The sequence below is a fragment of the Fundulus heteroclitus genome, chromosome 5, assembly GCF_011125445.2.
Source record: "Fundulus heteroclitus isolate FHET01 chromosome 5, MU-UCD_Fhet_4.1, whole genome shotgun sequence".
NCBI lineage: Eukaryota > Metazoa > Chordata > Actinopteri > Cyprinodontiformes > Fundulidae > Fundulus > Fundulus heteroclitus.
Window position 1 is genome coordinate 21,381,680 of NC_046365.1, and position 71,159 is coordinate 21,452,838.

At 37.7% G+C, this 71,159-nt stretch overlaps 1 protein-coding gene across 2 annotated transcripts; it reads right to left on the minus strand.

Annotated features, from left to right (window-relative positions):
* Positions 1-14,104: 14,104 nt before the first annotated feature.
* On the minus strand, positions 14,105-60,443 carry LOC105931448 (neuronal acetylcholine receptor subunit alpha-7). 2 transcript variants are annotated; one of them, XM_036137178.1, is made up of 10 exons: positions 59,959-60,443; positions 50,203-50,342; positions 45,207-45,251; positions 38,068-38,177; positions 26,295-26,374; positions 24,315-24,482; positions 19,984-20,178; positions 19,419-19,505; positions 17,968-18,077; positions 14,105-15,889 (listed from the first exon to the last, which is right to left on the minus strand). In XM_036137178.1, the coding sequence occupies exons 1-10, from the start codon at positions 60,026-60,028 to the stop codon at positions 15,281-15,283; spliced, it is 1,614 nt and encodes a 537-aa protein (XP_035993071.1). In that variant the 5' UTR covers positions 60,029-60,443; the 3' UTR covers positions 14,105-15,280. The 2 variants fall into 2 exon arrangements, with proteins under 2 accessions (XP_035993071.1, XP_035993072.1); XM_036137179.1 differs by lacking the exon at positions 59,959-60,443 and having other exon boundaries at positions 24,315-24,426; positions 50,203-50,312.
* Positions 60,444-71,159: the final 10,716 nt, after the last annotated feature.

Genomic DNA, 71,159 nt, shown 5'->3' on the forward strand with positions numbered 1-71,159 from the left:
CCATCTAGAATGATACTTCAGTGTACTGTAAAATAAACCCTCACAAACATAATAAAGCTATACAATTTAAAGGTGTGATTATGGTAACAAGGAAAAGTGGAATGAAAGCTTAAATATGGAAAACAACAAATCCCACATCCAGAGAAAAGGATGTTAAAGTTGTTGCTTTGATCTAGCTGGAAATATATCACCATTTTGTCTAATAAATGTTTCTGTATGTGGGTCAAAAAACTAACATGAAGCATGACTGTCATGTTTAGTTATTGAACCCGAACACAACCACAACAGAGTTAAGTTTTAACAGTTTATTGAAATTTGTGGATAGTGGAGGAAGGAACCAAGAGTCTGTACTGAGCTGAAGCAGTAGGAGGATGGCAGGAACTGGCAAGCAGGTTGGAACCAGAGCACGGAGGCAGCAGAACCAGAAGCACAGCAGAATGGAGACTTGGACCCAGGCTTGACCAGCAGCACGACAGAAAGGAGACTTGGAACCAGGCTACAGCAGGATGGCGGAGAATGGAGGAACTTCAGACTGGAGAAGACTGAATGAGGTGAGCAGCAGAAACAAAGGTAAACAGGAAAACAGAACGAACCGAAGAGGAATGACAGACTGCAGTGAGCTTAAGTAGTGAGGCTGACAGGTGTGCTGAATGCTGGCTGATTAGTAGCTGACAGGTGTGGATGATTACTGAACTGGAGACTGGAGCTGTATGGAAGGTGGAAAGTGTCTAGATGCAGCAGACAGGCTGAATCATGACAATGACTTTCAGATCTTGCTGATGGCCTAAATTTCATCACACTGTGACCACAAATCAGTGGCTTTAAAGTGTTTCATCTCTTTCAAAACACAATCTTTCCAACTTGTTTGCGAGTAGGAAACTGAAATGTGTGTTTGTTTTTCATTTGAGAATGCATTTCTTTTAGCACCATGTTTGCTATTTGTTTAAACTTTTACTTGCTTTTCAAAAACATAAAAAAAGCTAATACGAGAGGATGTATTTCTATGGGCTAAAAACCATTGATATGTTTCTTTAACTGGCTGTGTAAGTTGCAGTTAATAGCCCTGAAGCAGAGCATACTTGTAAACAGCATGTTTATACCTGCCAGTCACTAGGACAATGTCAGCAAGCAGATGGATAATCTGTTACTTTTGATAATGAACTGCGTACTGCCAGTTGCATCACAGCTGAGCTTCTACCCAATATTGACCAGCACCAGTACTAATCAGAATCAGTGCAAGGACTCCCCTTAAACAAAAGGAATTCACACTGGGGAGTTTCCCTCAGCTGTTGCCAGTAGGTGGGGATAAAGTTAGAGTTTAGGAGATCCACTATAAATGTTGCATTTAATTAAATTTCTCATGCATAATTGCATTTGGCAACACACATTGTCACTCCATAGGATGAAAGACCTTTTAAAATAAGGGGAGTAGACCTATATGTGTCATTAAAAAAGTGTTTTTTTTTTTTTTTTAGAAATGTAATTCAAAAAAAGCAAAAACATATACGAAGTAGATTCATTACATAAAGCATGACATATTTAAAGTTTTTTGCTTATGTTAATTTCTGATGTTTATGACTTTAAGCTAATTAAAATTTTCCATTTACCGCTACATTACATTGTAGTAGTAAAAATAAATATTTTTATGATACATAAATGTTGCCTGCTGAAATGTAGGCCCATGTGCTGAATGGAATATACACCTAAGAATTGGTCGGGACTGGTCTTGCATAAATATCTGCACCAATGCGGCATGGGACAGAGGTGGTCAGTCTGTGGCTCTACTGGGGTTTTCAGGAAGCCCAGGTTGCTTCAACAGCAGCCTTCAACTCATCTGCATTGCTGGTTCCAGTGTCCATTGTCCTCTTGACAAAACTCCTTAGACACTGTGGGGTTTAAGTCATGTGGATTTGCTGACCAAGTAAGCACACTGATGCCATGGTAATACAAACAGGTATTGGTACTTCTGCAAATGTGGAAAGGTGTCAAGTCCTACAGAAACATTAAAGCACTTTCTGCTTAAAGCATCATAACAGAAGGCATGGAAGCTCTAACATTTCACGGTAGGCAGCTGTGCTGACTTTGGACTTGATTTTAAAAAGTGATTCAACACCAGAAATAATAAATCTCCCCAAATCCTCATTTAATATGAAAAGCTTACACTGGACCTCCATGATTTAGGATTTTTTGCTCCTCCAGACTTCAGGACCTTTATTTGCAAATGAAATGTCTTTTGTTCAGAAGTAGTGTAACACAAGGAATGCAACAATTGTAGTCCTTGTCCTGCTCTGATAAAATAAATCTATTGTGAATCTCCCTCAAAGATTTGAATTCACAATCCTTTACATGGTGTGATAATCCATTTTTCACCTCTTTTCCTTCTCTTAACTTTTAACATTAGTTTTTTGGAATTACAGGCAGTCTAAACAGCATCTTTCTTTGGCACTCATCCATAGTAGCTCAGCCTCCTTGTGATGGGTGTCAACTGGCAAGTCCTCAATACTCCCCATTATTTATTATTTGTGTTAACTATAACATGATCGTATTATACATTTGAATGTTAAAAATCTCTTTTTAGTGGTCTTTTGTAATGTTTTGATTTTATATGAGGCAGAAATTTGGGTTTCATTTCATTTTAGCCATAGCCAACAGGATTAACAGAAATGAGTCTTTAAATTGTATCACGCTATGAAGCTATCCAGTAAAGGACTTTCACTTTTTCCACTGAATTAATTAAATTAACTTTTTGATGAGATTCTAATTAATTTAGATGCACCTTTAAATGATTGAAACATTTTGCTTGAAAAGGTTGAAAATGAAATCTATAAATCATCCATAAAACCTAATTTTAGGACCATTACTGCTTAACAACTAAATGTTGGATAGTGAACTTTTTCTCACCCCGATCTTCACTTTCACTGTAGGTCACACGGCTAATTTCATTGTGACAGTAATATGACCCAGTGACGGCTCAGTATAAAGAGCCTCTGCATTCCTGTGCCAGCGGGAAGATTCAGATTTTGTTCAAGCCCAAAGCAGGATTTTAAAAGCAACTAAAAATTACAAATTACAGAATGACCTTGAATTACTTTTGCTTTGTTGTTAAATTATTTACAAAGATATCACAGGGGGCAACCTGTGCTACAAGTGCACCTATTAAACATGTAGGGATATTTAAAGGAGCTTCCTCCAATGCATTCATGTGTGTCTGGGTGGATGAGTTTTCAACAATCTGAATGAATTCCACCAGTGTCCTTCGGAAACGCAATCCATTACAGAAATCAGCTTTCATCTACAAGCCGAGAACACCAGTCTCCAGTTTTTCATCATACTGTAAACCATGTGTGGTCTGTGCCTGAGGAAACACGATGGAATGGATGGACAGCACAAAGATCCAAAAGTGACAGATGAACAGTGATGGAAGCAGAGACATGTACAGCAAAGTAAACAAATGAAAAGTAGACAGCGTGAGATAGCTCCAACACGTCATGTTTGGACAGGACGAGCGATGATCAATAAATGATGAAACATTTCCGTTTCAGCCTCAGCACACATCAGCAGCCTATTTTTTATCACTTAAGGCATGAAGTGTGAAAACGTGAGATATGTTTCCCCCGATAAATCAAATACACCTTTTGCAGTACTGTGTGCAGATACACTGCCTCTTTCTCACTTAGTGTTTCTGTAGGACTTACTGTCATGGTGAAAGGAAGCAACACCTTGCGCTGACAAAACTAATTAGAATTTAACCACAATATTTGCACACATTTCATGTCTGTAGACTTAAAATTTCCAGATTAAATGTTAGTTTAAAAGCTGAAAAAAAACACCCAAATAAACTGGGGAAATTTTAATCAGTTTTGAGGAAAAAGATGAGTTAAGAACAAAATTAGTTATTACTTTCCAGTAATATCAATTAACGTTGTTTTGTTCTAAATATTAGTTTTATTTTCAATATTCAGTTTTTCACCTTATTCCTGACAGTTTTGTTCTAGGACTGATTGCCTAGGCAAATCTGGTATGATAAGGGAAGCTGAAGTAAAGTGCTTTGTTCTGGTTGCTAATCATAAGGATTTAAATGAGTTTTCATGTAATTGGTTTGCAGTTTAGGTAATTGTCTTCTTTTTTGCGTGTTCTGTGAGTGAAACAATGCTAATTATAGTGGCCAACTAAAAGTTCGAAGAGGAGGTGATTCATCACACTGTTGTTGTTAGGCTGAGACCATCCAGCAGAGAATAAAAACCGGCTTCTGAAAACAATTAACAGCAGTGATGAGAGTGAATGAGTTATCATTTTAGGTACCAACGTAAGAAGAAAAACAAGATATAAAAGTATAGTTTGATAAACTAAAAGGATTTTACCACATCGCACAGTCCCAGAGACATTAATTAACACATCTAGTCCAGTAAAAAAAGAAATAAAAAGCTTCACTTGGACTAGCATCTGAACCTTTTCCTGCTGTCTTTACTCATCCAATGTTTTCTTAAATACTTCCTTAATTTAGTCAGTTTTTGAAAATATTTGAATGAAGCCTCAGCTTAAAAGAGCAATGAGCAAAATTTCCTTATTTTAGATGGAAATAACTAAATAATAGTGATGTGAAGAAGTAGAGGTAATATTTCAGATGCACTATGGTATGACATTGTACATCGTCTCTGTGTTGTTCTCCAGTCTCTTGTTTATAGCCGGGCCGGCCACACGTGCATGCACGTGCATGTGAACAGCTGCCACTCAGGGCTTAGCCCCTCCCTGCCCTAAAATGCCACTGTAAGAGCAGTGCAGTGTTGGAACAACATGGCGGAGAGCACTACCTGCAGATCAAAATGTTCTCTTGCTAACATCATTATAGAGTCATGAGTTACTTCTTTTCTAAAAATGTTCCTCCAAAAGGTGATGCTGTTTTACTGTGTTTTTATCATTTACAAATATGTGCATAGGAGGCGATGGGTTGTAGCTGGAGTGAAGGTAGAGACGCGCGGCTTGTCATACATCTTGTTTTGGTCTACAGACAGTGCTCAAGCTCCACCTAGAGGAAATTTTGCTTGTTGCTCCTTTAAGTTTTGCAAGCCCTAATTGCATTTCCTTTTTCAAAGCAAAAGTTGGCAAATACACATTCATTAACTGGTAACATATTTAATGTTGTGTGTTTTGTCACATCCCAGAATGCTATTGTTTTGTTACACAGCCTTTGTAAAGAAATATATGAAAACACATTTAAGGCTATTTTAACAATCAGCACAATCAGCTATTAGCCTAAGCTCTGCAACTGGATATGGAATCATTTATTCAGAGATTAAATTAGGGATTCACACTCACTTACAATCTATAGCGCAAAATAGACAAAAGAAGTAGATGTATACTCAAACAGATTCCTCCAAGAGCCTTCAAAAGGATACTCCTCGTCCTTTGCAAAAGCAAAGGAAGAGGAAGGAGGACAATGAAACAAACAGGAGCAGCTATGCCTAAACATAAGAGCTCCATAAAGACACTCCACTGACCCTTAAAACACCTTTCTGATGAAGCAAAGCAAAGCAGGCAAAACGATTATTCCTCTGAATTTGACACAACACAAACAAAACAAACAAACACAAAATCCTCATTCTCCATGAGATCCATGAAAAAGCTCTTGTGTAGCTTTGTCGTTTCTCATTACTTTTGTTGGCATTCTTAAAGGGTAACTCACCCCCAAATAACTTTTTTTTCCCCCAACATACTGTTAACATGGTTGTCTTATAGTACTGTCTACATATCCCGGTCATTATTTTTGACAAACTAGTGAAATCCTGCTTTTGTGTCTAAAATTGTTAAACGGTTAAACGGTGGTTTTGCATTGAATTTCTAATCCGTATTGCTATAGCTTCAGAAGTTTTTGTGACCTAATTTGAAAGTATTTGCAATGTGTTTTCATTGTGTCATACAAGATGAAAGAGTAAATCTGAGTTGATACAACTTTACTACCCATTTCCTATCACATTTTCCTCTCATCTTATTTGTTTCATTTCTTTGTCATTTAGTGGTACTTTTTTATCACAACCTTTCTATTTTTACCCAGATTTGGCAGCTGTGGCGCCATGGATGTGGAACATGTCATGTATCTGTTTCCCTACAAATGTACAAGGGTGACTCGTTAGTTTTGGAGGCTTTTCAGATTGGAGGCTTTTCTCATCTTAGAACGGAGGTGTTACAAGGTCTAACTTTCCAGCTTTGTCTTATCTTCTCATATATGATCACAAATTATTAAAATCTAAGAATAGGTGCACAGTCTCTAAAATATTAGTCTTTTTCACCAGCATTTTTCATCCTATCCAGGCACTTCAGTGTTTATTTCCCACAATTAATGCTTAGACACATCTGTGACATTCTGTTGCATGTAATTCATCATCTAATTCTGCCACTGCCCCCTAACCTTTAATGAACACATTAAAAACATATTTAGGAATCAACACTTATTCTGAGCGATGATTACACACTACAAATAACTACACTTGTACTTTACTGTTATTGAGGGGGAAGTTGCAATAAAAAAGGATTGAAGGAGTAAATGAGATTATATGCCTCAATCACTCCGAAACCTGATTAACAATGTTTTATCATCCCCCCACACGCATATATACACTGTTATTCCAGTGGATTAAGCCAGAGGGAATGGGGCATGGAAAATCTTTTAAAACACATGAGTCCAGAGAATATGTGTGCATATGTTGTGTAGTGCACTTAAACAACTCACATCTGATGTTTTTGAAACACATTTATTAACTTCTATCAAGGCTTTAACACATACTTTTCCATACATTTAGATCTGGTAAAATTGTGTCCTAGAAAAATGTTTACAGAGCTTCTTATTCTGTTACAATCAAAAGCTGTTTGCTTGAATATCTGGGGTTACGTGTCCAAGTGTATTTCGAATATGACTGATCTTATTTTTATGAGTTTACAAGTCAGGAAAGCTTTTGAAGCAATATATAATTAATTCACAGTTATTCCTAACTTTAAATATGTGATTGATATGTAAAACTCTAAAGTGCAAGTCTAAGTTTTTATGCCTTCATTCTTAACCTCTTAAACCCAGCTGCCCCCAGTACGGGGGGAGGAATTGAACCTTCTTTATTATTTTCTAGGTTCATTAGTGTAGGTTCAATTTTGTTTAAATAGCTAATTTGGGATACACATATTATTTAAGATTAAACCAAAATTATTGAAATTGAGTTTTTAATTGGTGAATACATTGTGATTAGATTTAAGCATGTTATTTTGAGCAACAATTTAGAAAAAAAAGTGGGGCAAATTTCTGGGCTTAAGAAATTAAGCTGTGGTAAACGTACCACTGTTGGAACTTGGGCCAACAGTGGTACGGAACAGTGGTATTCAGAAGAAATGTTAGTAAGTATTTGCAGGGTAAAAACAGACAAACAAAAAAAAAAATGAAAACTGTGATATACTGAAGAGCTACTTCACATAATTTGGAATAGCTGCCTCAAATGTAAAAACTTTTAATTTCCAAATCTGAACACCCATTGGGATTTAATAGCCAATGATCAATAACAGCTAATAATGTATTTCTCTGTATTTTGTACTTTCAAAGTACTGTTGCCATTACCGGTCACTTTAAATTCCAACTTTAGGCGCCTATTAATAAGTATTTCCAAGTTAAAACCTAGGAATTTCAATTTCTGAGTGAAAGCGAAGTAATTATTTGTATCATTCAATCAATTATGCCATGCCTGTGGATATTTTCTTACTGTTGTAAAACAGCAAGAAAGTGGTTTTTGGAAGACATTTTATTCAGAGGTGGTGACTCTTCTAAAACTGTTGAGAACCACTTCTTAAGAAGATAATATCGTGGAGACCTTGAGAACAAGACTCTTGGCTCTCAGCCAACAGTGAATGTTTTGCATTAAAAAGCATTCCTCTTGTTGGCTGTTAACTAGAAGGAGGTGACACCCTTTCCAAAATCTTCTGATTTATTGTCAGACATGATGATTGTTTCTGTGTAAGTGATGACCCAGACCAAGAAAAAGTCAGAGTGGAGCAGCGCGATGAAGGAAGCCTATATTAATCAGTCCTGCTCATATTGCCAGATTTGGCCGGGAAAGCTTTGTGCACTGTAGGCTTTGTATTTTTAGGGTTTTTTTCCAGTGGAGGTGTTAGCTTAACCAGTTTCTTCAAGAATGTTTTTCCAACATGCGCAACTCAGTTCATTGGCTATCTAGACTGATCCAGACTCCAAGACATTAATCAAACATTAGCGAGCAGGTATTGTGAATACTAATATTGATCGGTCATTCTGTTGGTAACTCGATGCAAATAAAAATTTCAGTTAACTTAACTTGTATATATTTGTATTAGTCTAAATGGTCGTAAACAAGAGTTCTTAGTCACTAACTGCTGTTTACAAGGTTAATAACATCTGAGGCCACAGGGCCACAGCAGAAATGGACTAGTGTGTCTGACTGTATGGTAGCTCCACATTCAAGCGATCCCAAAGGAGGGTCAGGTGTGAAGTCTTTACATTACAGAAACAGTTCACAGAGACCTGTCACGGCGGATTTTGCACCAAGAGCGACCAGAGCAATAAGAAAAAAGAAAAAAAATTCCCCACAGTTGCATAAGCGCTTTTTTATGACCCAGGTGGTGTTTTCTACACCAAGATCAAGAGAGAGAGAGAGAGAGAGAGAGAGAGAGAGAGAGAGAGAGAGAGAGAGAGAGAGAGAGAGAAATGGGGCAGTTTGCAGGGAAGGGTAAAATGAGGACATTGCCTCTCTTAGTATGTTTGCTACATCTGTATATCTCTGCATGCCTCTTCACAAGCACTGGCAGTGTGGTGCAATTTCAGCCACCAACAGCTGTCTGTCTGTGTGTGGTGAACCCTGAGATTAGATTTGGCCAATTTGAACACGTTATCACTCTGCTGAGCAGCAGTTGAGGTAGGTGTGGGTGTTTTTTTTTTTAACTACACTTATGTCTGGAAGTCAAATGCCTTGACTAAAATTCCCCAGAAAGGCGTTTGATTCTCACCTGACTTGATGTGACAGTTGCTGGAAAATCAAGATCTGATGTGCAGCTAATCTTTTAACTCTCAGTCCAGAGTTTTTAGGTAAGAGACTTGGTGAGGTAGTTTGAGTTTTATACTACAGACCTCAAACATAACCTTGGATATAATGTGAAGTCACATAGTCAATTGTTGATATCTTTCTTTTTAAAGCAGCAGCATTTTGGGAAAGATCAATCTTCAAACATTTTGGAAAAAAGGTTGAATCTTCTTTAGATATCTAAGGATGTGGAGGAAGAGGCTATAATGCACCTTCTGACGACACAGTGATAATCTGGTCCAGTGCAACAACAGAAAAATTAAAGAAGCTACAAATGCTACAAAACCTAGCAGCTTGAGATGTAATTATATAACTAATGTTAAATTAATGCATAGACAAATTGGTTGCATGTTAAAGATATGCTACTAGTAGTTACCTTTACATTACTTATATTTATCAGAAAATTCATATTAACAAAGTCACCATTCATCATTTACAGGAACTTAAAATTTAGTGCAAGTAAACACACTTACCTAACAAGATATGCCAGTGTTGGTAAATTCATCTTACCACTAGTAAAAACTAAGGCCATTAGTTATCTACAGAGGAACATATCAGTGGAACTTATTACCCAAATCTATATTTCACAAACAAAAAAATAAAGTTATGTTTAAAGGTATATAGCCACGTTATATGCTTATAAAAAAGACAAAAAAAACAAAACGTTTGATCATGATAAAATAAGCTATATACACCAACCCTCCATCTTGATAGCTTTTTTTTTGCCGTGCGAGATGAGCAGATATAAACAGACATGGCACCATCTACCAGCAGTGTCATATCATAAAGTCGGTTTGCTTAAATAATAAATCACTTGTAAACAATGCCGGACCGAGCCTGAGCCTCTTCAATGCCTCGCAGGAAAGCGGCAGCTCGGCATTATTAATTAAATACATCGATCTACAGCAACTTTAAGAGCCTCATATCAGAAAATGTACTCACATCAATCAACTCTGCGGTCACATCTTAGCAATCTTCTGTGAAGTTTTCACCATTGGTGTAATTTGCTTTGTTTACTTATATGACTATTTGTATGGACCCCAGGAAGAATAGCAGCAGTGTTAACTTTAGCAAATGGGATCCACAATAACCAACAATAAACAAACAATGAAACCAACAAAAAATATATTTTGAAAGCTATGTCCCAGTTTAGAAGTTTAGCGAACAAACAGCACCATAAAGCCCAATTAACAGAAACCAGGGTTAGGTTATAAAACAATTTTCAATAAAACAACTTTCAACATCTAACAGAGCACCGGTTACATCATCATCTGTAAATGGTAAGTGTATTACACAAATATAAATCTAATAATACATGTAAGCCCATGTAAACTCATGTCATTTTTTTTATTTCACCACCTACCAAGAAAAACTGACTAAAGCTACGAGCTAAAAACCAAGACAGTTCCTTAGAGACTGCAGGATGATAAGGAAAAAAATCAATTTACTATGATGAAACATTTAAAAAAACTCACATAACAGCTTGGTTGTCATTTTTGGTTTATTTCTGGTAACATAGTCATGTAAAATGAGTTTTTGTGAACATCCTTTAAGGAGAATGATGCATAGTGAAAAGAGAGGCACAGACCACAAAGAAAGACACTTAATATGACCAATGTATAATACTGGGTGAAAAAAAATATTTCAACGATACTTTTTTAGAAATTTTGGACTTTCATCTTTGCAATTTTGCTCCTTGGGGGCGTTCTGCATGTTCCACTAAATGAGTTTAATAGTCACAATTACAATCTGGATCTCGTTTCTATCCTCCTCTATCTATGATTCATGCTTCGTGCACACATAAAAAACAACCCAAAAATAGATGAACACAAATAAGCAACAATTGTCAAACCATCTCATAACAAATCAATAAAACTCTATTTAGTTCTCAATTGCACCACTTCTATAGATAACTCCTTTATTCATACATATCTGTTTAAGTTTGGATTTATATTGGCAAAACATTTTTCAAGGATTTTCCATAAGTTCTTTGCCTCTTACCTCTAAACCCACCATTTAAATGTTGAAAAGCATGCCTTGTTTCACTCACTGAAGCTTAGATTAAAATCGACACCACTGCCTAATATTCACTTCAACTCTAAATAAAATCTATTCTTTTGGAAGAAAAATATATATACATTTATAAGACAGAGTTGGATCTGATGTCTCAACCTATATCCTACTTGTGTTGTCATCCAGTTGGCAGTGAGAAATAAAAGTGTTTGCATGGAGGCTTAGACAACCTGACCTAAATTATCTTTAAATTATTTTGATGTTTAAATTTCTTTATATGTGTTTATAACCTGGCAACCTGGTTGAATCTGTACAGCAGTTTTTGTATATTTTGCTCAATATAAAATAAATCTAAACATCTTTTCACTTGCTCCAGAAAAGGTCTTGTTACTTTTCAGTTATATTGAAAATGAAACTAGACTGTCCAAAATGCTCAGTATTCAATCTACATTTCAAACAAGACTGTCGTCACATTTTCAGAATGTGCACAATTGGCAGATAGGACAGCACATTTGCAAATCCGAATAAGCATAAATATTAATCAGCAGGTGGGGGCCCTTTGTCTGCTCTTGGTTCATTGATTTAATGTAATGGTACTTAATCTATTGCTGCAGTAGTCATGCAGGGTCATGATGCTTTCATTCCTCTTCAGTGTCTCTTACATCTCCAGTCATGGCAAAGTGCCACATCTGAGAGTTTAACCTTTGTGCATGACAAGCTGGAATTTATCTGTGTCATAAGGCTGAGGATCAGCGAGGACGATCAGGGGTGGGGTGGGGTTGGGGATGACAACTGAGATTTAGCACAAATCTTACAACAGTCACCCATTAATCCTTGTTGCATGTTGTCGCTTGAGATTAGCAAAGTGTTTGTCTTTTGCCGAGCATTAAAAAGCGAAAAAAACACAAAGCTCTGCGCAACAAAGGATTTGGGACAAAGCAATGATGTCAGCAGGATTGACCTCCTGTCAGAATATATTTAAAAGTCTTGTCTTTCAATCAAAAGTTGTTTCTTTTAATATCATGAGTTTTCGTCAGAACATTGTAACACATTGTGCAACAAACACACCAACCTCCCAAGGATATGCATAGTGAACAGATGTAAGACACAGACTGTTTTAGCTAACCTCACTACTTATACAGTACAAGTCAGTAAAAGGGATGGATTCAAAGAGAAATGTTTTAAAAAAAAAATCCCCTCTTGAATCATTTTCACGGTTTAAAAAGCTGCAAAGTAATAGTTAAATGTGACATTTTCCCATACTGATAAAATTCTCCTAATTACATTTGTGGATACAGAACCTTGGTGTGAGCTGCTCAAAGAGGGACTGAAAAGATGTGTAGTTAAAGAAGCAATGAGAAGGACTTGAAATACAAAGAAAAAGTAGCTGTATATTACAAAGAGTGATGGATGGGAGTGATACTGATATGGAGTTGGGTGTAAATTCAAGGTTATTAAAGCAGCTGAAAGAGGTGTTGATCTGCTATTGAAGAGGGACTCAGGCCCAGTGGTGGCTGGTGATGAAAACATTGAGGTGCACTTGAGGTCAGGGATTACAACACAACAATAAAATGTACTTAAAATAAAGCCGTTCATGGGCACTTGCCTGCTGCAGGATTTTTAAGTCTGGTTGGTCAGGTCCAAATTCCTTGATCTGCTTTTTGTCCTCCAGCAAAAACCTTGTGAAAATATTATTTCATAAGTCCATGAAAAACATTTCTTTTGCTGCTGCCATTCTCTGCTTTATTTCCGTTGTTGTAGTCTTATTCTTCAGTTTGGATTGTGTGTGAGTGACATTCAAGCCTACACGTCTAAGCCACCAGGGGTTTGACTTTGATTGACAGTTATCATGAATTAATCAGATTGGATGAAGAAAAGCAGTGCCCCAAGGATAATATTTACCTAACCAATTAGACACCAGCATGAAGTCACATGAGAGCCAAAAGTTTAAAAAGGAAATGTCATGCTTTTTAACACCTTTTTTCACATTTAAATCATTCAGTTGTAGTCCCTATAAAGTGGAGCTAGAATGCTTTGGTCTGAATTCGTTATTAACTTACCACCACATCCCCCCTTTTTACCTCTGTTCTGATGTGCACTTGAGAGCAACTTGCTTCCGTGTGATCTCTTTAAACGCAAAACAGGCACTTCACTCCCTGGCCCCTTCCAAGTCGCAAAGGGTTCCACTTCATACCGTTCAGCCATTTTTTAGTATGCTGGTGGACAGTGCAATTCAGTTCAATTCAATTTTATTTATATAGCGCCAACTTATTAAACATGTCATCTCAAGGCACTTTCCAAAGTCAAATTCAATCAGATTATACATATTGGATCAGATTATACAGATTGGCCAAAAATTTTCATATATAAGGGAATCAGTTGATTGCATCAAAGTCTTGACAAGCAGCTTTCACTCCTCCTAAAGTAGTGTAGAGCTACAGGGAGAGTCGTCTGCATTGTCCATGACTTTGCAGCAATCCCTCATACCGAGCAAGCATGAAGCGACAGTGGAAAGAAAAACTTCCCATTAACAGGAAGGAAAACCTCCAGCAGAACCGGGCTCAGTATGAACGGTCATCTGCCTCGACCGACTGGGGATTAGAAAAGATAGAGCGGTATTAAAATATGTCCTCAGTCATGAGATCAGAGAAACACACTATTTGAAAATAAATAGGTGGGAATATTACTACAGTGTTTTTTTTTTAGCTGCTCAACAAACAGGGCATTAATACAGCTGCTAATTTTCCTGTAACTCCACCGACACATTCAGTCATTCTTCAACCTTTTTATTCAGGCATCAACATGCTTAAGAATCCTGAGAACTATATTTTGGGTAGCTTTTTCTGTTAAAGCCTCTTAAAGATCTTAAATATGTAGTTTAACAAATCCAATATCAGAAAAGTGACCTAAAATAAACTATGTATGAATTTATAAAAGTCAGTGTCAGTGCACAGACACTAAAGATTTTGACCCATAAATCACAGCACAGTAAACTTGCAGGATCACTGGCATGATTTTTATTACTTTACACACATTTTGCTGCATTAAAGCAAGTGGATGTTCTACATTTGGAGAGATTTTGTCCTTTCCATAAATTTTTTTTATAATGTAGCGACTACATTAGGTAGGTCCAAAGTCATTACAAATACATAAAAGACAGAAAAATCACTCACCAATATCACTATCCAGATTTTTATTTTTTTTACTGAGAGAGATTATGGTTAGAATTACTGCTTGACAGACGTGACATCAAGTCAGTGGGTTGTCTTTCAGTTTCTCCCAGTAAGGATAGGTTTCAAACTGCCAAAGTAGTTAAGATACAATGGTCCCAGACCAACACTGAATGTGATCTTAAGGGGACCCTACTCAATACAGCCAGAGTGAGTTCACAGTTATGTTTAGTGCAGTGCAGAATGCTCGGGATTGGTGCTACTACCAGGTGTGAGCAGGTTGTCAGTTGTCTTAGATTCTTATATTTATTTAGCAAATCCATTTAAAAGATCTGTTAAAAATAACAGACTGGATAATCCGCAAGATAACTCACAGTTTAAATAAAGCTGAAAACAATATGCTGTTATAGCCTATGAGTCAGCAACATTCTGTGAATTTCCAGAGTAAACACCAAACATTTTTTACTTCTAAACAAATGAAACAGCATTGCGTAATAGTTTCAACAATGTAAAAGCAAAATTTTCATAACTACAGATCAGGAAAACATTGTTTTTTGATTGTATAATGACAAACTGTATGTGAATGTTCATAATGGAAGTTAAACTGTGGGATGTGGGGGAGAATAGAAAAAAGAAAAAAGGATCGAGAGTGAGGAGACTATACTCATGAGATGAGAAGTCACAGTGGTGGCAGGTAAATGAGGTGGTCCACTAGGGATAAAGTTGAAAAGTGCATCAAAGTGAGTTTTTAACATTATTCACATAGCATGTGGCATCACCATCCTATTCTTTGCATTTATTTATCCATGAAAGACACCTTAAAGGGAGAAAATAAATCTTCCCAACAATATGCACAAAGAGAAAAAGACGATATGATCCTCTGCACAAAGGTTGTAAGACTAGATCAGCCTGTGAGACTTTACCTAGAAGTAGTTGTGGATTTAACCATGTTTGAAATCTTTTTACATCAACGTTCCTTTTTCTTCTCATATAGGGAAGAAAATAGCTTTATGTAAAGTCTTTTGACACTGCCTCAATGAAATTTGGAGCTGACATGAGTATAGTAAAGGTGCATATGATGGAGAACAGCGAGAAGGCCACCAAGCATAAGCGATCCACCACAGCGGCAGCAAACTTCCACTCACTGCAGATTTCCTCCCCTTCGTCCTGATCTCGAAAGCGCCTAGCGATGTACTGCACTTCTTCCAGGATGAGTGAGATTTCTGGGATTTGCTCCAACAGCAATGTCCGTGTATGGTCTGAGTGGATGTCGGGCTGGGAGGAACTACTGAGGTGGTTTCCTCCCCCTATGCCTCCTTCACCAGGAACGCCACCTGTCACTAAGTCTGAGTCGGTGCTCGGTGGGAAAGTGGGGTTGTCGGTTCCCATGGAGTGGTAGCCAAAGTACAGCTTCATGTTCCCATTGGTGGTAGTTGACTGGGTGGACGCCTGCCCTGGTATAGTGCTCATCTGGACGCTGGTGGTACTGGTGTGGTGAGGAGAGTGAGCATACTTGTAAGTTGGAGGGTTACTCGAGCTCACAGCTGTCTTATTCTCTTCTCCAGGCTTCTTCATGCGAAGGAACCAAGCACACCAGTTCAGTAGAATGACACGGACCTGGTTGATGAGAATATGGGAGCATAGAGAGAGGACAATTAAAATATACAAGATGATGAAAGGCATAAAAATTAAAATGCTTCAGATAATCAAACTGCTTTTATTATCAGAAAAATATAATTTAAGTAAATAGAAGAAGCAGTTTCCAATGACTATATCATTTATTAGAGAGAGAAAAAAAGTTATCCATACCAAACTGGCTATATAAAAATAAAATTGTCCTCTGTTAAATCATGAATTAACTTTGATTAACCACATCTTTTTGCTTGAGTTTCCTGAGCCACACTCAGTTCTGGTTACTGCAAGACATGTAGAATCAATACATTACCTAAATATAACCTGTCTGACAACATGAGGAAGAGTGAAAGATCTACAAAAACAAATCACGCCCTAATTCATAGAAATTCATCAACAGATGATAAAGTCATTGACCGTTATATCATAGGTTTCAGGTTATGGTTTTTATTTGTTTGTGTTTTCACCATGTTTGTCTTTCTGTTTTGGCCCATATTCAGTGTTGATTATTTTTTGTTAGATGTTGTGTTATTAGTTAATTCCTGTGTTCCCTTTAAACATTTGCTTAGGTTTCAAGTTTATTTTCCTGTGTTCCGGTCCTCTCGGGTTAGTTGGTCTCCCACCCTGAGCTGCCCTGCCTGTCACCACTCCTCCACGCTCTCCTCATGGCTCATCTGATTTGTTTGTCATTTTCCCACCCCTGCTTCAGTATATAACCTCACTGGTTCCCATTGCTTATTCTTGGATTCTTGTATTGGAGTCTCTTGTGTTCTGTTACTCTGTTCCACCTTGAGTCTGCTTGTTTGTCTGACTCTGCTTAAGGTCCTGTTCTCCTTGTGGCACACCATCTGTATTTTTTATTTTTATTTCACTCATTAAAAGAGCTTTTGCTAAATATCTGCACTTGGTTTCTTTTCTAAACAACCATGATATTGACGTCCATCAACTTAGAAAATGGTTACAATGTTTCTAAGGCCTTGGGACTCCAGCGAACCACATTCAGGGCAGAGAAAAGAGGAAACACTGGGGAACCTTTCCAGGAATGGCTGGCTGGTCAAAATTATTCCAACCATGTATCAAGATATTGTCCAGGAGATCATTTAAGAGCCCAGAATAATATCTAAAGGACACATTTCACTCTTACTTGCAGTAATGAGATTGAGATTTATTGACATGAGTGCAAAGAAGAGAAAGTGAGGTAGGAAATAGCTTTGAAAAGGGTTGAGAGGTAAATTCCTGCTACCCCAATACAGTAAATTGAAGTGAGTAAATACGTATTTGGAAAAAAGTATATACCTTTTGTATACATGCTTTGAGTGGTCAGTATTACTAGAAAAGCCAAAATGTTCCATTGATTTCCATTATATCAAACAGACGAAAAACTAACTCAAGCGTATGGATGTTTCATAGATAAAATTACTGTTGTCAAGGATGAGGTACATATGTTTAGGTTTTGCATCACCATGATATAAGCTTGGCGGGCAGCCAGGGCAAGCGTTGTATGTTTATTTTAAATGCCTCAATGTTTGAGAGCAACATAAAACAATCAGTAAAGTTCATGTCTGGGAGAAAACCTTATAGTCAAGATAATCTAACGCTAGCCGTTATTAGCTTGACGCACACTATAGTACCCAGTTAATGGGCTGTGTCCCTCTTTTGAGTTGCATCACCCAACACGACACCTACTGCCAGGATTACCCAATTTTCTGGGAGAAATCCTATATGTTGCAACATATTTTCCCATCTCAACAACATGTCGTGCAGAGAAGGGCCTGACAGGGTCGTAAAAGACCAAATAAATGAAATGGCCAGTACTTGTACATCGCTTTATCAAGTCCAGAGGACCCCAAAGCACTTCACACAACATTCAGTCATTCACACGTGAGCTACATTGCAGCAACAGCTGCCCTGTGGCAGATTGACAGATGTAAGGCTGACATGCATCGGTGGCACAGGGCCCTCTGATTAGGTGTTAGAAGATGGCAGTTAGCAGAATGACAGAAACAGATGTTTTTGATAAAGATTTTTATACACATTTACTTTTACAAGCACCTTTAACCTACCCATTTAGGCATTTTGCCTCCTCTGGGATCATGGTGGTGGAACTGTAGAACCAGGACTGTTACTACCACAGACAATCCCACAATCATCATGGTGCTGGCAAAGTACTGTGCTGGGAAGGAATGGAGACAAATGCACAGTTCACACGTTCTTCAAATGAAAATAACAACTGTGTCATTAACAGAAATGGTGGCCATTTATTTAGAATTGGCACCAAAATTTCAAACTTAGAGGCGGGTTGATGAATCTCTACTATGTTGTTTTCTAATCTACAATCATTAAAAACTCTAACACACAAAAGAAAGATAAATGAAAAAGACATCATATGATAATTTATGTAGATTCGCAAAACCTTGTCTGCACGCATTTAATGCAGCTTCTGCCTCACAGCTATGCAGGCTGATCCAATCGTCATACATTTCCATGTTAAACCATTACAGGAAACTGGATAAAAACCAGTCACACAGACAGTCAGACAGATTGCCATATTGCATCGGATCTACTTTGTCAGCATTGCATTTACACACCTTCTCTCATGAAGGAAGCTTTGCTATTGGCTTTGTTTTACATCACTGAGCAGCCAGATGATGCAGAGCAACAATTCTGCTGCTATCTATCTCATCTCCAAACCCAATGTCTTGTCTGCTTGTGTGTGCGTCAGTGTGGTCTCACACCATGCACCTCAATGTTTGTGCCCTGCAACGAGTCTAATCTTCAGATGCAGCAGAAATAATAAGATACTAAGAGTTTTGTGGCAAACTATATATGCATTGGTTTTATCAAGCTTTGGCCTGCCAGCACAAATTCTAGTTGCTTCCCATGTCGGTCAAAATACAACGCAAAAATGAATACATTTTTGACTTTAATATTGTTAAAAATGTATATGGTTCTGTGAACATTTCCTTGAGAATTTCATAAAAACCAAGTTACATTAAACATACTATAATGCAGTGAAAAAGGTGAAAAGCTACACAAAACAATGGAAAATTTTCTGTGCCATGTTAAGTCCTCCTGTAGCAACCTAAACGAGTCACAGATTTGTCTTAACATATCAATACAATTTACTTTAACACATATTTTTTTAAATCTCTATTGTCCTTTGACAAGATTTTTAAATACCTGACAGACACTGAAAGTAACAGACTTTGAGTCGTCTTGCCTCAGTAACAGCGTCCACACCGAAGGGTGTTGTCATCAACTCAACCTATTAACACTTGATGTCAATTCACTGATCAGGGCTGATGAAGCTAGAAATAGTCCACTCCAGATTACCAAACAATTTATTGGTGCATATCTAAAAATTACCTTCATTATCTTGCTGGCATGTACTAAATTAGTTTATTCAGCGGTAAGAATTCACTAATCTGGACATGGTCACACTTACAAATTATTTTCCCTCATGCTTCTACTTCTAATGAGCATTTATTACAGGCAATATGTATATATATCTTACCAATTAGAGGAACAGAGTCTGAAGTGGCAGGCATGATCTCTGCAACTAGCAGCATGAACACTGTTAGAGAAAGCAGCACAGTAATACCTAAAGAAAGGAGATGAGAACACAGAGAACTGTTTTTATCATCTGTCTGCTTTCTGCTAATTGTTAACTTATAAGACTTAAAAATAAATGCAGTGTCTGACATAATCACGGGATTAAAAAAAAGGAATTTTTTTTGAGTGTTTGTGTTTTTATTTAATTTGACCCTGTCTCACTGAAAGCCATTTTGAAACAAGCTGGCATTCTCGGGTCCAGGTGATTATCTTCGGCTGTGTTTGTGATGTGGCTTCTCATTCATCTGCCAACAAAGGATACCCATGAAACGCTAATATGCATCCTTAATGTCAGCATTAGCATAACATAATGACAAATAAATAGTTCTGAAAAGGCACTGGGACCTGATATTGCTGAGGTAGGGGAGATGTTTATTTGTGCCAATGTTTATGAGCCACTGTCCTTTTGTGTTAGCAGTATTGTTTTAATGTTTAAGGGCATCCTGATGTATAGTCTTGGTCTGTACCTAGTGAGATCTTTTCTCCAGAGTCAGCAGGAAGCAGAAAGACCAAAAGGGCCAGTCCAGAAATGAGCACACAGGGGATGAGTAGGTTGAGCCCGTAGTACAAAGTCCTGCGACGCATAGTGACAGTGAACGTCACATCAGGGTAGGGTTCCTTGCAGCACTCATAGTACAGCTCGTTGCGCTTTCCGGGCACACCTTGAGGACAAATAGACGAGAAGGTTCAGAGGTTGGAAACCAAAAAAAAAAATACACTTGTTAGAATTCATGGAAGGGAAACTCTTGTACTTTAAGGGCAGAGTGATGTTCTCCGTTGTTTTTATAGACATAAATCAGTCAAAGAAAAGTCAGGGGTTTTAAGCTGTGGCAGTTCAGTCATTTTCAACAGGTTTTTAGAGAGCAAGCCTTTCGTGTTTAATTTTGTACAACAAATTTCGGGCAGTTTGTCCTTGCAGTATATAATTTAAAAGGTCAGTGAAATTAACTGTTCACAAATAGCTTCTTTTTTTTTGACGGTGTTGACGGCTGTGCATTATGCATGCACAAACGAGTTCACCGTTCTTCCCCGCATATCATATAGGAGAAGATTATATGCGGTTGCCTGTTCAACTCAACCCGGCAGACCGGGATACTACCAAGCACGTCACGGTACTGCATTTAACGGTTGAAAACCAAAAAACCAAGCAAATTACAATAGTCTGAACAAACATTTCCTTTCTCTTTTAGATCAGAGAAGCACTTTTCTGTCTTAAAAAACAGCCTTTGTTGATCTGCCTTCTAAGATGGACATGCACTTCCATATATGGACGATGACAGCGTAAGAGAGAGTGTACTTTTTTAACCACACCTCTTTCTGATTTAAACAGAAAATGTTTTTGTTTTTTTTCTCCTGATAAGAAAAGTACCTCTCTGATGGGAATATGTTAAATTGATGTGTGGGTGTTACTTGGCAACATAGAAAAACGGTGGAGTGAGCATCTCCACTTTTCTCAAAGATCCCCAATGTGTGGGAGAGCAATGTGAAAAAATAAACTGGCAAACAAAAAAAGGTCTCACTTTACCTGCTAAAAACAGTCTCACTTTTTAAGCAATAATTTAAAAAAATTGGAATATTGGCTTTAAGAGAAAGCAACTTGAGGCTGAGGAACAGTAAGACAACAGTTGCTGTCACGGCCATGACGACTATACTTAGTGAGTTAGCAATTAGATGACTGGTGAGCATGAAGTTTCTCAGACAAAACTGTGTAATTTTTGTATGTGTCCTCTGTCAGTAAAACATATGTTGACGAAAATATTGGTGTTCTAAATAAAGCAATAGCTGCTTTCTGCTCTATTTTTTATTCAGATTTACGGGAAATAACTTCCAACCAACAAACATGTAGTTCCCATTGATGTATATCATCTTGCCAGGATGCACATAGTTGTTTTATTTATGCTTCAAACTGACTTCCATCATTCAGTGGTCGTAAAATTGGTTTTAACTTTTCACTTGCTGATAATTCACAGATCTCAGTATGCTATGACTCCGTAGAGTCCGCAGCTTCAAATTAACAACAAAACCTCAATAATGAACGTCCAATGTTTTCAATTGTGTTTTGGTAGTTTCACTGTCTTCAATTTGAATTTCCATATTTCTATTTGCATAATCTATCTGTCTGTTCATCTAAGTGGAAACAAAAAGGGAGTTGACCTTGTCCTGGTCATAACAGGTCAAAACAGGTATGTGAATCTTTATTAGTTAGAGGCTGTTTGTGTTGGTTCTTAGTGCTGATTTCAATCAGAATAACATGATTATACTACAAGTCTTGCACTTTGAAATGAGGATGAACTAATCAAAGCTCTGTGTATTAATCATTCCCTATTTAGCAGTGTGTTTGTGTGTTTTGAGGCAAATTGGAGGCAAGTCATCTGGCCTACAATTAGCAATCAGTTTTGCAGAAAAATCAAACTGAAGTGCCGCAGATTTGATTGTGGGTGTAGTATGACAGACCATCCATGACAACCCCTTTTAACATTTATTCTTACATTTTAACGTTTATACTGTTTCTGTGAGAGAGGCTCTTGTGTGAAACAATCAACAGCAGAATCCAGAAACACAACCCATTATCTTGTGTCCAGCTAGAAGAATTGATTCCTGAAGAAACTGAATTTAAATAAATTAGATGGATCTAATTTCATTTCATTTAAAATGTGTCACCTGCCGCTGAAGAAAAATAGCTTTTGTTAGCCACCTATTAATTTGATGGATTGCAGAGTTGTAGATCCAGATCCATAGGGTGTGTGTGTGTGTGTGTGTGTGTGTTGGACCTGACACCAGCATAGTTTGTTCTGAGGCACCAGCATGATTTGCATTCCTGGGAAGTTTGACCTCTGACTGCTCTGAATTAAGTGAACTATCCCTGGACCAGCTGTCACCTCATACAGACCGATATCCCCGCGCCTCCCACCTACTCACACACATTCCTTGGGCTACCATAGGTGATCTCACTTTGTGTGCAAGTTTATGTTTGTGTCGTTGTATGTCTTTGTTCTCTTGGCCACTGACTAGCAAAAATTGAGGAAGAGATTATGTGACATCTTTAATTACACACGGACAGAGAAGATGGCAGAGAGAAAGAGACAGCTGAGTTAACAGCAGCGCATCCCAGCCAAGGTAAACAGGGCTGCTGAATAGGATCTGCTTTTTTAACTTGTCACTCGGAATTTACTTCCCCCCCCCCGTGTGTCTTTTTGGTTAGCATTCTACACACGGGAGAAAAGTTTGAATTAAACCTTTGATCCATGTTCACAAAGCTGTTAGGTCCCCACCGATGTGCTTGTTTTCATGCCGTTTTTCTCTTTTACAGTTCTGCTTAAAAGATGACATTAATGGAGTGGCCACTAAACTGACAAATCAAAAGAAATAAATAATTCTGATATATTTTTAGTGTACCTAAGTACTTGTAGTGATAAAGTATCCAACTGCTGATAGGATCAAATGTCCTTAGAAGCAAAAGTTAAAAAGTAACGCAATGCTGAGGTGCAAAAGCAAACTGTAAAGATCCCTGACAAAGCCTAAAGAATGAATGATCAAGCAAATGGTTTACAATATTTTGGCTACTTTTGGAAAATTATCTTTAGCCTTTACAGGGTATATTTTAACAAGATTTAAACATTCATTCTTGTATAAGTTATAGTGCAAATCTTATCAATTTGCAAAATGTTCCATAGAAATCACCCCTTATGTAATGCAATATATTTTTTTTACCTATTATATGTTAAAAAAACTATGCAACATTCAAACGTGAACAGAGATTGATTTTAGGATTTAGGCAAAAAATCTAAGCAGGACATCCGACAAATTAAGGCAGGACAAATGTCCTTAAAAGTTCTACGAGTATGGATCACCTTTGGCTGAAGTTGCTTTAGAACAGAAGCTGACTTGGAGCTTTGCAAGTTGTTAACCCTTCATATTTCACAACTTTTATAGTTGAATGTCCAAAAAATTATCAGAAGACACGCAGAAAAACTTATCTAACTGTTCCATTAACTTAAAATCAAAGATTTGTTTGTAGCTTTTTGTTGGGTTCTCTTTAAAAAATACTTGCACATTTTTAGATGTTGTTTGCTAAAGAGAAAGAAAGTTATATTTTAGTAAAGCATGACATTTTACAATGCATATCAAATCTGAATCACTATCTTTACTCTGTGATATTCAATGGAAATTTCATGACTTAAGGAATGGTCCACATTATTTATGTATGCTAAAAATCACATTCAGGGGGAACAGTGGCACAGGAGTTAGGGAGTTCGTCCTGAAATCGGCAGGTTGCCGTTTTGATCCCCCCACTCCGACCATCTCAGTCGTTGTGTCCTTGGGCAAGACACTTCACCCAAAATTGCCTGCTGGCGGTGGTCAGAGGGTCCTGTGGCGCCGATGTCAGTCTGGAGGGTCAGTCCCGATGCCTGCTCTGACTTTGGCAAAGTAGGATAGTAGTTGAGGCTACTAACATAGCTCACCATCGTCTGTGAATGTGAGTGAATGGATGAATGACTGATTGTAGTGTGAAGCGCTTTGGGGTCATCAGACTAGTTAAAGCGCTATACAAGTAGGAGCCATTTACCATTCAAAGCCTTGTCAGTCATGTCTACTCAATAATAAATTGTGTCCTTGAAACCCCAATCTAATCCAGGTTTTGTAACCATGCAGATATTTAATATATGTTTTTGTGCGAACAACCTGAATTTATTAGATCTTTTTTCTGAGCCAACCAACTTCCAGTGAAGAAAAATATATGTGTATAAAACAAAAATTGATTTACAACCACTCATTTTGCTTTTCTGTTTTTTCTTACCTACAAGGTCCCACTCCCCGTTGGGTATGTATGTAGAAATGTCGACATCCATCATCTGAAGATCCAGTAGCCAGCCATTGTGGGTCCATGAGCCAAACTTCAGGTCACACTTCTGGATATCAAATGGGAACCACCGGACATCAATATAGCAAGTACTCTTCAGGATACCTGAAAGTAGTAGTTGCAGTATTTTTATGGCTTACTCAACACTTTATTTTGTTGCACACTGATAATTCTTGTTGTAAAAATGTTTCTTGAACCGATTTGTTTCATCAGGTAGAATTGGATCTCAATAGAAAATGTTTAAAAACCTAATTTAATGAAACAAAAAGAGACATTTATAGATTAATCCATTAGACACAAAACTTTATATATGGGTGTATATTTCAATGGTTATGAATTGCTGTTAGAATAGTAGTACATTAGAAAAAGACCATTAAAATGATTTTAATACAGAAATACTATGTTATATCCTACTCCATAATGGGGAAGACTGATGTCTTGACTTGTCTACCAGGAAGTCATATACAGCCATAAGCCACTATTAATCCATCTATTGTCCAGGTCCAGGAGAAAAACCAGGACACCCACCACCCCAGTGACATCCTCCAGCTGATTTTGGGGAAACCTGAGGCGTTCCCAGGCCAGACGGGAAATATATAGTCTCTGCAGCGAGTCCTGAGGTTCATTGGGGTCTCATCCCAATGGAGCATGCCTTGGAACCCCCCCAAAGAGAGGCACCCAGATCAGATACCAACACCACCTCAACTGGCTCCTTTCGATGTGGAGAAGCAGCGGCTCTACTTTGGGCTCTCCCTGTATGTCAGAGCTCCTCACACTCTCTCTAAGGTTGAGCCTGTCCATCCTCTGGAGGAAGCCCATTTTGGTCAGTTGAATCCAGGATCTCATTCTTTCAGTCAAGGTCCATACCTCATGACCATGGATGAGGGTCGGAACGTAGACGGAACTGTAAATTGAGACCTTTTCTTTTTGACTAAGCTCTTTGTTCACCACAACAGACCCGAGCAGCACTCACATAATTGCAGATGCAATCGCAATCTGTCCATCTCATTTCATCCTATCATCACTCGAGAACAAGACACCAAAATAATTAAACTCCTCAGCTTAAAGAGACTGGCCCCCAACTGAGAGATGACAATCCACCTTTTTCCTGTCGAGGACCATGGCCTCAGACGTGGAAATTCATAAAATATGAATAAGGCATATCCATGGGCAACTGTTGCTGCATTTCTTGTATTAAGCCATTTCTGAAATGGACAGAACTTCAAAAGTGTCTTACCTGGGCTAAGAATTTTTTTTTACTGTTGCTGAACTGTAGCTCAGAGCACTCCAAAAGACATCAGTCTCCTCACCAGATAGAGTCCAAAATCCCAAAAACAAGGTATGACATGTCGTGATTGCCTCCGCACCATGTCATACCTTATTGATGAAGTATATGAAGCAAAATGAGCCTTGTTACTATTGAGTGTACAAACTGTACGGTATATGGATCTATTTGTTTTTAGTATCTTAACAATTCTGTATCAAAAATCTGTTTTTCACTGCATTATAGTATGTTTAAAGTTTATAGTAAATAAGGGGAACTCCAAAAAAAATAAATAGAAAAGGTCAATATTTGCTATGTAATATATGAGTTTTACTTTTCAAACTTAATAACTGAAAAAAATTATATTTAAATCTGTTGACATAGACATGCTTTATCATTCAACTCTACAAATATTCTTAAATGTAAAGGCATTTGGATTTACAATGATACAACACAAATCTTCTAAAATAAAACTTGCTTCCAAATCTAAAGGAAAACTCTCAAAGTGCAACCCACAACTCATCCCAAGAGTGCAGTGTGAGAAAAAGGATTGTACAACAATGAAGATTTAGTCTAAGGTACTGTAACATAATTCATCTTACATGATTAGAAATACACCTTAAAGACAGGACTTTAACACCCAAAAATCTCACCTGGTGGGATGTATTGGCAGGCTCCGGATGCATTGACCAGGACATTAGTATGAAACGTGGCATCAAATCTCTCATCGGCACTACAGTGAGAAAAGATTAATTTGATTTAATTTTTAATTTGGAAAATGCGAGTCTGAAAAGAAAGCTAAAGAAAGAAACGGTGTGCTGCAAAGACACAAAGTCAAGCTTAGACCAAAAAAAATAACAAACAATGTGTGAGTCTAAAGGTGAGATGAGAAGGAGAAGGGGAGGATTACCACAGTTCCAGACACACACTGTTTAATTTCAAAAACCACAAAACATGGCAGAGTGCTATTAATATACTAGACACAGTAAAAAAGGCAAAGATTACACATCTTGCAAAAGACAACAAAAAAAAAATAAAATTCAACATTTCTGTTCCTTTCAGATTGTCTAAAAGGAAGCAGAAGCTGTAATTATTCAAACTATAATCAAAGCTTAACACCCTATTATGTCTGAAGAGTTTCCTGAAAGACTGAAACTCAGTTCCAGCAATTTAACAATGTACAAAGCCGGATTTCAAAAGAAGCAGACATTTGACTGGAATGCATTCACAAAGTATCACCCTAAATGAAGAAATCCTCTTCAAATTTGAAGCTTTAATAGCATGTCTGATGTTAGCACTGTATCAGATTAAATAGATGGATGACATCCAATGAACTTGGACTCTTTAACACCCACAGTGTAGGGTCGGAAAGCTTTGTTGTGTTGTGGTGTGATGAATTTTAAACCACAGTTTGTTTCCTCTCGCTCCATTATTGGAAAGGTCTCTGCAAATCGATACAACATGAAGATAAAATTAAAAATAAATTGTGTGGCATTTTAGAAAGTGACTCCACATCTGTACAAGTGGTGAATAATATAAGGCATAAAATTACTGTTGTTGTTGGCCAACAATTTAAGTCAACTACATAATGGCTTCAGTAGCTTAAACATTTTAAGGCTGTAACTGGCAACATTTTATTCAAAACAGAATTGTTGAAATGTTGATTTTGACGAATTTACCTGAATTTCATAATCTTGGGTGACCATATTTTGATTTACAAAAAAGCGAACTGTTAGCCCAGCCGTGAAACACTTTAATAATAATCTGTTTATTTTAAGACTTTTAGCTCAGGTAATTTTAACATTTAAAGTTCATTTATGCTTCTATGCACTGCTAAAGACAATAGTTAAATAGCACACCTCAGATAGGATTCCAAGAGTCAACAAGTATGAAAGTGACCCTGAAATCTCTGGAAGTAAATAATAGTAGAATAATTACTTTTCTGTATTTGAAAATTAACCTGTAACAATAATATCTCACTTTACCAATCATACTGGACAAATAAATACACAAACACAAATCTGAAATAACACTAATATAAAATACATCTGAAAATAATATTTTGACAAAAACAATTATTCTATCATTTTCTTTTCAGAGTAATAATACAAATAAAAAGTAGCAGTCTCACAAAGATGCTTAATTAAAAAACTAAATGTGTATACTCCAGTTTTTAGTTTTCATATTGATTCTTTTTTTTTCTCGCATCCTCATTTCCCCATCCACATGTAGCTGTAGAGCTGATCTTACTCAGCAGTGTTTGGTTCCTCTCCTTGTGTCTATGGCTCCGTATCAGTTTGAAAACCCTCAACCTTTCCGTTGTGTGAGGGAATTGTAAACAAGACAGACTGTGATCCTCAATAAATGTGAGTAATGGTTAACACTGTTGACCTTCTCAAAATATTTAGTTCACTTCTGGTCCACCCTAACCCTCTTCCTGGTCGTAACAACAAACTCAGTCAACTCGCATTGCCTTTCAATGTTTTTCTGTGTTCATTTGACTTACGAGATCAATGGCACCTTCGCCATGAGTAGAAACGAATATTGCAGCTTTGCACATGGTGCGATCTGCCACCCATTTGTCCTGAACCGCATGCTATGAGGATTTTTTTTTTTGTTGTTTTGCAGTTTGTCTGTAAAGCTACACCTGAGCTTTGATAGCTTAAACAGCAGCAGCAATGGTATCAGCGCTGGCCAGCTGTTCCTTCTATGAGTGGAGATGGGCCACTCTCACACCAGCAGCTTGGGGAAGACGTTACACGAAAGAAAGGCTGTCGTATTCCATGCAGTGCGGGAGTCAATTTAAGTACATGCCTATTGGTCCTGTGAATAATTGTTAAAAAATTACATTTTCCTTCCTATCAATCTTGCCCATGTGCCTCGGACAGAACTTAAAAAGTGGGCATGTCCGGGTAAAAGAGGACACCCTACAAAGTCCCATCTTTTACATGAGGTGGTGTCCCTTTTCTACAGACAGTAGAGCTGGAACTTAAATTACATAATTGAACAGATTCCTGCAAAAGTCTGGCTAAAAAAACTGACTAAAAACTATTTATTTATTTTTTTAATAAAAGAAACAAAGGGAAAATGTTTATGTAACCATTATATCACACTGTGACAACAGCTCTGATTCCAGGCAAAAAGGCAATGAAAAACCTGAAGGAATAAGTTGACTACCAGAGGTAGTAAGTGATTAAAACTTTATTTATCTAAGGAAATAGTATATTTGGTTTGGTATGCTCTGAGTCAAACCCAATAAAAAATAGTGACAACAGAAAACACTTCAGCTCAAGCAATGATTGAATGCTTTTACAAAGTCAGACACCAGTTTGACCCGACCCATCATTTGTTTCTGTCTATTAGTATATTTCTACCACTTACTGGGAGAGAAGGAGTTTGACAGGCATACTTAAGCTCTCCCTGAAGGCTTTTTGCTCCATCAGGTTTGGTCATGTGGCTGTGCATAACACCAAACTACAGCCTCTAAATCTATCATTTAAATCTAATCACTTATTTCACCTGAGCATAAGGCTGAAAGGCAAAGAGCCTGTGAGAGTGCTGTGGAACTACCGTGATCTTTCTCATTTACTGACCGGAATAAATAAGCTATATTAGGTTTTAGCCTTGTATTGCCATTTGGAATGCTTTTACCTCATGTGTGGAGTGGAAAGCAAAGGGGAACATCCTGTGTCTTTATCAGGTGCAGAACCTGATCACCAAGTAGAGTTAACATGATCTTCATGTCTTAAAATTAATGCAAATAATTAAAGACAAGAAAGTAAGAATCAGACACTCCCATTAACTGTTATTTTTACCACTAATCTTTTCTGAAAGTATAGTTGCACAATATCTATTTGCAATACCCATGGCAAAATAAAAGTATTAAATATAGTCAAATTCTGCATGCCAATAAGACATTTGGGTTGTTGGACAAACTTTCACTGCCCTTCTTGTCCTCATTAAGTCACAAAAAGTAGCTCAGATGTGATAAAAGAAACTAAAGAAAAGAATCAGAAAAATGTGGGTTAATCAAACTTGATATCAAGAAAGGAATTATATTAATTTATTTTAATTTAAAACCATTAGTTTTTAGCTAAATTTAATGGCTTCAAAGTAATGTCTTCAAAATAATATTTCATTAGAATCATTGAGAAAATAATTTCATTTTTCAAGATAATCCATTGAGTCAAAATGAATAAATGAGCCACTATGATTTAAAGTTCAAAACTCAAGTACCATGGTTAATGTGTCCAGAAAAGCTTATGTCCCTCTTTAGTTGAAAGAGCAAAAAGCAAAAGGGCTTTTCAAAGGTATTTGGGCAATGAGGCAAACAAATAGCAAAAGCAAATCAATCTACAAGCCCGTATACAAGCTGTGCTACAGATTGGCGACTACAAAGCTGAGTAGCACCACAAAATTGGTGAAAAAGATTAAGCGAGACAGGAAACGCTCCAGAGGAAAAACAAGAGTGAATCTTGCAAAATAATTTGGTCGTTGGTCTTTCAGGACAGAGCAATCAGGATGCAAGACCCATTCTTCTTTTGCAATATTATTATTAGACTGGTAAGTTTCTTTTTTACCTGTTGTATGCAGAATATGTCTATATTTTTCAGTTTTGTAGGGACTAATTGCTAAGCTACAAGGCTAAAAGTTGTTGTTAGGCAACAAAGTGGTCTGTTATCAGATTCCAAAACAAGGAGGGAGACTGTTTAATTTTGTGACAGTGCAGTGTTGCGAGTGGCCTTCCGGGTCACTAAACCTGGAAGTTATGATCTAGCGACACTAGTGGCTAAACGTTACATGGTGCTGCTTTAAGGTAATAATTTTTTGATTAACTGGGGCCACCTATAACCTGTACACAGATCATTAGACCTTCAGCCCAAGGTGGTCAAGCAATCATTAAGTAGGGAAAATGAAAATGCAAAATGGCAAGGTGGCTTCACTGGAAGCAATAACTTATGGAGTAGCACATTGTATGCTTAAAACCCTGCATCCCAATAAACACTTATAATAAGTGGTTTGCATCATAGATGATAAACACATCTTCTGTATTTAACAACCCTTCCTGTTTCACAAAACCTTGCTTTATTTTTTTCACATTTGAACCCACATGAAACATTTTATTTAGAAATGCACATGACAAGGTAAGACAGTCTGACAGCAGCTATGCAAGTAGGCTAATATATATAAAAAAAGCTTTATATTGAAACCCACAAAAACATAGTGTGATAAAAGAAGGACTGAGGTTAAATTAAGACTTTTCTTTAAATTAGTGAGGAGTCTGGCAGTCGCAGTTTGATTTAACTGAAGTCTTTAGAGATTGTTTTACCTTTACTAAGAGTACATGCAGCCTGAGTAGTCTACACAGATGAGTGCATGAATTTTCAGGATCTCAAGGGAGAGAAAATGGCTGAATCTTAGAGACTCTGGATAAGACCATGATGAAAGCTTTGAATCTCCATGTAATAAATTTGTTGCTAAAGTACAGTTCTTATCCTTTTTGTAATCATTTTTCTGTCTTCGAAGTTAGCATTTGAATTACTAAACCCAGGACCTATGAGACCAGGAAATTCAAGTAGATTTATTTTTAAAATAAAACTAAAGCATCATCAGAGATAAAAAATAAAGCAATCTGTAAGGTCCATAGACAAACCAGTATATGCATTTTATACATAGGGACAGCTATTACACATCAGCACACATAAGGAGATTGTGTTTTACCAGTGTATTGCATCTGGGCCATTCAATTTTCTGTGGAGATTGCATCTCCACCCCTCAATGTCTCGAATCACATTCAAGGGGCAGTGCTGTTGATGTGCTGACACAGACAAGACATTTAGCTGTCAGGCCTTTCTTAACAAAGCTATTCTCTATTATTATTCCTTTTCCTGCTAGGACAAGAGTGTTGGAGGAATAACAAGCCATAGAGCAAAACAGGAAACATTTTTAAAAAATTTCAGGAGGACCGCATTACCATGTCTAAAATATATTTTTATTGTGATATTATTGTATTGAGAGGAAAGGTTATACTCCATATTTCCAATATCTTGCCAGATAAGAAGACAAATCATCTTGTGAGACCATTTCTTGCAACTTGTTTTCTTGGTCTTTGTGGTGCATTTGCTGCTGTGACTTCTCATTTACTACTATTTTTAGATGTTCCCCATAAAGCCTGAATTAATTATCAACTGCAATGTATTACTCTTTTTTAAAGCTGCATTTAGCTGCATGATTGTCAAGCTGTTAAGGTGAAGAAATTAAAGCTGGATTTCTAAGTAGTTTTAAGAGATCTTAATTTTTCTGTGTCTCATCCATCCCTATTACAGTTTGATTCTATTTATTATTTTATAATTTTTGGTGTAACTGTGAAGCATATTGATTCACTCTTGTTTTTAAATGTGTTATATAAATACATTTGGCATTGACATTATGTTTTTTAATTTAATATTTATTTAATAGGGACAGATACAATAAGCATAGATCATCACTTCAAATAACTTGATGACTGCATCGCTGTGTATTTAACCATGGCTAATTCACAACACCTCTACCTAAAAGGACCTTTGGCAAGTCCAATGGAAACTAAAATGTAACAGTGAATTCAATACAAAAGTCCAGAAAGTAATATAAAATAACATCTTCGAAACCCTTTCCTACTTACTCAAAACCCCTAATCCATATAAATACAGACTGTGGAAGAAACACCGTGCTGGTTCTATTGGATCTCAGTGCAGCATTTGATACTGTCGATCACTCCATCCTGTTAGAACGCCTGGAGAACTGGGTCGGCCTCTCTGGTACAGCTCTCCACTGGTTTAAATCCTACTTAAAGGACAGGGACTTTTTTGTATCAGTAGGTAACTTTACATAGAAGATGACAAAAATTACATGTGGGGTTCCCCAAGGGTCCATCCTGGGTCCCCTCCTCTTCAATATCTACATGCTCCCTCTAGCTCAGATAATAAAAAACAACAACATCAGCTACCATAACTATGCAGATGACACGCAGCTCTACATCACCATGTCACCAGGTGACTATGAACCAGTTCAGCCACTGAGTAAATACCTAGAAGAAATCAATGCCTGGATGTGTCAAAACTTTCTTCAATTGAATAAAAACAAAACTAAAGTAATAATCTTTGGACCAATAGAGGAGAGATCAAAAGTTAGCACACAGCTTCAGCTACTTCAGCTAAGAACCACTGATCAGGCCCGAAACCTGGGTGTAGTGATGGACTCAGACCTGAACCTCCAAAAGCATCTAAAGACAATTACAAGGTCAGCTTTCTATCACCTGAAGAACATTTCTAGGATTAAAGGACTAATGTCTCAGCAGGATCTGGAAAAACTAATCCATGTGTTTATATTTAGTAGAATTGATTACTGCAACAGTGTTTTCACAGGCCTGCCTAAAAAGTGGATCAGACAGCTGCAGCTGGTCCAGAACGCTGCTGCCCGCATCCTCACTAAGACTAAGAAAGTAGAGCACATAACCCCAGTTCTAAAGTCCTTACACTGGCTCCCTGTATCTCAAAAAATAGACTTTAAAATACTTCTGTTAGTCTATAAATCCCTAAATGGCTTAGCACCTAGATACATCACAGACTTGTTATCAGTGTATCAACCATCCAGACCACTAAGGTCATCTGGCTCCAGCCTACTCTGCATACCTAGAACACGAGCCAAACACGGAGAAGCAGCATTTAGTTCCTATGCTCCACTTATCTGTAACAAACTTCCAGAAAACTGTAAAAGTGCTGAAAGCCGGAGTTCCTTTAAATCGAGATTAAAAACACATTTGTTTAAAACTGCCTTTGAATGTTCTAGTTAAACTGTTTTACTGTTTTTAATGTTCTTTTTTTGTTTCTACCTTCTATCCCTACTTGCTTTTATTCCTATAGTTTAATCATGTAAAGCAATTTGCATTGTCTCTGTACTGAATTGTGCTATATAAATAAATTTGCCTTGCCTTGCCTTGCTTAACTAAACGGAAAGTGAAACCTAACAGACGCACTAACAAGTCCAGAAAAGTATGTTAAAACACTCTTTTCAATACTTACTAAAAGCATTTATAATCTTTAAAAATTAGTACAGTTCTGTTTCATCTTCAACTCAACCTAAAGACTGAAAGTGAACATTTTAAGGCATGATCTTAAGATCAGACGGTAGTGAGTTCCAGAGTTTTCAACCCTTAACAGAAAAGGCTGTTTATATATATATATATCAAAAACACGATGTCTGACTATATAGCTTTGGCCAACATGTGGTCTCCTTCTACAATCTTCCTGCAATAGTTTTCTGGATTTTGGTCCATTCCTCCTGACACAACTGTTATAACTAAGTCAGATTTGTAGGCATGACCCGGCTCTGAGCAAAATGTTTTTTAGATCAGGACTTTGTGATGGTATGCCCAAAACACTAACTTTGTTTTCCATAATTTGTTGATCTACTTAGGGGCATTACCCATTTAGAAGACAATTTATGGGGGGAAAAAAGAAGACAATTCTTGACTCCGTGAACAATGTCAAGAAATGTTGCTTCAATAGTTCGATAGTGTTCTTTCCTTATGAAACATCTGTTTTGTGAAGTGCAATAGTCCCTGGTCGCAAAACACCCTCGGAATGGCATGCTACCGCCCCTGTACCCCTTTTCTTTCATGTTTTGGCCATTATAGCCAAAACATAAATTTTTGTTCAATCTGACCACAGATGTAGACCCCGGGGTGCATTTGCCTCTGTAATATGGCTTTCTACGTTGCCTTCGGAGTAATGGTTTCTCCCTTGCCCAGTGGCCTTTCTCCCCATGTTTGTACAGGGCTCGTTTCACTTTGGATAAGGACTCATTTTACAGCTTCAGCCAGCATCTTCACAAGGTATTTTGCTCTTGTTCTCGGTTTGATACGTACATATCCAACAAAACATGTTCAAATCTGGGAGGCTACACCAGTCTCTTTCATAAATTGTTTGTGGTGTTTAAACTTGCATATAATGTATATAATGAGAAACAGGAACAGGTCAAACACTATTTCCATCATACCAGAAGAGGTGAACACCTCTGTGTTCACCTGGACAGCAGACTGGACTGGAGATACAACTGTAAAACTGTCTACCAGAAGGGATGGACCAGACTGTTCTTCCTGCGGAAGCTTAAGTCCTTCAGTGTTATATGAAAGATCCTGCATAAATTATATAGAGGCTTCTTTAGAAACACTGCAGACAGACCGCTACTGGAGATCCTTCTTGCCTGTTCTAGAATAACTTTTAACTTTCCTTCAGGATTAATAAAGAATTTTTTAATTGAATTGAAGAGATTAATTTGATTGCCTTCAGGTGTCTGGAAATTTAATCCCAAAAATGTATCAGTCATGGAGAACCAGAATTCCATTCCTGATATGCTGGCTGCTTTCTTTTATTTTTAATTGTGCCAATCAAGAAAGCAGTTGGAGATGTGCCTACCTTTAACTCAAATCGTGTGAATCAGAAGCTTACAATGCAATGCCATTATAATCTAAGATTTCCTACATTTTCAAACTTTAAAGTTTTTATTTTATTTTAGTCTATTGATTTAACTTCTTTTTAACAAGGCTAGACAGTGGAAGACTCTTATTTACTATGCAGACATGAACACGTCTCGTATTCTGGAATTTATCAAATAGAAATGGAAATAGTATGTAAACACCTGCTTTCAAAAAAACTTTTAGGTTTTCCACCAGAAGCCAAATTGTTACATCATGTGTAAAGCCTTACAAAATCAGAGTGCAATGCATCTGCTGTCAAGTTGTTTCTTAATGAGCAAAAACAATTCCCAACCAGCCAGGCTTTATGTCTAAGGTCCAGTTTGTTTAGACGCAACTGTTAACTGAACAAACAGACCATGAACACATTGATACAGAAAGTCCACACCAATTATATCACATGAAAGGTTTTCACTTATGTTTCTGTTGTAGGATTGACCTTCAGTTTAAACATTTTGAGATAAAGTCATTATTCTGTGAAGCACTCACACTGCAAGACTATCAAATGTTTGGTGCTCAAGAAGCAGCACCAGCTTTTTCTTTTTTTACACACAAACAGTAACACTAAGTCAACCTCTTTGATCTTCTGTTGAAAACCTTAAACACCACTTTGTCAGAGGATGTTTGTCCTTTGGTGCAAACTTTTATTTCTTATATTTTCACAGATCAGTGTTCCAGAGAAACAATTTTGCATGCAGCTTGACAGACAGGATTATATCCCGAACAGCTTGAATAGGTAACATAAATGGTAAATGGACTGAATTTATATACCGTAGTGCTTTTCTGGTCATGCTGACCGCTCAAAGCACTTTACACTATAGTCGCATTCACCCAATCCATTTACACACATCCATACAATATGCTAATCAGCTGGCAATTTAGGGTTGTGCCCAATGGCACATCAGCATGTGACAGGAGGAAACTGTAGTCTGACCTGCAACTTTAGTAACACAACTACTCTGTTTATATATCCCTTGAAAGTGTACAGATTTCTGTCATTCACAACTACAAATGCTGCTGGGTTTTTATGTAAAAGAACATAAAGTACTGCTTATTTCAGAGAGCCTATACAGACACTATGTGCATTTCTACCAATCCAACCTAGACTCCCCTTTTGTAAAAAAAAAAATGCATGCATACATGTTTACAAAATAATTATTTTATTTCCCTTTTTTTATATTTATACTTCAAATATCTTCATTGAAAACAAAGAGGAACTGAGGTCAAATTTCTAAAGCTGATTCTCATTCTGATTTCTAAATCTGCAACAAACAAATACATATCTATCATATATTTTAGCGATATTTCCCAGCATCGTGAAAGGCATTCAGTTTATTATTATATTGCATAAAACAAAGACTATGAAGGACATTTGCAGTTCCAAACGTCTAAAAACCGTTAACAATAAAATTACCTGATAGCCATACCATATCACTTGAAACAATGCCCTGAGATATTTACATTTGTTTGTCATAAAGCTACAAGAAGTTCAAGACAAATAGTGCTCTGTAAGGCAAGCATATGCTTGATTTCCTCCAATTGCCCTTTGGGAAAGCAAAATCCTCACATGTGCCAGAAATCACAGCACATCCCAGAGACACAGCTGTTTCACAAATGGATAAATGTTATCTTCATTTGCTTGTCACGTGTGCTGCTTTTTATAGAGAAGTTCAAAAATTGATTTCTTAGGAACAAAGTTGACATTGGCACCAATTGTGTTGGAACACAATCGGGGCCTGTTAGTATTCTTGAATAATTTTAATTACTAAGTTGTTCAGAACGTCCATCTTCATGTAAATCCGAGAAACCTTTGCCCCTTGGCACTGGAAAAGATCACATCACATAGGGATTTGGTCTGCGCAGGGTCTTGTAGAAGTCTTCTAGGGTTCATCAAGAGCACATCACACTTTAAGAAAAATATGGTGAAGTGCGAGCGTTCCCTTACTTTTTTGAGCATGCACACATAAAAAAACTTTGTGGTGAAAATGTTTTTCAGCTTATCCATGTTGGTTGTCCCAACGGTGTCCATTGAAATTTGAGCATGCACAAAAACAGTAAGAAATTTTGAAATAGGGCCAGCCACACTGGTCCCATGCCCTGACTACAACCTCATCATGACACTTGCTAGCACCACTCTAAGAATTCTTATGTAATGCTATTACCACTGCAACCAAAACAATTTCCCCAAGCATTTGAAATGTACAGCCCACAAGCTCCACAGCAATGAATATGAGATTGTAATGCAGTGGGTTTCCTGGAATAAGTCACCCAGCTCTAATCAAATGCACACACCAAATTGTACATGGACGTCTCACCCACAAATCTGCAGTAACTGTGTTGGTATTATGACGATATATGCCAAAATACCTGCGGAATGAGGATTGTTGTGGAATTGATGACATGAAAATTTAAGGCAGTTCGGAAACTGAAGGTCTGTCCAACTTGGTGCCAGGTGTACCTAATACATTTTGTGTAATCTTTGTAGAATTTCTACCCATATAGAATGGGTGAAAAAAATAAATAGCTGACACTACAAAAGCACAGAAGACAGTGGTTCCAGGAATTAGGAGTAAAGATCTGGAACAACAACAATCAATGATAATTTTAAACTCAGAAGTGAGCTGAATGGATTAACAGATGTTATAATCAGAAGATAGAAGCAAAAAAAACAAATACAATACACACAGACAAGACAGCAAACAAACTCAGAAAAAATAATGATGATTTAAAAGAAGAAATGTAATAAAACACTGAAATAGAAATCCTAGAAATGAAGATGAGATGAAAATTACAAATGCTGAAAAGATCAAGGAAGTCAAAAGCCATGAAAATTACAAAAAGCATAAAGCATGACATCAATTTACAAAAAGCATACAGAAGATAAGAAAAAACAAACAAACAGAGAGCCCTACCTGTTGTAGAGGAGGATATCTGGAACCCAAACCAGATTGGAAGGAAAACGGAGATTCTGAACCCCGGGGTAGTTCTCTGGGTTCCATGACAGATAAATATCTGTCCAATGCTGGATCAAATCATAGGGAATTAAAATGTCAAATTAAATGAATTGGCATAGAAATAACGATGTAAAAAAATCTGTGTGTGGCATATCTGCTAAGATGCAACATTTCTAAATTCAGATACACCACATAATCCTTCATCTCTGCATCATATTTTATGATAAATTCTGACACAGACAAGTATAGAAGTCCCTTCAAAACCCTCCCCTTTTAAATGTGTGATTTACCTGAGGCCAACAAAAGTCAAACATTTTTCCCATTACACAGGCTATTAGTTGTTGGCTGTTATACTTTGTGTCCAGCTCGGATAATGAATGTTGCCACTGAAAGACTGCCAAGCCAACATTTGGCACTGGTCCCTGGAATCCCATCTGAAGTTGGCACCATTTAGCAAAGACTGAAGTGAGTCCAGCTTCAAAACATTTTAAATGCACACAGTGCTGCTTTTTATTATTTATCACAAGGAACAAATGGATCTGTCATCTGTAGTTATATGAATCTCATGTGTTTTGGCCTTTGGAGCTTTTTTTTTTTTGTTGCTTTCATGTTGCTGTGTTAGTGTGATGTGTAAGTTGGGCAGATGGATGTAGTCACATGTTAAACCTATAAGGTCCCTTCTCTATGGAGTACACAACACTCCATTTCTAAAATGGTCACTGTATATGGTTCACATCTGCTTAGTTCACAATGTATGTCAATGTGCGTAATTGTGCATGCATGCAAGATGGTATGTTTCCCCTCCATTTGGGACGATATTGCCTCAAGAATGTTTATGTATGTGTTTGAGGACATTTTGATGCTTTCTCTTCTTGTCAATGTTTTGGCCACAAACTTTATCAACCTGTTCTTTTCGGAAAAATGTCATTCATGTCGGCTAACATATGTCTCCCTTTCAGAAGGGAGACACCTTAATTATCACACTTGTCGTCACTGGACCTTGCCATGCCGGATGTTACTTTTCATGATCCCTGCCTGTGAAAGCACAAAAAGGAGTCACCATAAATTCCACCATAAACCTCTGCTGTTTGGTCTGGCCAGGAGTGGGAGCTTGTGGCACTACAGGCAATGCAAGGAAGCTTATGTCTAAGAATGGGTTTGAAGTCATGTGGCAGAAATTGGACTTGGCCTCACTAATTTGATACCAACACATTTAAAATAGTGTGCAATTGACTCTGTAACTGGAAGGTTAATGACAAGTTGTTTTAAAGTGCAAGAAACAAATGGAACAAATTGGGAATCCAAATGAATCAACAGCTACAGTGGTAAAAAATAATTCAATATGTGCCGCTGATTGCTTCTTGTCTTTTGAAAGGAGATGAGTGTCTTGCCGATGTTCATCCCCTAGTTTGCTTTCGCTGTTGAGCCTCTTCAACACAATCTGGCAGAGGGTAAATTCCAAGAAAAGGCATGTGGGTAAAAAGATGTTTTCTGAATGCTGCATCTCCACAGAAGAAGCATGTGTGTTGAACTGAATTTCTGGCACCCAGCAGTGCAGCTGAAATGTTTGCCTCTTGCTTAAATTTTTCTTCAGGCATTCATACGGCGCCTTACAAAAGCGTTCACACCCCTTGTACCTTTACAACCACAAACTCCAACATATATTTTGCCCCTTTTTTGCTATAGGCAACCGTGAAGTAGGATATGATTGTAGAGTGGAAGGAAAATGGTTAATGGTTTTTCAAAATGTTTTTAAAATACAAAGGTTTACCCATTCTCCTTTGCTCAGAAACACCATATCCTCAGATTGGGTGGAGAATGTCTGTGAGCATCACATTTCAGATGTTGTCATAATCAACTAGATGTTTGTCCAGGCCATTTTAACACATCAATAGCTTGGATATTAACCCTTCCTTTGTTATTCTGTTAGTGTAGGGTTCTTGTTCAGGTTTAATGGGAACCTCAGCCCCAGTGTCAGGTCTTTTGCAGCCTCTAACAGGTTTTGCTCCAGAATTGACCTGGATCTTGCTGCAGGAAGGCATGATGACTGCATGATTCTTTGACCATCATGTTTCACTCTGGTTATGGTGTATTCAGTCTGTTAGTTTTCCACTACTTCTACAGTCTGTTAGTTTTCCTAACTTCTGTTAGGAACATACAGGGTAAACAGAGCTCTGATATGTGATGGAGTTTGATTATCAATCTATTTCCTAATTAGATTACTTCTGAAAATATTTTTTGTTAAAAAATAAATCTATGTATAATTTTTCTTTCACTTGAAAACTACGGATGACTTTGTGTTGGCAATCAAAAACAATACAACCCTATGAAACCCCAGAGGATTGGGGTTGCAATCTGAGAAAATGTGAAAGTTCAAGGGGGTAGCAATTTTTTTGCAAGACACTGTATCAACCATCGTCTTTAACATTCACAGGTGGCAGAAAAAAAAAGGTACCACATTGATGTGTAATAAAGCCTATTGCATTCCAATTTTCACCTGAAGAAATGTAATCAGTTCAGTGTAGATCATTCATTTTTCATAAAAACATAATCCTAAAACGACCCAGGATGCAGTAAAATTGAACCTGCCCTTGTCTCGTGTGACTATCTGACTGATTGTCTTTGGCTGCATAATGCACTTCTTAAGTCTCCATCAAATCATGCTGCATCTGCAAAGTCCCCATAAGCCACTGCACCAAAGTAGATGATGTATTAAAGAGGTGGCTTCCTGAATAATTGATACATTCATAACCTGTAAGGCAGTCAGCAGCCAACTCAACCTGTGTCATCTCTAATGGGCTGTTCTGACTAGATCTCCAGTGATAATAAGAATGCTCTACATTTCTGCTTCTACCAATGTAAGGTTTTATTAATGCTATTTAACTCTGCATTATATGTAGCCATTAGCATTTCTAATTATTTTATTTCTAATTAAATTTTAATGCAAAGTAGATAAGTTCCTACCTGCATAAGTGGAACACAATGTATTGCATGGAGAAGTTTGGAGAATGTAATGAGTGAATGGATTTTAAAAGAACAGCATTTTTTTCCCCTTCAAACTGTTATAAGCAATTTAGCAAGCTTTAGTAAAGTAAAGATTAGATATACCTCAGTTGAAAACATTAAACTGAGGCTAAAAGCCACACATGATCATAAAAATTGCGCATAGTAAATTCAAACATCGGACTGCATCAGTCTTACTCTGTATTCTCTGACATTTAGATTGTAGGGTAAGATTTTGGCAGAAACAGGAAAGCATATATTGGACACCTTGGTACCAAATGACCACAATTGTAACACCACAAGCTACCTGAGTACGATTGCTAACCCTTTTCAAGTCTTTATGACCACAATGGACCCATCGTTTGATGGCTTATAACAGCAGGATAAGGCGCCATATCATAAAGCTCAAATCATCTCTCAGTTATTCCTTGAACATTAGAATGAGTTCAGTGCACTCAAATACTCTCTGCCATCCCTAGAGTTCAAGCCAATATAGCACCTTTAGGTTCTAGTGGAATTGGAGAGCCACATCATTGCTGTGCAGTTAACAAATCGGCTGCATGATGCTACCATGTCCATATGGGTCAAAATCTTTCCCATGCAGAATTAAGGCAATTCTGAAGGCGGAATTCAGTCCAACCAGGTAGAAGGTGTGCCTAATATCATAAATGGTGAGTGTATAACAACGTAGTCTGATGTAACTGAAAAAAGGCTGCGAGTCTGTTGAAATTGGTTGCATTCAGGCTATAAACAGAGGTGGTGATTAACTGCTGTGTTTTTATTTTCCTCTGTTGCACATTAATGTCATCAACAATTACTGGCACAATAAAACCAGTATGATGAGAATGACAGATATATATATTTTATGCTACACCTCTTCCCTTTAGGCATGCTTTCGTCCCACCATTTTAGAGATCCATTCCTTGATTATCACCCCTTATTACTTCTAGTTGACTCATGCTCAGGCAAGGTTAAAAAGCGGACTTGTTGCCCTCCTTCTTAAAAATAGACCCCATTAGTCAAATTTACTCACAGAAAATTATCTGTAGTGAAGTGAATATGACAGCAACTATACAGTAGAAGTAAGTAGAAGTGTCAAACATGCTCCCTACTGTTGAAAGTTTTGCTAGAAAGCACAACTTCCATGTCTACTTCTGCTGATTACAAGGACTGTTATCTTTGTAAAAAGAATAGAATAGAATTAAACGTTTTTGCCATTGCAAAAAAAAAAAAAATCACAAGTACAAGCAACAAATTGCTGTTTGCATCCATTCAGAAGTGCTTCAGTAGTGCACAATAACATTGTTATGATTGTGCTATAGTTGTAAATATAAATGAATATAAGTATATACGGGCTATGAGTGTATTATAACCGTAAGTATATGTGTATACAGGATATGTATGTACAGACTACAAACAGTTTATGAATGTGAAAGGTTATAAACACAAAGTAGATTATCTCTGTACTATGACTATAAGTAAGAGTATGTGTGTATACAGGCTATAAATGTACTATAACCATACAAAAAGGAAGCAGTAGTTAGGAATAGTTAGACTAACTATTGCTCAAGAGAAAAACTGCTTATAAAATGTGATTAGAGAAAGCAACAAATGCCCTTTAGGTTCAATGTTTTAATCCCAGTGTAATGTACCTTTTGCTACCTATGATTAGGGTTAGTGAACCGGACCTTTCAGTGGGTCATAATTACAGGGTATGAGCACACAATTTTCAAGGCTGTTTCAACTGAAAAAGTTAGCAGATATTTCTTTAGTGAAGTAACTGTTGATTTTATTATCGTAAGGAACTTGGGAATTAGCTAACTAAGCCGGCAAGATCTATTAGAAAGTGGCTAGAATGTGGCAAATCTTCGATGTGAGGAAATCATGACAAGGTTTTTTCCTTGCTATTTTTGCATCCCCGAGATGCAGTCCTTTGCCCCCACACTGTGTTATCTGTCAAATGTCAATATGTGTTTTCGCCTGAAGCGGTATTTATACACAGCATTGTATGACCAAGGTATTAACTTAATGATGCATAAAAGTGTACTTCATACATAATAGTAATAATAATAATAATAATAATAATAATAATAATAATAATAATAATAATAATAATAATAATACATAATACATAATACATAAGGTTCTTTATGTTGAAATAGATGTGGAATAATGTTATCTGATTTATGTTTTAATCAATTGCCACAGTAGTCTTGTTGACTCTCGTTTTCCTCATTTTTGTAAGTTGGTTTATAATAAATATTGTGACCAAAGTTCCAGTAACTTCTAGAATTTTAAGTTTCTAAAGTGCTACAAAATAAAAACATAAAATCCAGTTGTAATCAGAAATCTAAATACATTTTTGAAGTAAGGAAGCACATGTGGTTTCACGGTGAGACTTTTCTATTATTGAATTACTTGGGTTTTCCTTTTGCTCGGTAAGAAGAGCTAACTGTCTGTTCAGGACCATGGACAGCTCCACTCCACAGGTTAGGTTCAGTTTAGTGACAGGCTCCTGATGTAAGAGTGTTGAAACTTAGACACACGTCGTCTTTGTGACTAACTAATTCTAAAATCCCATTTACTCTGGAAATATATTGTGTTTAACATAAGAGGGAAATCGATGCAAGGAATTCTTAAATATTCAGTCTTACTTAGTTACTCCTGAGTTTAAAGGCCTGCTCGGTGAAAATTCATGATAGACGGACATTAAAACCCTTATGCTGGAATATCAATTGGGGGACTAAATGAAATAGAATAGAACTATGTTAATGAGAGGAAAAGATGCATCTACTGTGTAAAAGAGTCATCCTTAATATTAGATTTTGCTTCCACAGAGGTTTGACTGTGTCAACATTTTCTGATAACAATTTAATTTTATTACATTGCAGCATTTTTATAGTGACAAGTATAGAAGTGACTAGAGTTTTTTTTCAGTTTTTATTATTTGACAAACCTAATGTACTAAAGTTAAAAAAAATAACATTTTCCTTCATGTTACTAAGGGCTTGGCTTGATTTTGGAGTTATTTCAGATGGATGATCTGTTGTATGACCGAAGTTGAATGCGCCATAGAGTTAAAACCGCTGTAAAAAGCTGTATGAAATCATAGCTGGTGGAGAAATGCAATGCTAAGTAGGAACCCAATTATTCACACTTTGATGTGTTTTCTACTTTTTACCTAATAATATAATTGATATTTAAACACTTTTAGTGCAGTTCACTGGGAAGCATAAATAAAGTGGTTAATAACATATATAATGTTTTATTGTTTGTGTATTATGATCTCCAGGGAGGCTGTAGTTGTTTATCTCTGAGTCAAATGTGCCTGTTTGAGTCAGCTAAAAATAGTGTTAATGCAAGCTCTTTCTTGCCCTTGAGCTCATGCGACTCGTGTTCAAGTATGAGAAGAGGTAGAATAGGGACTTAACCCATCACTTTCTTCAAAATTAAAAAGTCAAATGTGTTTTATTGGGGATTCCTGATCAAGCATTTATTTTGGCCAATTAAAGAGTATCTCATTATTTCGTAGAATATTCATTTATTGTTAGGTATATACAGTTATGTTCAAAGTGACTCATACCCTGGTCACATTTAGGCTTTAAAATATACTGTATGTATCAGTATGTATCAACATACTTCTTCTAAGTAGAAGTAATAAGAGATATTTTGGGGAGGGGCAGGCAGAGTTTCAATTTGAATCCAATAGAGAATTCATGGAGGGAGCTATAGATTAGGGTGATGGCAAGGAGGCTTCCCAAGCTCAAAGATCTGGAGCTCATCACCAACAATAAATCTTGAAAAGTGGTAACTGGTATTTTAGGTTTCTATTAATAATTGAGAAGTGTACACATCATTTTCGATACACCTTAACTAATTAAAAAGTAAATAAAACAGACAGATCTTATCTTATATTGTTTTACTACTTTTAGGAGATGCCTTTTTAATTTCCTAACAGAAACAAACTCCTTGATTGGGTAAAAAGAATTTCTAATCCAAACCTGGCACGGAAGTGTATTATTTTGGACTTAAATGTATATGCCTATGAAACCGTCACACTGATCACACAAAATGTATTGAGCAAAGAGACATACCAGCTGCAGCCATGCATTTGTGATCATTACTTGGTTCTTTTCATCCTAGACGGGAATCAAGAGAAGACAGAGAGGACCGTCAGCTGGAAACAGAGCTGGCTGTAAACAGATAGTAAATGAAACTATGCCACACAGAGAGAGAGAGACATTGGTAAACATGATTCGTGAGGAAAAACCGGCAGTGAAGTTAAAGCAACATTTTCATCTGAGTCAGAGCTGATGTGTTCTCTGAATGACAATGATGCTCTCCAACTTATTTAATTCAATGCCATGTATAAGCCGATTTGAGCAATGCCACAACTGTAATAAAATCACATATGATAAAAGGACCAAAAGGGAGCACTTTATTCAGGGGGGCCCTTAGCGAGAGTGCAGTGCAGAGAAAGGACGGAATGGTTAGATTTCTTTTTTTTTTTTTCCTTTTTTGTCATAAATGCATAAAAACACCTTTAAAGGTCAACACAAATTGCCTGGGGAGAGAGAAAACTAGCCAAATGTAATTGTTTTTTATTTTTATTTTTTAAGTGGCATAATCTTGTACTCATGCTGAAAACTAGACTAATGCAGCTGGCTCAACCCTTTGAACACATTTCTTTTCATGTAGCTGTGATAAAATCTCTTGAACACAAAGTTTTCAGTAGTTATCTTACTTATTGAATGCATCACTCTCATCTCGTTTTATCTTGCTTTTTTCCTCTCTTTTGAAACTTGGAGATTGGTGTACTGAGAAACACTCACACAGAGGAATGCGCTTAGATATGAAAACAGCGGTCCCACTCATTGGTTTTAAAGTTTACCTCTGTCCTCCCACAGAGTGAAAAACAATTTGCTCTACAAGCTTTCTGGTAGTCAAAAGTATGATCTCTCTCTCTCTCTCCATTGCTGCCACTGTGCAAATGGATGGTTACAATGTAAACAGGGCCATCCAGTGTCAGCATCGAGACAGGAAGAAAGAAACAACCATCGTTAGTCACAATGTCTAGTAAGCAGTAAGCTTAGCATCACCAATTAACCACCCAGACAAAGAGAAAATAAGCAACCCCAGACATAAAAGAGATCCAAACTGTGAGATATTGGTACACACAAACACCTTAGATTTGACCTTTCATCTACACGTTTCTCTAAAGGTCACTTCAAGATGTCCCAGTAAGACTTTGGAGTGAGTCAAAGAAAACTTTTACCAAGGCAGGCGGCCTCAAGATGTATAGATAAGAGCCATATGACCTTGTAGGTTATTAACAAATATTTTGTCTGAATGGCTTTCAATACTGATCAGAATACTTTTGAAAATGTAATTTTGTTATTTAGTAATTCTAAAGGCTTTACAGTAATCTATAACCAGTCCTAATGGCAAATGTGAACTTATTCAGTGGAATTATTACATGTTTTAGAACAATAATCTCTTGGACTAAAGGAAGTGTCCTGAGAAAACAAATAGTAGAGACCTTTTCTTCTGTTGAATATCTAAAATGAGCATAGCTCTCACATCTGTCTCAAAAAAACATTTGCTTTTACTTTTGCTCCGATCTATTTTATTTGGAACATAGAAGGAAATTGGTGAAGACTCCGATGTGCCTTTATTTATTTTTTATCAATATGCTCTTAAATGTGTGTATTTACAGAAAAAAATGCTTATTTATTGAATCATTATCATGAGCAGATGATTAACTTTTAAAAATTGGTAACATTTTGCGAATGATGGCAAGCTAAACAATCCACTTTTTTTTACTTTTCTTTGTACCTCTAAACTACCTCCTTACCCACTCGTCACACTTCAATCTTATCTGAAGCTTATCTTAAGTCATTTCTACACCTCTTTTATAAAGGTTTTCTTCTCAGCCGCTGAGATGGAAACGCTCCCTATTGTGTTGCAATACAATGCAAAATGTTCCTGCCTCTTTCATGTGTGATATAGCACCTAGTTGTAGTGAATTGCCTTTGCTTTAAAGCTGCAATGATTTTATTCTGTTTTGTGCTTGACCTTTGTGTCGTAGTGGTCTGTTGGATTTCAGACAGCTGGAGTGTCCACTATCAATATCCAGCTATAAACACTACAATCTCCTCATATATCTGCTCACTGGCTTTGGATAAGGTGACAAGGATTTGATTATCTGCAAGTAATCAAACATCACATTATCACTAAGGTGTTTTCCATACATATGAATTTATGCCTTACTGTAAATAAGCTATTAAGCTGCTCCAGAAATGTGTGCATCAGATTTATTTGTATTCCCTAGAAGGGACAACAAAAAAATCTTGAACAAGACACTCACCTCTCATGACTGTCTTGTTCCTTTCAGGAGAAGTACCTTTGGACAGGCAGCATTCTCACATCGTGCTTCACAAACATGGAATATAATGCCCATTGTTATCCCTCAACTATTAAGTTATATACTAAGCACTAAAAATATGGTCATTAAATTGGCAAAGCTGCTCCCACGACCTGACGTGAACATATTTGGGTTTATTTTCAATTGCGTCTGTTAATAATTTTACCATTGCAAGCATATTAAACATTTATTGAGCTTTTATTAACTAGATCTATTGGCAATGATTAGGTAAAACCTGAGAAAAATAATAAACTTTCAAATGACTTCTCCCAATTACAAAAGCCAGGCCTTCTGTAAAATGGTTAAAATGTTTCTTGAAGCTGTATTTAATTGAAGAGCTGTGAATTATGACGTTTGTTTTCGCTATATGTGTTATTTCAATTCCAAATTAATGTTTTGAATGTTGTATTTCCGTGTACATATAGGGAGGTGGGAGTTTACGATGCGTCACTCTTCGCACCAGAATTACCCATAATGCAGCGACACTTTTCTGCAGACATAGCAGTCAGAATGGTGGATGCAACGGAGTGATGTTTTAATGACATAATTTTTGAGCTGGATGTTTCTATAAAGCCTCAACAACTGGCTGCTCTAAGGGCTTTCCCTTTTTTTTGACAAATCTGAAAGAGTGGCTGCATTCAACCCATCAGAAGCTCAGTCAGTGGGAGAGGTTCTCAACTGTAAAATTCCTGTCTTGTCACAAACAAGACCCAGACTATCTCTGGGATTGGAAAACAAGATATAATTTTATTTCCATGTCACATTCATACTTTACTGTCAATTATTACTGTGGCTTAATGTGTTCACTAAATGTTCAAGTTCATCTTTATAATACAGTTAAAATGCTTGTCATCATAAGCATTTCTAACCTTCTATAATAATCTAAAAAAATATAATTTGTACTTTGAAGGTTCAAGTAAGTTGACATTGATCTGTGATTCATTATTTTGAGCTTGATCTACTGCTCATGTTCCTTTCAATCCTAATTTGGGAAATAATAGCTAGCAAATAAAATTATTGTTTAAAGTTAAAAACAATGCAAATACAAGTATTTCAAATGCAGTATGTTACAAGGATTGATTTTCAACATGTAGGTAAGTTATTTTATTTACCCAAATGAACTTGACTTACATTTCAGGGTTTTTTGTTTTTGTTTTTAGCTGGGGGATTCATATGGGGTGGTGACCAATCTGTGCCAGTCAGTCTGTGTTTCTGTCATCATTTATGGTGTTGGAGTCCATCTGTTGGCCATAACCTGACCCAGTTCTATGGTTACAGAGTTACCCAGGAGCAGATGGAGAAATCAAAGGCCACATCACACACAAATAAACTCAAAAGCACAGCCAGCTTTACATTATTCACAACTGCCCAGTAAGCGGAAATTTATTTGGTTTTGCCAACTTATTCATTATGCATTGAGCCAGCAAATAGCATAGCTAACAAGGCATACATACATCCTTTAATTTTCTATGCATGCTATTATATATTGCATACCTGGGAACGCAATGAGATTATGCAAAGCATTGCTTGTGACAAATGCTACCACAATATAAGCTTAAACCTCCAGCTATGTTAGAAAAATAGCCACATAGCATATTAAGTGAAAATGGAAACATTTATCTCTGGAGTGAGTCTCACTTAATCATTAACCATGTCCGGTTTGTTATTTTACCACAATGTAACAATTAGTTACAATGTTTGTTTTCAGAAGTTGTGAGTTAACATAGATAGTGCAATGGGAAGCCTACATTGAAGGTTGGCATATGCTACATCCAGTTACATAGCGTGCCTAAAGAGATGTGCATGTCTCGTGACAGCGCTGGGCCGGGCAAGTGATGGTGTGTCAGATTCGTTTTTTTTGTTTTTTGGTTGAGCGCTCTGTCTGTGTGCTGGGTCAAACCGGCGGGAGGTTGTGTTTTGTTCTGTGTCACAGAAGGTATAGTCGATGGAGAACAGAACAAAAAGCATGAGTAGAGTTAACACTGAACGAATAAAACATAAGAATTGACAGAACAGCTACCTAAACTACAGATATTTCTTGATAAAAGCTGCAAACTTTACTTGAAAAAGACTGGACAACATGATCCCTTTTGTATTTGATGGTGTTATAGGAAATGGGATGTAGGACTCAGGAAAGGAGAGGTACGCTTTGTATTTTTTTTACGGAAGCCTAAAATTTGGTATCTGAGTTTTGGTTTCTTCTTTTTGAAACTAAATTTTAATTCTGCTACATTCATAAGAGATTTTTATTAATAGAGGAACTATAAAAAATGTGTAATGATAAATACATGTGCTAGCTTTTTTAATACCAAAAAGGTGCATCATGAAAAATGAAGCAACATTTATTTATTTTTTTAGTAAATTCTAACGCTGGGAAAACTCCAAAGAACAATGTCCTGTTTGATTATTTACATGGTCGATTTTAATTTTACACTTCCAGTCACATGAATAAAGGAAAAGCTGGGGGGAAAGTGTGAGGTCTTTTCTCAGCACACACAAATAGAAGAACTTGCATGTTTTAAAGTCTAACTTTCACTCTCAATGGTTGATTTTACAATAAGTTGAAAGAATGATCAGGTGCCACATTCACAAGGTATGTGCATTAATAGACCCCATTTTTTAGCTTTGGTTCTCCTCAAACATACAAGTCATTTAACACAACTCACCACATCAATAATCTGTAGCAATGTCAGGCCCAGTTCCACAAGAATAGGTGCAGAGTCATTTTGGACTGGTCTCTCCAGACGACTGTAGTTTACCATCAGGTCATGGTACAGTTTCCTCTGGTAAACCCCGCCATGACAAGCTGGATGGAACAGATGGACAGTTACTACAGGGCAGGGAACCAATTGAACCAAAAGAAAGACTGATAATGTAAACGAGGGTAAAAAAAATATACAAGTGGTTTATAGAACAAAAAAGGAAGCATGATGAAAAAACATAAATCTAATCTCATTTGGCAATCATAAATTGTCTTATCTTCTTAAATTAAAAGTAGATTAAAATCTGGCATTTGTAAATTCAGTGTGACAAATAGTTTTAGTGCCTTCCTTTAACATCTTCACTATGCCTTGTCTTGTTTAATATTGGGAATTCAATGCATTATTATCGTAAAAATAAAGCTTTTTGTTGCATTATAAAACGTGTTTGAAATGGGGTTTGGTTACAAAGAAATCAGTGAAAAGGACAATAATAAACTCATATTGATGTTTATGTCTCTAACAAATTAGCCATAGTATTTTATCAAACATTGGAAATGTTCATTTTACTGTCTATAATCCAATCTGCCTTATGTTTGTGTTTGTGACAGTGTTAATGCAAAACCAACCCTCAGAATAAGTACCGATTAATTCACAATAAACCTTGTGTAATGAGCCTATTACTAACTCACTGATCTATCTTTTTTTGACTGTGCTTTCATTTGCTCTGTCTTGTATTCATTAGGTCTCATCAGAGAGTTTCCACAGAATAACAACCTATGCATCTTTATCAGGCATGAATATTACACTGCATTCCCTTTGCAAAGCAAACTCAGTTATTCATGAATGAACATCAATTCTCTTTGGTACCATGTTTCTGGCTTTCTTCCCCTTTCACAAAGACAACTAATGGTTCATAATTCAACAACAAGAAAGACTTTGACAAAAGATCATGAAGAGCTTTTGCTTTTGTTCTAGGGATGATTCATATATTTGACAATAAAATTAATTTGTCTCTGGAACACAGAATTTGTTTACTTCCTGGACAGTATGGTGGCTAGGCTTTACCATGGGGTTTATATGTACATATAACCATTTGAGCTGATGAACGTGGCACCGTAAGATAATGTTACCCAAAGATGAACTTGTGGAGATCCACAGTTATCTTCCAAATGTTTCCTATTTTTTCTAGTTTCCATGATTTCACATTATGGAGCAGTGGTGTTTGAGGTGTTACTCAAAAAATATATATTTACAGGTGTGACTCCAATTAACTGGAATGTTGCAAATTAACCAATTAGAAGTTTATAAAACAATGACACCATCAGGATTCCCCAATTTATTTAAAAGCAAGGCAATCCTAGCATCCTAGTAGACTTAGGAATTTGAAGGTATCGGTAAGAAATGATCTCTCCCATTATTCTGGCATGTAGCAAATATTTGTTAATTCTAGCTGACCTAAAACAATAAATGTTTTGTTTGATTTAATATTAGACAATGAGAAACAGAATATTACATTTTGTTTTATATATATCATCTACGTAAATATCTGGTTTTAAGTAGACTGACAAATTGTGTTTTGATCATTTAAGTACAAAAAGCCTATCAGGTTGAATAAGAAAGGGAAATCGCTGCTCAGTCTTTTTTTTTAATCTTTTTTTAAGTTTCAGTGTTTATTTACAAGTGATCTATAATGGGGTTTTTTTTGTATTCATATTTGAATATCGCCCTTGCTTTTACATGTTTACATTACAATTGGGGGAAAAAATGAAAATAAATAAAAAGATGAGGTGATGATCCGAAAGAAAAAAAAATAGCACAGTGTAACAAAGGGACAGCGACAGGCTTGGGTCTTTCTCTTATATAAAAAAAAATTACAAAATAATGAAATCACATACAATTCAAATACAGATCCAAAATTCAATTCGGAACTGCAATCAGGAGACCAAATGAAAAGGTCTCAGTCCTCATCTCCCCACTGACCCCTATCCAAATTAACGGTTGTCCCAACATGTTTCACCAATTACCAAGTGACAGCTGAGATATTTGTGTGGCCACAAAAACTGTGTGGATGGCTTATCAGCTAATGAAGCAAAACAAGAGAAAGATGAGTTGCTGTGCATTCGTGTGCAAGGGTGTTGGCAAGTGTCAGATCGGTTACCCCTAAATCTCGGTTTCAAAGGAAATCTGCATAATGGGGGAGAGAGTGTCAGCCAGCACAAATATGGAGAGGCACTGAAATGAAGTGAACCAAGAAAACACATTCTGAGTAGCAGAGACCCTGTCAGAGGGCCATGGCAAAACAATACACATATCTAAGTGGCAGGCAACATATACTGTAATAGGCTCAATGCTGAAAATGTATTGAAGTCCATATTTTATCTGGCTCACCAAAATGAAAGGATTTTTATTTGTACGAAGAACAAAGACTGCCTTGCTGCAACATCAGTGTGACGGCTATTAAGTTGTGTTTTGTGTCGTTTCCGTTTTAAAATCACAGCGTATTTTGTGTGCACAGCTTTAGAAAACTGTCATTTAGGTTGTGCACATTATTTCATAACTAAAAACTGGTGCCATTTGTACAGACTACACCACACAGCTTACAAGAGCAATTTTTTATTGTTGACAATAGGAAGTTTAGTCATGCATTGTTCTTAAGCATAAATTGGATTGGTCACTACAGAAAAATCCCATTAGCCAATACAATTACAAAAGAGTTGCAAAGATTCAATGCATGTTTTCATGTTATCGTTGCCATGCTAGGCCTGGCGTTGAGATTTAGAAAGGGAAGGAAGGATCCCAAGGGTTGTTATTCAACTTGAATGGCTGTACAATATTAAAGCTTATTTGCATATTGATTCCAGAGTCTTGTTTCATGTCTATAAAAATATAGTGAAATTATTATGGTCTTTATTACAGATTGGTACGAACTAAGGTGCCTTAAAGGTCACAAAGTCCCACCATTTGATTGATTTATTTTCAAAACTCAGGCTTAAGGTTGCAAATCCACTTTGTACATTTCTACAGCCATTTTCCTGATTTATACCTCACACTGTATTGAGAAAGGGTTCACCATAGAGCTGCAAAAGAGGACGTGTCTCCTGGATTGGTATTATTTGCATAAAAAAAAACATTTCATTTGAGTAAAACCTTCCCAAATGACCTAGTGACAGAACTCTACTTCAACTTCATCCTTCGAACGCGAGGTGTTTATTCAGATGTGTGTAAGGTGAAAGCTGAATTTTGAGTTGCTGTAAGAAAGAGTCGTTGCCACACAAACATAGACTCCTGAGGTGATAAAACCTTTGTAACCTCACCCAATATTCTACATATCTCTCAAGTGTTTTGTGGTCAACAACAGCAACAACAGTTTCCAGCCAAAGAAACCCTCACTGACACAGTCCTAAGTCCCAAACTATTATTTAAGGAGCCTTGGCTTGTACCTGTTTAATACAGCAATAATGTTCTCATTCATCCACAATATCTGAAATTTACCATTCAGTGCTCACTCAGTATCTCATTGAGTCTAAATGTTTCTCTTCAGTGTGACTATGCTGCAAGAAAAACAAAAAAGGCAATTTTGTTTGTGTCGTTTACCCTTCATGGCACATCCTGCATTAAAAATTGTTTATTTACACTCTTGGCATCCCTTCTGTTTCCATTCTTTCTGTCACAGCAGCAATCACAGTTGTTTGTGTTTTTCTTTCATTTTTATTTCGCTCATAGCATTAATAAATGTCAATGATTGTTCCTTAAAGAAACAAAAAAACACTAATCTGTATTGCATCCAAAAACTCTGCTTTCACGTTTAGAAACGTCTAACGGACGGTAACCGATTGTCAACAGAAATGAGGTAGTATATTAGATGCAACGCTAACTTAGCACTACTAAAAAGGAACTGCATCCCAACCATGTCCAAAAATTAACCAATATGATATACTGAAAATATTATGCTTTCTTTCAACATTTTTTATTAATTTTTTTGCCATAACTTAAATTCTCAAACTGTCATTCTGTAGCTACTGGATAGTTTTCACTACTACAGTTAATGGATGAGTTTTCAGAACCAGATTGAGTCTGAATGCTTTATTAGAGAGAGAAACTGAACTAAATAATGCATTTTTAAAGAAGGAACTGTCATCTACATTTCTTGTCACAAGTGCCAGTTGACAGGGAGTATGACTGATACAGCAAGAGACTGTCTGTGTTACAACCAGACATGCAAAGCAGGCTATAAATCAATCTCTACTCGAACCTACTTCATTTGGACCACCCTCACCCTCTCAGTATTCTGCTATAAATGTTTCTGTCTGACTCGTGAAATTTGCTGCTGCTATTTAATCTTGTGTAGAATTCCTGCCAAGTCTTGTATATGTTCATCATCCTTCAGTATTTTTCCTTTAGGTTGTCACCTGGTTCCAAAATCCAAACGGGAGCACCCTTTGGTCTTCCAAAAGCCACTGCCATGACAGATCAGCACCACTTGCTGTTTCAGATTGACTTTCAGCAGACTGCTGAAAGAGGGATGAAATGGGGCAAAAGTCCCTGGGAGAAGTTGGTTCAGAAAAGAAAAAAACAGCCTGTCAAACCAAAGAGAAGCACTAATCCTAATTCCATATCTGGTGGTTCTGGTGCTAAAAGCTGATGGATCAAAATTTACTTTTGTTTGATTCTGTTCTATATTCTTCTCAAACCATCTCTCTTAAATTAACCTTCTGTGTTATAATTTAGAATCAAGTCATAAAATCACTCTCCGTAAACTTCTGAAAGACAGCTAACTTCTTGACACAATTTAGATTTTAATCTTTAATACTTTGCATAATATATTTAGTGGTAACTAACATCTTTATTTTTAACGTTGTTTGTGTCTCTTTCTCCTTAATTGAATTATTAGAAGCTTGCGCTCAGCTTGTAGATAACCTGCTTAAACAAACTACACCACACAAGATGGAGAAATCAAAGAACATGATCCTCACGGTGCTTCCAGCTTTCTCCAAGTGTGTCAGAGGTCGGTACAGGAGGTGGGTGATAACATCATCAACCCTGATGCCAGGCTGGAAGGTCAACTCCAGAAGATCCAACTAAAACTTAACAAGGGGGCAGAGATGGTTGAGGACCAACCTCTCTCCCCATCGGACGCAAGATCAGTGCCACCTGCCTCCAACTGCTGAGGTCCTTCCAATGTGTGGTTTTTGGCGCTGGTGCCACACATGAGATCTTCCACAGGAGTAGTACTTGTCACATCTTCAGGCTCATGTTGAACATGAATGCCATGATGACACACAGTTGATCTCAGGTTGATCTCAGCAGCCTGGGGCTATTGGAGTCCTCTGAAGCAGAAGATAAGAGGGATTGCAGCAGGGGAGACCGAGCTGGGGAGGGTTGAGTGTCTGATTAAATCTGCTGAAGAATTGGTCCATATAATACACCTACCCTCAACCTCCAGCAGCCTGGGAGTTTGGTGTGTGACCTGAAATTGATTTCAGGAACTTCCAAGCACCACTGATGTTGTTCTGCTGCAGCTGGACGTCCATGGTCTTGGAGGTTGCAAAGGCCTTCTTACAATCCTCCGAATCGTACACTCTCGTTACAGATTCTCTGTCACATTCTAGTCGGGATTCTGACTGGGCGGCTTCCAAGCATTAATAACAGTTCCAGTCAGAAGTAATATTCATTTTTCAATGTCATCGGGGTTTTTTTTACATTATATTACATGTTTCCAACTAGGAACTTGGAAACAGCAACTCCTCTACAAAATTAAACACAGTCATAATATACCTTGGTTTTAAATAGACTTCAAGATACAGCAAATAAATATTTCCCCCATCTGCTTTAGGCACAAGTAAAGATAATTCTGACATAATATGTGACATAAATAATTTGCTTTTCCCTTGAGACTAAATAGATGTTGTGAACTCAATGGATAGGGTTTGAAATGCTGAGGGCTCCTGATTTTCTCACAGATTTTAAAAGTAGCCTCTCTTTATATGCATTTAGGCAACATCTGTACAACAAAGGTCAGCTGTAGAAATAACTTTATACCCCTTAAGGAAAATCATAACCTGGGTTATATTCCTCGTTTTAACAGATCAGCATAATGCTTTCAGCAGCCACGGGGCAACCCCAACAGCTTGTAGCTTCGAGCAAAAGAAGGCCAAAGACTGACTCGTGTGTAGAGTAAATATTTAATCATCCCAAACGGCAGGTTGGTTTTCAGGCTTTAGTAAACCTAAAACAGTAAATACACATGCAATGCAACACCCGCTGTGACCAGAATGCAAGAACAACTAAAACAATATGTGGTCAGAAAAACATTAACCGAACGTCTCAGGCGAGTCTGACGACTCTGACACAGGACATCATTTAACTTTTCCTGTCCCTGGAAAGCTAAATTATTTGATCTGATAAAAAAAGAAGACTGAAATGTTTAAGTTGGATTTCATTATTAGGTTAATGTCATTACTATATTCCTCTTAAAAATCTTACTTTTTTCAAAGATTTGCACAAAGAAACTTTGCATCACCCTTATAAAGGAATTTAGCTGGAGCTACTGTAGATAGATGCATTTCAGCTCAGTGACTATTAAAAGGAGTGCTTAGGGGGACACCCCTGGGATGAATATTGATCAGCTTAGGGCATTCTGCACATGGAGGAGTCTTGGTAAGGTTTTAAAAACGAGTTAAAGCAGACCGTTTTGCTAAATATTCTTATAGAAATCTATATCTGTCTAGATTTGGACAGGAAGTATAACTGATTTGCATTTCCATTTTTGACATTTTAACCCTCTGGGATAAAATTTTATCAAAGCTTGAGCAAATTCCCCAACATTGCCAAGTTACTAAAATATCTATCTATAGAGGGCTTACTGCAAACACTATCTACTTAGTCATCCGTATCCCTGAGGCTGATGAGAAGTATCCTACACTGCAGCTAATCAGCAAACATGGACAATTATCCAAATCACATTAAATAGCCAATCATGAACCCTCTAAGCTTTGTCTCAACTACATAATTTCACATTCAATGACTTGTATATATTTGAAATAATTACAGATATACATAGATAAGTGTTTTGAAGACTTGTAATCCCAGGCCTCACGGACACTTATAAGATAAAGAATGCATCATTTCAAAAATAGCATCAAATCTTTCTGAATGATAGTTCAATAACAAATGACCCCTCTTAGAAGAAAGTCATTTGTTGTTGAATTTACAGTCATGTTTCCTGTGTATTCATATTGTTTTGGAGCATTCAAAGTCTAATGAGTGTCTGTTACGCAATTTTCATGCAGGAAATATACATTATGAAACAGTTTTTTTTTCTTTCTTTTTTTTTCTAATTTGTCATTGCTGAAACATTATCCTCATGGCTCGTTTATTTAGACTGCCAACATAAATGGGTGCCATCTGACCAGCTAAAAAACCCTACTCATTTGAATTATGGTTGCTTTCATTATGTGTTGTCATGCAAGGGAAGTCTTTCTGGCCAATAAAACTTTCACAACTTGGATGGAACCATCTTGCCAAAGAAGTATCCCTGAAAAAGCTACACCGAGAAATTGGCCATTATCCGGTATCACTCAATTCTCAGTTTGATCACCTCTGACTGCTGGACCAGTTGGTCTGGTCTGAAACTCAAATATAACATATGTTTCCAGTTAATGTATGCACCATGCTCAGCACTACCAAGTCATGCTAATATTAACACTCTTCACTATGGATGTTGTGAATGGATGAAGACTTAAAGTAGGGCTATGCTCAGTATTAGCAAAGTGTTTCAAAATAGAATTATAGAGGCAGTACAGAGATGTAAGAACATAATTAAAAAGAAATTGTATTTTCCAAAAAAGAGCAAGATAAAGAAAAAAAACAGCTCTAAGGAAGACTAAATACGATATGCTTTATCCTTTCGAGTGTTCAACCTCTGTCCGTTGTAGTAACTCGTGAATTCAGAAATGTTGCCCAGCTTTTGGAAATCTCAGAATTAGGGTAAGACTCTACAGTATGTTCTCCAGGCAATTCACACAAGGACTGCTGTTTTGGTGATCATGGCCACATTAATAAATGAAAATAAGATGTGAATCCATTCACCAATTATCTACACCGACTTATCCTACCAGTTAGCTTGGGCCTGGGGAATATCTTCAGCAGCCATTGGGTGAGAGGCAAGGTACACCCTGGAAGGGTTGGCAATCAATCACAGAGACACACAAGAAAAATGACAATGCACACACACTTTTGTTGGTCCCAGCTATGGAATGAAACAAGGACAAAGACCACATCAGAGAGGCTGGTAAAAACTCAGAATCCCAGAAAGCACAACAGCAACCATTTTCATGACAGCTTCCAGGAAGGAGAGTGGATTCCCTGGAATGCTGTTGAGACATAAAAGCCTGAGCAGAGCAGTGTTTTTCCTTTTTGCCGGTTGCTCTCCATGATTGCATTGGGGACGACACACAAGTGTATGATTTAATGTCACTGTCCGAGTTTAGTCTGGTTAACTTAACATTACAAATGTTTAGTTAACCACAAGCTCACCCAGCTCAGTGGATAACCAGCTTCCTGACCTATCACCAGCAGAAGGTGAGGCAGGCAATCATCTTCTCCTAACCAAAAACACCGGCGCCCACCAGGGATCTGTCCTCTCCCCTCTCCTTTTCTTACACATCTGCAGACCTGTCTGTGGAACTGTAGAAGTTTACACATGACTCCAGATCGGCTGGTCCACTGGTGCACCCAGAATCACCTGGAGCTAAATCAACTAAAGACTGCAGAGAGGATGGTGGGCTTAAGGAGAACCTCCCTTACTCTAAAAGTTTGATTTACCTAAGGCATTGTGAACTGGTTGTTGGAATACCAAGGAACAGTTGTTCTTTGTTAGTTCTCAGAGCTAGTTATAACTCAGTCCTAATTACTCAAAACAAACCTTAGTTCATAATATTGACACTGAACTATGATATCTCTTCGTGGCTTTATTTGTTTTGGTCTGAAAGTTATTCTCATTAGTTCCTTTTTACAATGTTATTCCCATACTTTACGATATTTACATATTCTTTTAACTTAGTTTAGTTTAATGTTAGTTGCTTAATTAAAACGTTTTTTTTCCACTAATATTTAACTGGAAGTTTAAGTATTTTCTGTGTTTATTTTGTATATTATGTACTTGCTGCTTGAGAATGTCCATGCTCAAATTCACTGTCCCTCTGCTTTTCTTCTGACATGCACCTAAACAGGTCTGCAGCTGCTGAATATAATGACCGACCTCATAAACTGTGCGCACCTGTGGGACGTCCTCTATATCGAGTGGCAGATGTTGCAGCTAATAAAGAGGACTGGATGGATTTTTTTTACGCACACTAAATAATAATTAAAATGTGTTTCTCAACAATCTGTTTGTAAACCCACAGCCTTTAACTCAAGCCAACGGTAAGTAGAAATACCAAAGCAAGCAGTGATCTATGTAGAAATTACTTTTGTGCCTGAAAAACAATAAAAAACACGCATCCAGCATATAAATCCACCGGGGACTCTTGTGCGTTTTTTCTCCCGGTGGGTATGAGTTTATCTCTAATGCGCCAGATGGGGCCACATCTGAACAAATCTCTGGCAGCAGCGCTCATCTTTCTGCCAAACATTGCCACCCAGGAGAAACAACGGAGATATACGAGCCTTTTGATAAACGTGTCCTGAAGATCAGAGAGAAAGTACCAGACAGTAACCCACCTTGATAGTAACACGTCGCCCACAGGTAAACTCCAACCAATACAGATCCGTTGCGCTTCCAAAGCTCCATCGCAGCTTGAGATCTGAAGTCCCCCTGAAGCCCGCTGGAATTGTCAAAGTTAGGAAGGACAGGAGCTCTGACAGACTGCTGGTGCTGCTCTCCCTCACTGCGCCGTCTCTCTGTCTCTTTCCTCCTCGTCGGATACTCGGCCAGACGCGGACACGGTGACACATACACACGCAGGATGTCTGTCTTCTTGTGTTTGGGTCGTCTGTCACTTCTAAAGTCACTCCTGATCCAGCTCTGCCCTCTCTTTCTCTCTCTCTCTATCTCTCCCTGCGCTCAGAGGGAATTTCTTTTATCAAACATTCGGAGTTCGTCCTGCTTGTTTCCTGATGATGACCGACAACCTGTCCGCTGTGCAAAACCCCGCATCCTTCCTCAGGTTTGTCCCGTCCGGCCACATTAGACAGAGTAATGAAGGATGAGCGCAGCTGAATCTGCATAATTTCCATATATCTCTGTCAGAGGGCGGCAAGCCACGCCCCTTCAATCTAACCCTAAAACTGTATTTATTTATTTTCCTATTCAGTCTAACGCAAATCATGATTTAACTGTTGTGTTTTGAAAATACGCTATTTTATTTAAGGAAGACAAGTTAGGGAAAGATAGTTTAAAAAAATAACCCTTCAATATCACCAGTGTAGTGAATAATGAACAGTTTGAATCTATTTAGACTCGCATGAGGTAAAAGTAAACTTTGGTGCAACTTTAAGGGGATAGTTTAACAAAAATAAATGAATTGTGGCTCTGGGGAATTGTTTTTAGTTCCCTTATGTTATCTGAACAACATCAATTTCATGTTGCCATGAAATTACAGAAGGCTAAGAGTCGGTCGGTCCTCAGTTTTAACTACTTAAAGCAAATCAAATAAAAATGTCCATATCCCTGGTATACATATGAGCAGACCACTGAATGGCTACATTTTAAATGACACCATTGTTAAGGGGACAGTGTGGAACTAATTTGGCTTTTAATTAGCAAAAATCAAGTATTGCTTTTATAAACACATATTCTAGCAAACTCTGATAACCTCACATCAAAAATGAAAGCATTCTCATAATTTAGAATTAGTACTCTTTTAGCTTTCTAATTTCAGAAGCTAAAAGTGGACAAACTGTACGCCTTACACATTTCACATCTGTCTTCTATAAGAAGACATGTTGTCGATGGTGGAGGAGTTTAGAACAAGCATAGATGGCCGTAGCCTATTCTATTTGCTGTTTTCTGTTGAAATGAAGGACCACCCATACACTTTGCCCAGCAAGAGGAAAGAGAAAATAACCAAGAAAATGAAAAAGTAATCACCGGGAAAAAAAACAAGAATCTATATCGGCGCAGCTATTATTACCAGGTGTAGTGGAGATAATTTCATAAGGGGGACTCAGAGCTGATGCAGGTAAGTTGATTTATTATAACAGTGAAGTTTATCTTTCCCGTTTTTTTACTGGACACAGGGCAGTGTAGTCCAGTAGCTACTCTGTCCTCCCAACAGAAACGGGTTGTTTTGTTCCCCTCTCTCTCCCTGACACCTACAAAGGGTATGTATGTACAGTAGGCGGAGGGATATCAGCCTGCCCGTTTACTGTCTATTGTACAGCCGCAAGACCAGCCGGGTCTCTTTACTGGTGTTTATAGTCGCTGATTTTGGAGCCCAAACAAGCAACTGCACGTTCAGAAATTAGCCCCAAAAAAAAAACCACGAAATTTACAAGTGACTTAAGAAAAAAAATCAAGTGGACTTGGCAACAGTGTCAAAAATAATTTCCCACAATGACTGTAGATATTAGCTATTAGCAGTAGCTAATACAAGGAGGACACGTTTCCATTGTCACACTTATTATACTCCGAGGCTTCCATAGTAGCTATTATGGAAGTCGTTTGTCATTCAGTTTAGCACAAGACTAGATGGCGCACCAGTGTGAAAATCTTACACACTATGTCTTTAAGTTTGTTGCTGTTTTCTTAGCTAAGAGTAGTGTTTTAGTGCTAAAGTTTTGTTGTTTAGGCTGCTGTGTCAGTCCACCTAGTCAGCTACAACTCTGGACAGAAATACAAGATGCATCTTTCCTGTGATATCCCTGCAGATTAAATCGAATTTATTGACTTGGAGCAATCACTCCTCCTGAAAGAGCACCTAGCTACAGTGGATAGTTGCCTGCATTGTGTTGTTGATTTTGCAGCAATCCCTTATACCAAGCATGCGTGTAGTGACAGTGGAGAGGGAATTGAGAGTGTTTTTGGGAGATTCTCTCACTCAATCCCCCTGAGGAGAGATGAAGCAGCTAAGATGGTCTTGCGCTTTCACGGTTATTTGGAAAGTTATTTGGGTATTTCTTACCTACATTTCCGGAAAAATTGTCCACTATAACTTTAAAGAACAAGGAGAAATTTATGCATATTCTGTCTGAACATTTTCGATTAGTGATAAACACCAAACTATATATTCTGAAGTCAAACAAATATTTAAATACATTGCAATAGGAATTAATTTTAAATTTTGAAATAAAAAGGCTTAAACTGTGCCCTTTACCCTAGTTTCATTAATTCAATGACTAACGTGAATGAACATATGTTACTATGTAACCCTAACCCATTTATGTCGTTGTTGGCTCATTATAAAAGTTATGTTAAATCTTGAATCCAAAAATCATGACACATAAGGGGGTGTAGTGATGTTGTGATGACTCATTAGATGAACAGGAAAATAAAATTCTCCCTGGGGCTACATGCACTCTAGGGCTGGCTCTAGGATCTATGCCACCAACATGCAAAATAAAAAAACATTTAACTTGCAGTATTATGTTGAAGCAACACTGGTTATAAGAACAAAGATGAATTAGACAGAACCAAAATCTAACTTGGAGTGTTTCAACAGCTAAAACTTGTAGCACTTTCCATCCTAGGATCTTACTTTTTTAACTCTTGTCTTTTTGTTTTCTCTTCAGCTCTCATCATAACATGACTTTGCTCTCTTCAATCTGAAAAACTCACACGGATAGAAAAGGCAATTAGAAGAATTTTATTGATACAATATTTTAAGACTTTGGCGCTCAGACCTCGGCAGGAAACATTCACGCTGAATTATACTTCAATATGCATGAGTAGGTGTATGAGAATAGGGATGTTTCCCCCCAGGCCTGAAACTGGTGGTGGAGTGCAGATAAACAAAGTTTGTTCAGTCCATATGATGATCTGTTTGAACTAGATGTCCAACTTGATAAACACAGGTTTGCATGAACTGTCCATGATGGGCAAGCATTAAGCGACTGTGGAGAGGAAAAACTCCCCTTTGGGAAGAAACCTCTGGCAGAACCAGGCTCAACATGGCGGTCTTCTGCCGGACCGTTTTAAGGAGTGACTGGGAAATCCGTAAGAGTCCGGGAGGAATTACACTCTGGGACGAGGTTGAAGGAGGACCATAGGAAAGCCAGGTGGAGCTTGCTGCGATGGTGGAGAAGGGGATGGAGGTGGGTTGAATACAGTCATCAGAGTCCAAACCAGACACGGCGCAGCCTCCGCATGCCCGCTGAGCCGAAGGCCGAGACGAGGATGTGGAGTTCTTTTAAGATGAACCCAGGATGCTGATTGGTTTCGAGGAGAAGCAGTTCAAAGCTGACTGGCTTGCGTCGGAGGCAGATGAGTCTCTGATTGGATGGGAGGTAGGCAATAGAGTTTCTTCAGACTGAAATCCCGCTTAAGCTCCACCTTTACTTAGCACACTGACACAAGATCACTGTCTCAGCTTTCAAATTTCAGCCGGTTGGTGTGACATCAGTTGACATCAGTTCTCCTGTTTCTGTTTTACTCTGTAAATACATATTCGGAGGATCCATACAAAAGTCGGACATTTAATTTGAAAAAAGCAGGTGTCCAAAGAGGTGGAAAGACACAAACACTGTAAATACTACATATTAAATTGTCTAAACACATAACACCATATAACATAATTTACCCTTATAGTCAAATTGGTAAAAAGTGTTTGACAAAAAGTTCACTAATGACATCGAAATCTGGTTGAAATGTTGCATGGAGTTTCTCAAATGGACTAACATCTGACATTCAATTTATTTTTCCTCTACACCTATGTTTAGTTGACTCTGTGGACTCTTTCAAGATGCAGTAAAGCAATCTATTTATTTTAATTTGGGTGTTTTATTGTGTGTTATTAAACTTTTTTAGTAACACTAAATTTTGATAGCAATTTTTTGGTTTTCTGTACAGCTCTTTGTGATTATCTGTAAAACAGGCCCAATAAATACATGTTACTTACTTACTATTTTTAGGCTACATTTAGATAGGACTAATGGACTACAATAGGCCAGTTCATAGCAGGCTTGACAGAACCAGAAATGAGATGCACATAGACATGTTGGAAAGGATGTTGGTCTTGAAAGTTGCCCAAACTAATGTCCAAAAAAATAAATCCACACACCGTAGACCATAACACTATGACATTAAATGTTTTACACAGTTAAAAATTTTTGTTTTATTTCTCTCTCTCTCTATTGGTCCAATGAATTACTGTATTTTGGTATACATCCTTGTTTGAGTTAAATATGTGCTATAAAGGGATAATATGTTTATACATTTCTTTAGCATCTATTCCGTTCCTTTTGTGGTTTTCATTGTAACATCTCTCAGACCTATGACCAATGATTAGTTGGTTGCATTTTTAACCCTTTCTCCATTCATTGTTATCTACTTATTCAAGATTGAGTTGTGGAGGCAACAGGTCCACGAGAGAAACTGAGACATTTCTCTCCTCAGCAAAATTAACTAGCTCATTCTGGGGGATCTCAAGGCATTCCCAGGCCAGACGGGATATATTGTACCTTGAACAAGTTATGGGTCTTTCCCTCAGTCTCCTCCCAGTGGGACGTGCCCAGAAAAAGCTCAAAGGGTCCATCCAGGGGGATTCTGATCAGATGTTGAAACCACCTCAAGTGATTGCTTTCGATGAGGTGAAGCATACTTTGAACTCCCCCCTGATAACAGAGCTCCTTACCCTATTTCTAAGGCTGAGCTCAGCCCCTTCCAGAAGAAGTGCATTTTGGCCTTTTGCATTCGGGATCTTGTTCTCCATCATGTTTCATACTTCATGACCATAGGTGATGGTTAGAACATAGACGAACCCTTAAGTGGAGAGCTTTGGTTTTTTGAACCAGCTCTCTCTCACCACAACAGACTGGAGCAATGTCCACACTAACACAGATAAAGGCAGAATCCATCTGTCTGTCTTTCATTCCATCCTACCATCACTTGTGAACAAGACACCAGGACACTTGAACTCCCCTGCGTGAGGCATATACTGACCTTTTTACATCAAGGACAATGGCCTCAGACTTACAGGAGCTGACTCTCATCCTGGCCATTTCATTCTCAGCAGCAAAACACTCCAGAACACGCTGGAGATCATGGCCCAAGAAAACCAACCAAACCACATATTCCGCAATGAGTAAAGCTGAGATGCTGAAGTTACCAAAAACCAGACACCCTCCTTTCAATGAATATGCCCTGAGATTCTATCCTTGAACACCACAAACAGATTTGATGTTAAGGGACAGCACTGGTGGAGCCCAACGCGCACTGGGAACAGGCTCAAGCATGTCGACACAGCTCCAACCAGGACAGAAGCTTAATTGTTCCTCCTGATCTGAATTGGAGCCTCCCCTCCAAAACCTCAGAGTAACATTTCTCAGTTGTGTGATCCATTGATTCCTTGAATTTGACTTTGTAAAGTGTCTTGAGATGACATGTGTTGCGAAATGGCTTTATATAAATAAAAATGAATTGAATTGAACTGATAATTGGAATCCTGATAATCCTTGAAAAATTGAGGCCACCACCTCAGTCTGCCGCTCCAGCAGTACCGTCCCTGTCTTCTATGCAACATTGAAAAGGTGTGTCAACCATGACAGCCTTACAATGTTCAGAGCTTTTAGAAACCTAGGTGGAATCTCATCCACATTTTAAAAATACCGCTGCAACCTAGAAAGTGCTAGAATTACATTCTCCCAATTCTTTAGGTCCTGCCTCTTCCGCAGAGGACATGGTGACCAGATAGAGGAAACCCTGAAAATGCTCCTACCACCGCCTGATAACGTTCTCAGTGAAGGTCTGCAGTTCATTTCCTAAAGTATACACAGCTTGGGATGGTCCCCGTTTCCCTGTTCTGAGTTGTCAAACAGTTTTCTAGAACTTATTTGAGGCCAACTGAAAGTCTTTCCCCACAGCCTCTCCAAATTCCTCCCAAGCCTCGGTTTTAGTTTACACAACCACAGCAGTGGTATTTTACTCTGTACTGGTACTGGCTCCCCAGTACCAGTCAGCTGCTTCAGGTTCCCCGAAGGGTAATCAAGCCCTAAAGGCCTCCTTCTTCAGCTTGACAGCTTCTCTCACCACTGGTGTCCACCAGCGGGTTCCTCTGATTGACAGTGTGGCAGGCACAGATAACCTTTAGACCATGGCTGCTGGAAGCTTTAACCACAATGGAGACCTGAATGGTCCAGTCTAATTCCATGTACCCTCAGAAGATGAGAGAAATTATCCAAGAGGTGTGAATTGAAGATCACCCAGACAGCTTCCTCAGCCATATTCCAGCTAATCTTCACCACTCATTTGGGTTTACCAGGTCTGTATGGTAGCCTCCCCTCCCACCAGATCCAACTCACCACCAGGTCTGATGATACAATTGCAAAAATAGATCATATATCTGGTCCAAAGTGGCCTGGTACCAAGTTCACTTGCAGACCACATTTTCCTTGAAGATCGTGATTGTTATGGACATTCCGTATCTTGTATGGAATATGTCCATAAGGTTCTATCAACAAAACTCTTCCCAATTACACCCTTCCAGGTAACCCTTTCATTGCTGTCATTGCCCACATGAGCACTGAAGTTTCCTAGGAGTATAACCAAATTATCTTCTAGGATACTATCCAGAGACTCCAGACAAGGCAGGGTAATCTGAACTGCTGTCTGGTGCATTAGCACAGGCATTAGTCTAAACTGCTACTCTTTCAAAATCAAGGAACTCAGCATAGAGGAACTATTTCTAGCTAACTATTTTCAACCTCATGCAACAATTCCGGCTCCTTTCCTACCAGTCCGGTGACATCCCTAAAACCAGTCATTGTTGCCAGGGATTAGCAAGCCAATGCCACCACCCTTGCCTGCTTCCCAATTTGCATTGCATCTGAACACAATGTTCTCTGCAGATTGTCAGCCATGTCATCAGAATCACTGAATTTCTCTTAGTCTGACCCCTCCCCTGAGGTGAATTTACCATGGGAAACTCTGCCAGAAGATAAAGCTGGACAACATAGCTCTTTGTGTCATAGGGGTACACAAACTCTCTACCAAGTTAAAGTGGCGATTCATAGTATTAATAGTTTATGCCTCTGTTTATATAGTTAAAACTTTTTGCTACTGTATATGTAGAAGCGATGGACAATTATATAAAAACACATTTCATACACCAGGGTTTCATAATTAAAACATACTGGTAGATGATTTCCTTATAGTTTTCTCCAAGTTAGATGATCCAAAAAGGTTATTTGACACCCATTTTATCCTTTTTGGGTCTCGAACATTTTCAAGAGCTAGCAGTGGGAAATCAATATTTAAAGTGGTAAAAATGTAAACAGAGAGGGGAAATATGCAGCAAACTTATGCAACCCAAACTTACACAACGCAAACTTCTGGGACAGGTATGGGTACCTTTAGGTTATGTTGTGGATATCATTCCTTGTCTTGATATAAAAGGAAAACATCAAGTGATTACATAGGCTCAGGTCAGCTTCATTAAAGCTTCAGCAGTCTTGAGCGAATTCAAGCAATAAGGCTCTAAAGGTGTAGTGCTGGTTCCTCTGAACCTTTTAACAAATGCCATTAGGTAGCTCTGTGACGCAGCATGCCACCATAGAAATGTCAAAAGATGAGCACGTTTTTCTAAACAAACTGGAGTAAGTTCAATAGAATTCTCTTTCTTACAATCTTAACATATTTTATGTATTTTAGGGAGAAAGAGCTATGTGGAATTATTTCAGGTGGGTATCTGAGAGGGCCACAGAACTTGTCATTTCAAATCATTTTATTTCTGATACCTTTAAATATGCACCATTAGCTGTGTCTGTTGAGTATCATACTTATTGGATTCTGACCTTTTTGATGGGATACACTCATGGTACACATACACCATGTTTGTGGTGTAGTGGGCTTAATCCGCATCTTTGGACCCGGATTTAAAATCCCTGTTGCATCTGAAAGGGCATCCAGTGTAAAGATTCTGCCAAGTCGGTATGCAAGCTGTATTGACTTGCTTTGGTGACCCCTGAATTACGAGGCAGCAAAAAGAACTCACAATACTCATGCTATATGCTCGTAAATTAAAATTCTCACTCTTGCTTCTGTCCACCTGTGTGTCATGTTTGACCATTCCTCCCCTCTACCTCTTTCTCATCCTTTTTAATTGTCCTCATTTCCTCTGGTTTTCTCACATAATTTATCATTTGACCATGCTTGCTTTCCGTATCTCTTTCTTTTTTTATTTCTTTCATTGCTGTTGTGTACTCCTGCAGCTCTGCCTGAAAGCGTCAGTGATAACCTCGGACGATTACAAGAATACCTGCAGCGTTTCTGACGCTCTTGCCATCTATCACACTATTCTGTTAGCTTTTTTCCCCTCAGTGTACAAATCCTCCATCTCCACATCACCCCCTTCCCCCCCCAACCCTCCAGGCTTTGCTCTGAGACTAGTGTCACATCTGTGCGGCTCTGCCATCATAGCTCTTTAAAATGCTTTAAGCTGAGCCTGCAGGAACTCTGGCTCTGCTTTGACTTTGTTGTTTGTGACCACTTGTTTATTTACTTTGTTGTCTTGTATGTCTGCTGTCCGATGTGATTTAAGACAACACTGCCCTGCTTTATCACACATATAATCCGGTAGAATGGTGGCCTTGAGCCTGTATTGTAAATCAAACCTTATGGGACACCCTCATGCTTCACGCTTGTAAAAAAATAAATAAAAAAAAAGCTGATAATAAAAGTGTTGGAACTCAGATGTTTTGGCCATTTTAGCCTGTTAACAGAGCTTAAAAAACTGGTTTACCTCAAATATATGCTAATGATACTCTGGATATTTTACACAATAGTAATATCTTGCATTAGGTTTCTCCTAATGCAAGACGATGCTAGACCTCATGTGGCTGGAGTGTGTCAGCAGTTCCTGCAAGACAAAGGCATTGATGCTATGGACTGGCCTGCCGGTTCCACTGACCTAACTCCAATTAAGCACATCTGGGACATCATGTCTTACTCCATCCACTAACGCCATGTTGCACCACAGACTGTCCAGGAGTTGGTTGGATGCGTTAGTCCAAGTCTGGGAGGAGATCTCTCAGGAGACCATCCGTCTCATCAGGAGCATGCCCAGGCGTTGGAGGGAGGTCATACAGGCACGTAGAGGTCACACATGCTACTTAGCCTCATCTTGACTTGTTTTAAGGACAAAAAAATAAAATAAATTTTTTACATAAAATTTGTATCCACCTGTAGTGTGTTTTTCCACTTTAATTGTGAGTAAGGCTACAAATCCAGACCTCCATGGGTTAATAAATTGATAATCTTTGTGTGATTTTGTTGTCAGCATATTCAACTATGTAAATGACACAGTATCTGATAAGAATATTTCATTCATTCAGATCTAGGTTGTGTTGTTTTAGTGTGCCCTCTATTTTTTGAGCATTGTATATTCTTTTTTAAAACATGTAATTCCTAATGTTTTTAACAGTACAGAAGGCTGTTTAAAATACTATCAGCATGAGGAATTTAAAGGGGTCCTTGGAAAATTTTTACCACTGCTGTAGATAAGGAGCTGCAGGAGCTTTTGTTCTGTATTTTAAGTCAGTCTCTTCCCAAAGCAGGGCCAGCTCATTGTTTGAGGCATAAAAGCAGCTCAGATTCCTTGTAGTGTTTCAAGTGTCCAAAAATGCGCCGTCAAATTAAATAGTTGCTCATCAGTAGTGGATGACATTTGCATGTCACGACTCTGAGGTGTTTGGCTTTGATTTATATTTGAATTCATATTTTACAGTGGGCTTTTTTTGTCATTTATTATGTTCTAATTGTCTTGTTATTTTTTTTTTTTTTGTCATTTCACTTCACTTCTCCATGTTCGTATTTGTCAGATGTTTGTCTATGTTAATGCATTTCTTTACTGTCTGCCTTCTACTTTATTATTGTGTTCACATTAACTTTGAGTCTTGTGCTTGTGCTCTTGGTTTAGATTATATCCCTGCATCACTGTTCAGCTCGATTTTTTTCAGTCTTTCACCTTCACCGTTAGACACCTTCCAATTAGGCTTATACAGTCGACCTGTTGCCTTCTCATCATGCTCAGGCTTCCCATCAGTCTCCCCTGCTATTTTAACTCCCATTTCTCATTTGCTCCTTGCTGGATTATACTGCTGCCATGCCACATATGCCAGGTCCACAACTGTTTGGCATGCCTGTCCACATCTAGGTATGCTCTTTTTTTCTGGGGGAAGGGGGGGGGGGTGCAAGCTGTGAGTTTTACTTTTTTTAATTATAAAAATAAAACTCTAACTCTCCAAGTCACATCTGCTTGCCGTTCTGCACTTGGGTCCTACTCCAAAGAAACACCCTTCTGACTACGTATACTCTCATTTTCCTCTTCCAGGCAATACAGGTAAAATTAGGTCTAGATTTGAATGGAAACACTGCCTGTATTGCTTCAGCTACCGAATTAGAGTTGGCAGAAGGGGTGATTCAGTTGTATGTTAGCTGTTTTAAATTTTATCAAACTTATGTAAGATTTTCCGTTTACATAAGAGCTTTTGGTTTTGACACCACTATTCACAGCTTTTTACGTTTCGGATACATTTAACTGATGCTTCTTGTCATCCACTTTAAAAGTTTAAATAATTCACTTTCAAGCAGCTTGACGGGCAAAGCAAAGCAATATGATACAATTTTGAAAAAGAAAACCCCCCCAAAAAACACTTTAACATTCTGGAACATTTTAGTGCGTCAGTTGCAGAAAGAAATCTCCCTCAGTTGGAAGGCATCTTGGTCATTTTCATCAGGTCTTCTGTCCCAGAGCTCTTCTGTCACATCA

Coding starts and splice junctions, on each gene's coding strand:
- LOC105931448 (XM_036137178.1), bottom strand. CDS start 60,028: ATGGAGCTTTGGAAGCGCAACGGATCTGTATTGGTTGGAGTTTACCTG. Junction 26,375..38,067: donor GATATCCTCCTCTACAACAG/GTAGGGCTCTCT, acceptor TTCTCACTGTAG/TGCCGATGAGAGATTTGATG. Junction 19,506..19,983: donor TGGAGAAAAGATCTCACTAG/GTACAGACCAAG, acceptor TCCTTTCTTTAG/GTATTACTGTGCTGCTTTCT.